The 68,900-nt window shown below is 38.9% G+C and overlaps 1 protein-coding gene across 3 annotated transcripts; it reads left to right on the top strand.

The window, feature by feature from the left end:
• The first annotated feature begins 19,320 nt into the window (after window positions 1-19,320).
• Window positions 19,321-60,027, top strand: CTSC (cathepsin C). 3 transcript variants are annotated; one of them, XM_079928551.1, is made up of 7 exons: window positions 19,344-19,526; window positions 21,976-22,121; window positions 39,613-39,779; window positions 42,733-42,888; window positions 45,117-45,232; window positions 51,759-51,890; window positions 58,852-60,027. In XM_079928551.1, exons 1-7 carry the CDS (start codon window positions 19,355-19,357, stop codon window positions 59,352-59,354), a joined length of 1,392 nt encoding a protein of 463 aa, XP_079784677.1. In that variant the 5' UTR covers window positions 19,344-19,354; the 3' UTR covers window positions 59,355-60,027. The 3 variants fall into 3 exon arrangements, with proteins under 3 accessions (XP_079784679.1, XP_079784678.1, XP_079784677.1); XM_079928553.1 differs by lacking the exons at window positions 39,613-39,779; window positions 42,733-42,888; window positions 45,117-45,232; window positions 51,759-51,890; window positions 58,852-60,027 and adding exons at window positions 27,087-27,171; window positions 28,834-29,381 and having other exon boundaries at window positions 19,321-19,526; XM_079928552.1 differs by lacking the exons at window positions 39,613-39,779; window positions 42,733-42,888; window positions 45,117-45,232; window positions 51,759-51,890; window positions 58,852-60,027 and adding an exon at window positions 27,087-27,876 and having other exon boundaries at window positions 19,321-19,526.
• The last annotated feature ends 8,873 nt before the right edge of the window (window positions 60,028-68,900 follow it).

Here is a 68,900-nt window from a genome sequence, read left to right as displayed (position 1 = left end):
TAGTCTTTATTTTAAAGTCTATTTTGTCTGATATGAGAATTGCTACTCCAGCTTTCTTTTGGTTTCCATTTGCATGAAATATCTTTTTCCATGCCCTCACTTTGTCTGTATGTGACTCTAGGTCTGAAGTGGGTCTCTTGTAGACAGCATATATATGGGTCTTGTTTTTATATCCATTCAGCCAGTCTGTATCTTTTGGTGGGAGAATTTAATCCATTTACATTTAAGGTAATTATAGATATGTATGTTCCTATTCCCATTTTCTTAATTGTTTTGGGTTTGTTATTGTAGCTCTTTTCCTTCTCTAGTGTTCCTTGCCTAGAGAAGATCCTTTAGCATTTGTTGTAAAGCTGGTTTGGTGGTGCTGAACTCTCTCAGCTTTTGCTTGTCTGTAAAGGTTTTAATTTCTCCATCAAATCTGAATGAGGGCTTCCCTGGTGGCGCAGTGGTTGAGAGTCCGCCTGCTGAGGCACGGGACACGGGGTTCGTACCCCAGACCAGGAAGATCCCACTTGCCACGGAGTGGCTAGGTCCGTGAGCCATGGCTGCTGAGCCTGCACATCCGGAGCCTGTGCCCCGCAACGGGAGAGGCCACAACAGTGAGAGGCCTGCGTACCACAAAAATAAAAACGAAAAAAAATCTAAATGAGATCCTTACTGGGTAGCGTAATCTTGGTTGTAGGTTTTTCTCCTTCATCACTTTAAATATGTCCTGCCAGTCCCTTCTGGCTTGCAGAGTTTCTGCTGAAAGATCAGCTGTTAACCTTATGGGGATTCGCTTGTGTGTTATTTGTTTTTTTTTTCCCTTGCTGCTTTTAATATGTTTTCTTTGTATGTAATTTTTGACAGTTTGATTAACATGTGTCTTGTCATGTTTCTCCTTGGATTTATCCTGTATGGGACTCTCTGTGCTTCCTGGACTTGATTAACTATTTCCTTTCCCATATTAGGGAAGTTTTCAACTATAATCTCTTCAAATATTTTCTCAGTCCCTTTCTTTTTCTCTTCTTCTTCTGGAACCCCTATAATTCAAATGTTGGTGCATTTAATGTTGTCCCAGAGGTCTCTGAGACTGTCCTCAGTTCTTTTCATTCTTTTTCCTTTATTCTGCTCTGCAGTAGTTATTTCCACTATTTTATCTTCCAGGTCACTTATCCGTTCTTCTGCCTCAGTTATTCTGCTACTGATCCCTTCTAGAGTATTTTTAACTTCATTTATTTTGTTGTTCATTGTTGCTTGTTTCATCTTTAGTTCTTCTAGGTCCTTGTTAAATATTTCTTGCATTTTCTCTGTTGTTTCCAAGATTTTGGATCATCTTTACTATCATTATTCTGAAGTCTTCTTCAGGTAGACTGCCTATTTCCTCTTCATTTGTTAGGTCTGGTGGGTTTTTATCTTGCTTCTTCATCTGCTGTGTGTTTTTCTGTCTTCTCATTTTGCTTATCTTACTGTGTTTGGGGTCTCCTTTTCGCAGGCTCCAGGTTCATCGTTCCTGTTGTTTTTGGTGTCTGTCACCAGTGGCTAAGGTTGGTTCAGTGGGTTGTGTAGGCTTCCTGGTGGAGGGGACTAGTGCCTGTGTTCTGGTGGATGAGGCTGGATCTTGTCTTTCTGGTGGGCAGGTCCAGGTCTGGTGGTGTGTTTTGGGGTGTCTGTGGACTTATGATTCTATGCAGCCTATCTGTTAATGGGTGGGGTTGTGTTCCTGTCCTGCTAGTTGTTTGGCATAGGGTGTCCAGCACTGTAGCTTGCTGGTCATTGAGTGAAGCTGGGTGTTGGTGTTGAGATGGAGATCTCTGGGAGATTTTCACTGTTTGATATTATGTGGAGCTGGGAGGTGTCTTGTGGACCAGTGTCCTTAAGTTGGCTCTCCCAACTCAGAGGCACAGCTCTGACTCCTGGCTGCAGCACCAAGAGCCTTTCATCCACACGGCTCAGAATAAAAGGGAGAAAAAATAGAAAGAAAGAGGATAAAATAAAATAAATAAAGATAAAATAAAGTTATGAAAATCAAAAATAATTATTAAGAAAAAAAATTTTTTTACAAGTACAAAAATAAAAAACGGATGGATAGAACCCTAGGGCAAACGGTGAAAGCAAAGCTATGTAGACAAAATCTCACACAGAAACATACACATACACACTCACAAAAAAGAGGAAAAGGGGAAAAAATAATGAATCTTGCTCTCAAAGTCCACCTCCTCAATTTGGGATGATTCGTTGTCTGTTCAGGTATTCCACAGATGCAGGGTACATCAAGTTGATTGTGGAGCTTTAATCCGCTGCTCTTGAGGCTGCTGGGAGAGATTTCCCTTTCTCTTCTTTGTTCACACAGCTCCCGGGGCTCAGCTTTGGATTTGGACCCGCCTCTGCATGTAGGTCGCCAGAGGGCGTCTGTTCTTCACTCAGACAGGACGGGGTTAACGGAGCCGCTGATTCTGGGGCTCTGGCTCACTCAGGCCCGGGGGGGAGAGAGGGGTACAGAGTGCAGGCGAGCCTGTGGCGGCAGAGGCCGGCGTAACATTGCACCAGCCTGAGGTGTGCCATGCGTTCTTCCGGGGTAGTTGTCGCTGGATCCTGGGACCCTGGCAGTGGCAGGCTGCACAGGCTCCCCGGAAGCGGGGTGTGGATAGTGACCTGTGCTTGCACACAGGCTTCTTGGTGGCGGCAGCAGCAGCCTTAGCGTCTCATGCCCGGCTCTGTGGTCCGCGCTTTTAGCTGCGGCTCGCGGCCTGTCTCTGGAGCTCCTTTAAGCAGCTTTCTTAATCCCCTCTCCTCATGCAGCAGGAAACAAAGAGGGAAGAAAAAGTCTCTTGCCTCTTCGGCAGGTCCCGACCTTTCCCCGGACTCCCTCCTGGGTAGCCGTGGTGCACTAACCCCCTGCAGGCTGTGTTCACGCCAACCCCAGTCCGCTCGAGAAATTTATTTTTTAAGGCAACTCTCAGCATGTGCCACATTGTGGTATACTGGTGTAATGGAATAGGACAGGTTCAAGATGCTATTCAATCTATATCTTAGAACCACAAAATATGAGCCAATTTTTGTAGTAATATCCATCAGGAATGGCCATGCTGCAGTCTCAGGTAGCTCTCAGTTCTCTAGAGGATTTCAGGACTGTCAACTCCAGGTTTCTGATCAGTTTTGCAAAGAGCTGGGGTCTCTGCCCTGAACCCAAGAAACAGAACACCAATTTGGCATGTGGTCCTGGAAGTAGAAGCTAAAATTGGTTCTGACTTGGGGATGGTTGAAACAAAAACTCATTCTTCAAATTTTAGACACTCAAAATTTCCTCTTCCTTGCTTTCAACATAGTATTAACTTCTTCGTCCTCCTTCTGATTCTCTTAACTTTTCCTTCATGAACTCCTGTTCTTTAGCTTAGCCGTTACATTTTTGCTGATTGTTAAGCTGTCTTCAACCTCTTTCCTCCACTTTCCACTGTGTTTTATGGGCTTGCTTTGGGTGACCTCTACTCCCAGGTCAACTCTCATTTATTTGGTGAGGACTAATAAACATTGTATTCACCCAATACCTGAAGTAGTCTGAATACCCTTGCAGCTATTCTCAATGCCTGTCTATGCCCTGAATAGAGTAGATGCTCAATAAATATCTGTTTTATTGATCTGAATGACTGAATGACCCCTTCCCAGAGTAAGCAATATTTCCAGCTTATTACTAGATATCTCCATTCTGACATCCCACAGCTACTTGAAATACATGTCTCCATGCGTCTTTACTTTCTTCCCAAAACACCTACTCTACCATCATTTCCTCTTACTTTGTGGCTGAAACATTAGTACCATGTTGAATATATATTTATTAAATAAATACAGTTTCTATAGTTAAGGAAATATTATGGTTTTTATTTATGGACAACTATTTATTCAGAATATCCCCTTAAGTCTGCATATAAGTAAGGTAGTGTGGTACAGTGGGAAGAACTGGGCACTGGAACTCAGACAATCTTTGGGAATCAGCCAAGCTTTCTAGCTCAGCCACTTAAGAAGCATTATATTTACCACGATACCTAATCTCTCTTTTCTAAATACTTTTTCATTTCTAAATTGAAGTGAATAATACCTACCTTATGTGCAGCTGTAGGGAAAAGTGTGCACATGTACATAGTGCCTACACATAGTAGACATTCAATAAATGGTAACTGTTATCGTAACAAGTAATTACATCTGCACATTTTGCCTCTCTCCATGTCCTCACTTTTCATTTAATATATCTGTTCTTCTTAGTTCACTACTAATACTCGTCAGTATTCTGTATTCTACACTGTTGAGAAGGCCTGTTAAAAATCATAAAAATCAGGGAGGAAAAAATATATTAAATAAAAAGCCTGAAACACCTAATAGCAGTGTGAATTTGCATTTCAAGCATTCTCTCCCTCTAAACTTAATCTTAACTAGGTCTTGAAACAAGACAACACCCAGAGAGGCAAGTAGGAAAAGGTACTTTTGAGGTTTCAGGCCTAAGTAGAATTTCTAAGAGGAGAGGGCTATTGTGGGACACCTATGAATAGGCAAAAAGCATAGGTTTCAAAGTAGATAAAATATGCTTACATGGAAATGTACCAAATAACAATGCAATTAAAATATTAAGAACAAAAGAGATAAATGAGAAGTTTATTAGAATAAATTTATCTTGAGATATTTCAACTGATCTTTTAGAATTGAAACATGTAATAGACAAAAAATTAAGCATGGTCATAGAGTGACTTAATCACTTTGAGTGTATATCAAAGTTCTTTTGAGTAGAGAAAATGTAATTTTTAAATGTTTCTTTTATAAAACTCAGCCATACATTAAGCCAGAAAGACATTATTAATAAAATTTTAAATGCTGATATTATACATGCCATATTCTTCAAACATAATCTAATAAAAAGAAGAAAACAAACTAATATAACTAGGTAAAATAAGAAATGAACTCCTAAATAACCTATGTAATCAACTGGAAATCAAACCTAAATTATAAACTCTTTAAATTACAAGGATAAAAAAAGTATGTCAAATAATAACTTGTGGGATACAGTTAAAACTTGCCTCAGAAGAAAACTGTGAGGCTAATACACCTTTATTATTAAAGGAAAAGACTGAAAATTAGGTGCTAAGGACTCATACTAACAAAATTAAGAAAAGAAAAATACAATGAACCAGATAAAGTAGGAACAAAAAAGTTTTCCAAATAAAAGATGAAATCGGTTAAACAATAAACAAAGATGTTCAGATGGATGAATATATCCAAAACTGGTTACTTGAAAGTAATATCCCAAATTTAATTTCAATGAATGTTCCATTAAGTTAAAAAAACAGTAGAGAGGCGATTGGTTCAAGATGTCAGAGTAGAAGGACGTGCACTCACTCCTTCTTGCAAGAGAACTGGAATCACAAATAACTGCTGAACAATCATCAACAGGAAGACACTGAAACTCACCAAAAAAAGATACCCCACATCCAAAGCCAAAGGAGAAGCTGCAATGTGATGGCGGAAGGGGCAAAATCACGATAAAATCAAATCCTATAACTTCTGGGTGGGTGACTCACAACCTGGAGAAAACTTACACCACAGAAGTCTACCCACTGGAGTGAAGGTATTGAGCCCCACGTCAGGCTTCCCAACTAGGGGGTCTGGCAATGGGAGGAGGAATCCCCAGAGAATCAGACTTTGAAGGCCAGCAGGATTTGATTGTGAACTTCGACAGGACTGGGGGAAACTGAGACTCTACTCTTGGAGGGCACACACAAAATCTTGTGTGCACCAGGACCCAGAGGGAAGAAACAGTGCTGCATAGGAGAGTGAACCAGACCTACCTGCCAGTGTTGGAGGGTCTCCTGCAGAGGCGGGGGGGTGGCTGTGGCTCACCGCGGGGACAAGGACACGGGCAGCAGCAGTTCTGGGAAGTATTCCTTGGCGTGAGCCCTCTTAGAGTCTGGCATTAGCCCCACCAAAGAGCCTGTAGGCTGCAGTGCTGGGTCACGTCAGGCTAAACAACCAACAAGGAGGGAAGACAGCCCCACCCATCAGCAGACAAGACGATTAAAGTTTTACTGAGCTCTGCCCACCAGAGAAATACCCACCAATCCCTCCCATCAGGAAGCTTGTACAACCCTCTTAGCTAGCCTCAACCACCAGAGGGCAGACAGCAGAAGCAAGAAGTACTACAATCCTGCAGCCTGCAGCATAAAAACCACAATCACAGAAAGATAGACAAAATGAAAAGGCAGACGATTATGTCCCACATGAAGGAACAAGATAAAACCCCAGAAAAACAACTAAATGAAGTGGAGATAGGCAACTTTCCAGAAAAAGATTTCAGAATAATGACAGTGAAGATGATCCAGGACCTTGGAAAAAGAATGAAGGAAAAGATCAAGAAGATGCAAGAAATGTTTAACAAAGACCTAGAAGAATTAAAGAACAAACAAACAGAGATGAACAATACAATAACTGAAATGAAAACTACACTAGAAGGAATCAATAGCAGAATAACTGAGGCAGAAGAACGGATAAGTGACCTGGAAGACAGAATGGTGGAAATCGCTGCCGCAGAACAGAATAAAGAAAAAAGAATGAAAAGAAATGAAGACAGTCTCAGAGACCTCTGGGACAAAACTAAACGCAACAACATTCGCATTCTAGGAGTCCCAGAAGGAGAAGAGAGAGAGAAAGGACCCAAGAAAATATATGAAGAGATTATAGTCAAAAACTTCCCTAACATGGGAAAGGAAACAGCCACCCAAGTCCAGGAAGCACAGAGAGTCCCAAGCAGGTTAAACCCAAGGAGAAACACACCAAGACACATAGTAATCAAATTGACAAACATTAAAGACAAAGAAAAATTATTGAAAGCAACAAGGGAAAAATGACAAATAACATACAAGGGAACCCCCATAAGGTTAACAGCTGATCTTTCAGCAGAAACTCTGCAAGCCAGAAGGGCGTGGCATGATATATTTAAAGTGATGAAAGGGAAGAACCTGCAACCAAGAATACTCTACTCTACCCAGCAAGGCTCTCATTCAGATTTAACAGAGAAATGAAAAGTTTTACAGACAAGCAAAAGCTAAGAGAATTCAGCACTAGCAGACCAGCTTTGCAACAAATGCTAAAGGAACTCCTCTAGGAAGGAAAGAGACTTAGCAACTGAAAACAACCCTGTACATATATAGATTGCTATATTGAAACCACATGGGAACAGCAAACCCCAAAACTACAATAGATACAAACACAAAAAAGAAAAAGCAACCCAAACACAACACTAAAGATGGTCATCAAACCACAAGAGAAGAGAACAAAAGAGGAAGGAAAGAAAAAAGATCTACCAAAAAACCCCAAAACAATTAAGAAAATTGCAATAGGAACACACATATTGATAATTACCTTAAATGTAAGTGGATTAAATGAGCCAACCAAAAGACACAGACTGGCTGAACGGATATGAAGACAAGACCCGTATATATGCTGTCTATAAGAAACCCACCTCAGACCTAGGGACACATACAAACTGAAAGTGAGGGGATGGAAGAAGGTATTCCATGCAAATGGAAATCAAAAGAAGCTGGAGTAGCAACAGTCATATCAGAAAAAACAGACTTAAAAATAAAGATTGTTACAAGAGACAAAGAAGGACACTACATAATAATCAAGGGACCAATCCAAGCAGAAGATATAACAATTGTAAACATAATATGCACCCAACATAGGAGCACCTCAATACATAAGGCAAACACTAACAGGCATAAAGGGAGAAATCTACAGTAACACAATGATAGTGGGGGACTTTAACACCCCACTTTCATCAATGGACAGATCATCCAGACAGAAAATCAATAAGGAAACACAGGTCTTAGATGACACATTAGACCAGATGGATTTAATTGATATTTATAGAGCACTCCATCCAAAAGCAGAACACACATTCTTCTCAAGTACACACGGAATGTTCTCCATGACTGACCACATCCTGGGCCACAAAGCGAGCCTCAGTAAATTTAAGAAAATTGAAATAGTATCAAGCATCTTTTCCAACCACAATGCTATGAGATGAGAAATAAACTACAAGGAAAAAAATGTAAAAAACACAAACAAGCGAAGGGTAAACAATATGCTACTAAATAACCAATGGATCACTGAAGAAATCAAAGAGCAAGTCAAAAAATACCTGGAGACAAATGAAAATGAAAGCACAACAATCCAAAACCTATGTAATACAGCAAAAGCAGTTCTAAGAGGAAAGTTTATAGCAATACAATCTTACCTCAGGAAACAAGAAAAACCTCAAATAAACAACCTAACCTTACACCTAAAGCAACTAGAGAACAAAGAACAAACAAAAACTAAAGTTAGTAGAAGGAAAGAAATCATAAAGATCAGAGCAGAAATAAATGAAACAGAGACAAAGAAGACAATAGCAAAGATCAATGAAACTAAAAGCTGGTTCTTTGAAAAGATAAATAAAATTGATAAACCTTTAACCAGAATCATCAAAAAAAAAAAGGGAGAGGACTCAAATCAATAAAATTAGAAATGAAAAAGGAGAAGTTACAACTGACATCACAGAAATACAAAGGATCATAAGAGACTACTATATGCAACTGTATGCCAATAAAATGGACAACCTGAAAGAAAAGGACATGTTCTTAGAAAGGTACAGTCTCCTAAGACTGAACCAGGAAGAATTAGAAAATATGAAGAGACCAATCACAAGCACTGAAATTGAAACTTAAATTTAAAAACTCCCAACAAACAGAAGTCCAGGTCATGATGGCTTCACAGGTGAATTCTATCAAACATTTAGAGAAGAGCTAACACCCATCCTTCTGAAACTGTTCCAAATTTCCAGAGGAAGGAAAACTCCCAAACTCATTCTATGAGGCCACCATCATCCTGATACAAAAACCAGACAATACCATAAAAAAAAATTACAGACCACTATCACTGATGAACACAGACACAAAAATCCTCAACTAAATACTAGCAACTCAAATCCAATAATTCATTAAAAGGATCATACACCATGATCAACTGGGATTTATCCCAGAGATGCAGGGATTTTTCAATATCTGCAAATCAATCAGTGCGATATATCACATCAACAACTTGAAGAATAAAAACCATATGGTCATCTCAATAGATGCAGAAAAAGCTTTTGACAAAATTCAACACCCATTTACGATAAAAACTCTCCAGAAAGTGGGCACAGAGGGAACCTACCTCAACATAATAAAGTTCATATATGACAAACCTACAGCTAGCATCATACTCAACAGCGAAAAGTTGAAGGCATTTCCTCCAAGATCAGCAACAGGACAAGGATGCCCACTCCCACCACTTTTATTCAACATACTTTTGGAAGTCCTAGCTATGGCAATCAGAGAAGAAAAAGAAATAAAACGAATCCAAATTGGAAAAGAAGTAAAACTGTCACTGTTTGCAGATGACATGATACTATACATCGAAAATTGTAAAGACACTACCAGAAAACTACTAGAGCTCATCAATGGATTTGGTAAAGTTGTAGGCTACAAAACTAATACACAGAAATCTGTTGCATTACTATACACTAACAATGAAAGATCAGAAAGAGAAATTCAAGAAACAATCCCATTTACCACTGCATCAAAAAGAATAAAATACCTAGGAATAAACCTACCTAAGGAGACAAAAGACCTGTACTCCGAAAAGTATAAGACACTGATAAAAGAAACTGAAGACACAAACAGATGGAAATATATACCATGTTCTTGAATTGGAAGAATAAATATTGTCAAAATGACTATACTACCCAAGGCAATCTACAGATTCAATGCAATTCCTATCAAATTACTAATGGTATTTTTCACAGAAGTAGAACAAAAAATCTTAAATTTGTATGGAGACACAAAAGACCCCGAATATCCAAAGCAATCTGGTGAAAGAAAAATGGACCTAGAGGAATCAGGCTCCCTGACTTCAGACTATAGTACAAAGCTATAGTCATCAAAAGAGTATGGTACTGGCACAAAAACAGAACTATAGGTCAATGGAACAGGATAGAAAGCCCAGAAATAAACCCACATACCAATGGTCAATTAATCTACGACAAAGTATGCAAGACTATACAATGGTGGAAAGATAGTCTCTTCAACAAATGGTGCTAGGAAAACTAGACAGCTACATGTAAAAAAATGAAATTAGATCATTCTTTAACACCACACACAAAAATAAGCTCAAAATGGATTAAAGACCTTAAATGTGAGACCAGACACTAAAAAACTCCTAGAGGAAAACACAGGTAGAACACTCTCTGACATAAATTGCAGCAATATCTTTTCCAATCTGTCTCTCAGAGTAATGGAAATAAAAACAAAAATAAACAAATGGAACCTAATTAAACTCAAAAGCTTTTGCACAGCAAAGGAAACTATAAACAAAATGAAAAGACAACCCACAAACTGGGAGAAAATATTTGCAAATGATGTGACCGATAAGGGATTAGTCTCCAAATTTTACAAACAGCTCAGGAGGGTTAATATCATCAAAACAAACAACCCAATCAAGCAATGGGTAGAAGACCTAAACAGACATTTTTCCAAGGAAGACATAAGAATGGCCAAGAGGCACATGAAGAGATATTCAACATTGCTAATGATTAGAGAAATGCAAATCAAAACTACAATGAGATATCACCTCACACCAGTCAAAATGGCTATCATCAAAAAATCCACAAACAATAAATGCTGGAGAGGGTGTGGAGAGAAGGGAACCCTCCTACACTGTTGGTGGGAATGTAAATTGGTACAGTCACTATGGAGAACAGTATGGAGGTTCCTTAAAAAACTAAAAATAGAGCTATCACATGACGCTGCAATCCCACTCCTGGGCATATGTCTGGAGAAAAACATGGTCTGAAAAGATACATGCACCCCAATATTCATTGCAGCACTGTTTACAATAGGCAAGACATGGAAGCAACCTAAATGTCTGTCAACAGAGGAATGGATAAAGAAGATGTGGTACATATATACAATGGTATATTACTCAGCCATAACAAAAGAATGAAATAATGCCATTTGCAGCAACATGGGTGGACCTAGAGACTGTCATACTGAGTGAAGTAAGTCAGACAGAGAAAGAGAAATATATGATATCGCTTATATGTGGAATCTTTAATGATACAAATGAACGTATTTACAAAACAGAAATGGACTCACATACTTAGAGAATGGACTTATGATTACCAGGGGGGCAAGAGTAGAGAAAAGGGATAGTTAGGGAGTTTGGGACTGACATGTATACCCTGCTATATTTAAAAAGGATAACCAACAAGGACCTACTGTATAGCACAGGGAACTCTCCTCAATGTTATGTGGCAGCCTGGATAGGAGGGGAGTCTAGGGGAGAATGGACACGTGTATATGTATGGTTGAGTTACTTTGCTGTGCACCTGAAACTATCAAAACATTGTTAATCGGCTATACTCCAATATAAAATAAAAAGTTAAAAGAAATAGTAGAGGGGTAGCCAAAACATACAATTCTAAATTGATACAGAGTGGGAGCTGAGAAAAATATGTAAAAGAAGAACAGGAAGTGAACTTACTTTAAAATCAATCAGTAAAACAAAACAAAATATTCCAGTACTTACAGGAACTGAATATATTCAAATTTGGTGTTTAAATTTAGAGGGAAAATAAGGTTTATTTTATAAACGGCACTGCTACCACTGCCTAAATAAAAAGACCTGTATGATACCATATACAAAAGCAGACCTTAGGTGCTTCCAAGATACAAATTTAAAATTAAATGACAGTTATTTAAAACATTTCAACCAATTTAAAACAACTTAAAATATCAAAATTTACAACAATTTAAAAGATTTAAAACAACTCAGGAAAGAAAGTAAGCTTATAAGGAAGGGACATGGTTGTCACTTTCCTATGGAAAGAAAAGCAGCTGTAGAAAGGATGTATACTCAAAAATTCTTACTGCAATATTGTTTGCAATGGCAAAAAATAATAATGCTAAAATACTTGGAAACAACCCAAATGCCCATTTAATAACACTTAGATTTGTTACATGCCTTAAGTATTGCTTAAAAACAAAATTCAACCTGTTAGGGAACTGTTAACAGAAACCACCTGCCTTGGCCAGGTCTGCTTGCCTGAGTTGTCTCAGGATAGGAGGTCCGGATAAGGAACACAGTGCTGCCGCTGAAAACTAATGGGAGAATTTGGGAGGGGCCAAAAGAGGGAGGAGATGAGCAACCTCCCAGAGTCCTTCTCACTGGAATCCGTCTTGGCTGAAAGATGCACATGCCACCAGGCAGGACCCTGAGTCAAGCCAAATATAGGCAAAGCAAGATGACTGGCCAGAGACAACCCGGAAACTAACCCCATTACCATAACATCTGAGTTCGAGTCATGTAGCAGAGCAGTTCTCCTGGGTTTCCTTATCCTGCTGCTCTGCAACAAGCCCCTTTCCAATGAAGTCTCTTGCTTTGTCAGCACGTCTGTATCTTTGGACAATTCATTTCCCAGTGTTAGACAAGAGCCCACTCTTGAGCTCTGGAAGCAGTCCCCCTTCCTGCAACAAACTGAGTAGATTTGAAGACCCGATTGGCTTTATTTAAGGATTCATGAATCTGGCAGCATCACATCTAGTAAACAGAAGAGAGCTCTGGGAAGTGGCACAAAATGGAAGGCTTTTATAGAAAGGAGGGTGGGGCAAGAAAGTCACTAGCAAAAAAACACACAAAAAAAGGTTCTTTTGGGCCAGGACATCTTCTTTGAAGGGCAGGGACTGGCAAGGGTTTTGTCATGCAGATTGCCTGTTCTTCCTCTGAGGAGTAGGCTAGAGATGGCTGAGATTACCTCATTGGTTCTAACCAGAAAATTCCAAACTGGTTGATTAAGATTACATTTGGGGGAAAATCAAAACCGCAATTAAGTTAGGTATTAAATCTATGTTTTGGTATCATGGGCTTTTAGCACATGTGATGCCATTTTGGACCTGTGGTGTTTTTTTTTTAGCAGTGCCATGCAGCTATTTTCCTTAAAATGAATTCAATTTCTTGATGTGAAGAAACCTCTGTTATGTGTTTTTAAGAACGAATTTCATTAAGAATGAAATAAGGTTGACAAGAATGAAAGAATGGAAACTAAGTGACAGCACTGTTCTAAGTATTTCGTATTTTAACTCAGTCAAAACTTCACTACAACCCTATGAGGTAGGTACTATTATTATCCCAGTTTTGCTAACATGGAAACTTGAGTCAGAGAAAATAAATAGCTTTTCTAAAGTCACACAGGCGGTAAGAAGTGGTATCAGGATTCAAACCATGGCATTCTGGATCTAGACATTATGTGTCCTGCTCCTTATGCATATTTTAAGTGGCTGGGGAATTTTAGTAAAAAATTTGTAAGTATACACACCAAGGAGGGAACATAGGTTGCCTTGCTTGGCAGGGTATAGATGGAAAGAAAAAGGGGGGGCAGGGGAAAAATCTGTAGCACAATGGCAAAATATATTTAATGTAATTTATTGAATATTATTATCTCATCATATAATAAAAACATAAATACGTCCTTTTAGAAAAAGGACTAGGAACAAATGAAAATGATGATAAATTTGAAGGCTCTTTTACTCAATTTGTTACCTTAATTGTATATGAACTAAAGTTATTCATTTATATATTGAACTATTTTTAAATTCTAAGGGTTGTTTAAAAAATGAGAGAAATGCATAAATCAGTGTGATCTTGTCAAATAAGTAAAAAGTAATAATAAATAGTAAGTCAGCTTATGTTCAGCTTATTAAAATGAAATATTTTAAATATTCCCATACCATTACCTGGGTAAGTAATGTGATTCTTGGAAAAGGAATGCCCTTTCTCACCTTGGAGAAACTGATAGTCTTGACCTTTAAATCGGTCACCCTGTTCTGGTTTTGTTCTCTTCATGCCAAGACTCTCTACAGTTTGCTATTCTAGACTTTACCTCGTTTGCCTTCATATTTCCCTTTCAGCAATAACCTAGAGAAAGAAGGGAAGTCAAATTGAACTGCAAAACTTTGAAACTAAAATGCTAAGATACGGTTTAGTTTTCCTTTGTCCAACATGTGTTTATAACTTGACTTCCTGATAGCATACGAAGTAGTTTTAGGTCAACTTCGACAACTTACAAACTAATCCACACAGGCATATAAACTTAAAATTCCAGATGTTGCTGGGGCTGAAAAGTTGGTCCCTATACTAGTTGAATATCTCTGCAAGTGAACAGTATGAGATGAGAAATATAAAATTTATCTAGTGACTTAACATTTGCCCCATGAAAATTTGCTTCCAATAAATCTGATTCCTAAAGTTGGAGAGTAAGGAGTTTCAATCAACATTTAATAAATATTTATTGAGCATCTACTATGTCCTGGTAATACAGTGGTGAACAAGACAGACAAGGCCCAAACCTCATGGAGCTTCTGTTCCAGTGTGGCAGATACATAATAAACAAGAAAGTGCAATAATTACAGGTATTTATAATTTTTACATAGAAATAAACAGAGTACTAATAAAATGAATAGCTAGAGAGGGCCACTTCAGATAGCATGGCTAGAGGAGATAAAATCTTTTTCAGTGAGAATGTCATACAGTGAGAATGAGCAGTCATGGGAAAAACAGCAAATGATTTCAGGCAAAGAGACTAGCGAAGTGCAAAGGTAATGGAGACAGAAGGAATCTAGCGGGTTTGAGGACCAACAGAAGGCAAGGGTTTCTGGGACAACTGGGAGGATGAAGGGATAAGTTGGGCATATTGTACAGGGTCTTGCAGAATTTTATTCAAAGATGATACAAAAGGTAACCTATTGGGAAGTATTCCACTTGTCAATATTGGGAGTATCATGATATGGTTTACATTTAAATAAAAAATAACAATGGTGAGAGTAGACTCAGTATGATACATTGGCTGATCAACTTGGGGTGGGGGGGGCCTGGGGGAAGGAAGAGTCAAGGATGACACTTAGGTTCCTGGCTTTTACATTGAATTCAACAAAAAGTGGATGAAATTAGAAGGTAATTTTGGTTGACTAGCAAGAAATGATAGCTTATTGGACCAGAGTGGTGGTGGTGAAAAAAGAGCAAAATAGAGACATTCATTAAGTTCACTGGCTCTTTAGGGTTGCTCTTACTCTGTGTGACCTATAGGATAATCCTGGTGTATCAGTAAAAAGTAATGCTTCTCAAAATTTTCATTTCAAAAACATGGTTTATTTATTTTTTATTTTTTAAATACACATTTCTTCTTTTATTTTTTTATTTATTTAATTTTATTTTTGGCTGCACTGGGTCTTCGTCGCTGCGTGCAGGCTTTCTCTAGTTGTGGAGAGTGAGGGCTACTCTTTGTTGCAGTGTGTGGGCTTCTGTTGTTGTGGAGCACAGGCTCTAGGTGCGTGGGCTTCAGTAGTTGCAGCACACGGGCTCAGTAGTTGCGGCACGTGGGCCCTAGAGCGTGTGGGCTTCGGTAGTTGTGGCACGTGGGCTCAGTAGTTGCAGTGCGCGGGCTCTATGGCATGCAGGCTTCAGTAGTTGTGGCACGTGGGCTCAGTAGCTGTGGCGTGCAGGCTCCAGAGCACAGGCTCAGTAGTTGTGGTGCGAGGGCTTAGTTGCTCCGTGGCATGTGGGATCTTCCCGGACCAGGGATCAAACCCATGTCCCCTGCATTGGCAGGCAGATTCTTAACCACTGTGCCACCAGAGAAGTCCTCATGGTTCATTTAACAGAAGGAAATAATGAAATGAGAAAGGGATCAAATAGTAGAGATTATCTCAGTAATTCCTAGTTTCACAGCTGCCTCAACATGTATCTTCTGTAGAACTTTTCTTTCTCTTAATTTTATATCTGACTCTATCAAGAAGCAGATAAAGCTTCACTTGCTTAATTCCGTTCTAACAATCTAACTTAAAAACAGAAGCCTTTTTTGGTTATCCGATCTATACTTACTAGCAGTTTGACCATGGAAGAATCACTTATCCTTTCTGAGCTCCAGTTTTCTTATCTGTAAAATGGGAGTAATACTATCTGGGAGATTACTATCAAATGGACATAATATGTGAATGTACTGTGCAAATGACGATGAGCTTCCTTCCCACTCATCTTCCCACCTTCCTTCCTTTCTTTCATAAATTTTATTGAGAGGATGAATGAGTAAATATTGGCTATTGTCCAACTCTGACAAAAACCTTGAGGTACAAAAATAATATAGTCCTGCTGTCAAGAAGCATGGACTCTAGTGGAAAAGGCAGTCAATCAAATAATTACTGTGAATTGTGAACTCAGGAACATGAGGTCACAGAAGAGAGAGTTTTGACATGTGCCTAGGAGATCAGAAGGACAGAAACAAAGTACAGTACTTAGGGCATCACAAGACCTGAACAAGTGGTGCTCTCTTTCTCACACAATTGTGTAATAATTAAATGAGATGATATATGTGAATTACCTTGGTAAAATGTAAAGTCCTAAATAAATGACATTATTATGGTTGTTATTCTGACTACCAATGACAGAGGTGTATACAATACCAAATGGCATTCTACATTGATATGTCAAATTTTTTTTCTATTTCTTTGATCCTTCTTTGTTTTGATATACGTTCCTGAACAGTGGCTTTCAAACTTATTCACAAGGCAGGGGATATGGGAATCATGATGCTCTTTGCCAAACACCATGAAATACAGAAGTATTTATGTCCATGATACTATTCGTTCATTCAACGGATATATGAGAACTTACTGTGTGCCAGAAATTATTCAGGGTGCTAGGATTACAAAGGAGAACAGGATTTGGAATCTACTGTCTAACTAATAAGGATAGTTTTCTAGTAGAAAGATACACTATAATAAATGTAGTCAGTTCTCTGTAGAATCTGTATGAACTCATTTAGTCTTCTCAAAACTGGAGGTAGTCATAGGTCTATAACAATTATGCGCATGTTATAGATGAGAAAACCAAGGCACAAAAAGAAGTAAAATAACTTCCTCCAAATCAAATAGCTGGTGAGTAGCAAAGCCATGCTTCAAACTTAGGCAGTGTGATACAAGTCCTTGCTGTTCATCTCCAAGCCAGTGATACTCAAGCTGTATCTGTGTCAGGATCCTCTGAAAGGGGATTGTTAAAACATAGATTGCAGGGACCTGATTCAGTAGGTATGGGGTGGGGGTCAGGAATTTGCATTTCTAGCAAATTCCAAGGAGATGCATATGCTGCTGGTCATTTTGGTCCTGGGACCACAGTTTGAGAACGACTGCTAAGCAATGCTCCTTCTCTATAAACCTGCTTATAATGATCTGAGACTAGTACCAAAATCTGGTTTGTATATAAACTGACTTTTATATCATTTTAAATATATCAAATTTTTAGGAATGCAACTTCTAGATAAATCAACAGGAAGGTACTTTGTTCTGCTGGGAACTTGACCAAGAGTTTTCTAGCATGAATAATGGAGGTATGATATTTAAATGACCATCTGATAAGGCAACTGTGACATTCGTCAAGTTATTATTATCTCTGGATCTTCATTTCCCAATAGTAAAAGGAATCTATTAGATTAAGAGGCCTCCAAAATCCTTTTCGCTTATATTTATTAACTGAATAGAGATGTTTTCAACTTTCTTCACAATTGTTTGTGCTACTTTGATCATGCCATCAAAGAAATTTCCAACTTGACTGTTCAGCTCTTCAAAATTGATGATCTAGTGAAAGTTTTAACGTTTTAACAACCAATGACGCATTTTCCCAGAGATGAGGAAGGCAATGTTACTCTGTCAGTTTATCTCTAAACAGTAAGTGTGCTAGTTTAATTATATGCTTCAGCTTTTCATCCTAAGTAACGGGGAATAAAACCTAGAAGCAGGGTGTTGGCTCCACCCTTGCCTTTGCAGTTTGTGACTACATTAGAGAGTATTTTCATTTATGAGCTTTCAAGGGAAACTCCTTTTGCCAAATCAAAATTGGCTTTCCGGCCTGGAAACCAAGATAAGGCTATTAAGTACATTTATTTTAACACCCAGGACACTTCCTAAGTATTTTCAAGCCAGAATTTGGAAGACAAAGGTGAATAATGTCGACTTGCTCCCTTTGAATGCTTACAATCTGGTGGAGAAGGTGGACATCCAAGTATTTATTTGTAACCAGTGCTTTGAGGGCAAAATGCACGTGCCCTAGAGGGCAGGGGCACAGAAAAGTCTGTCTTGTTCATCACTTGTCCTTGATGTTGCACAGGGCCTGACACCTAAAAGGCTCTGTGCACAAAAGGAGCCCCAACTTCCAACAACAGCCAGGAAAGGCAGAGGAGCTCTCACAGAAAAGGATGATAATTAAACTGAACGAGGAGGCACCTGGAAATAGTGCTACCTTATAATTACTGGCGATGAGACTGACACCCTGGAACCTGCTCCTAAGACCAGCATTCTCCCACCAGCTCCCTTCCTCACCCTGGGCGACTTGCTTCCCCTCTGGGCCACCCGCTTTTCAGCTGCAAAACAAGGGCGTCAGTGCCTGTGCGTGTTTGCGTGCGCGCAACTAAATCCTATAACGTTAGCGGGCGGAAGAAAATCCTAATACACAAAACTGCAAGTTTGCACCACAACTGAATTCCCCAGTGGATAATAGGCAAAGAACATTAACAGGAAACCGACAAAACCCAGCAAACAAAAGGAAGTGAAAGTTTTGGAAAACGGAAGGAAGAGCAGTTCTCAAACAGCTGGGCTGGCTTGGGGTCGCACGTAAAATAGTTCTGAGGATAAAAGTTAACTGAATGAGGACGAAGTGGGAAAGACAAGCGAGTAAAAGAAAGCTCCACTAGTTAGGTCGCTCTTTCTCTGGGCCTTTTTCCTACCTTCGGTACCCCCGCCGCCTCCCTCACCGCGCTTCTCTCAGTCTCTGACATTTAGCCTCCCCTCCCCCTCACCTCTCTGTCTCTCCGTCTCTCTCTCTCTTCCTCTCTTTTTCTCTTAGTCTCTCTCTCTCTCTGTTACTTCTCAAGGAGCGAAAGAGCGCAGTCTGGGGCGCGCACAGACCAGCTGTGGCTCTGCAGTCCTCTTTGGAGGTGTCCCTTGGCAACTGAACCTGGTGCTGGGCTCTCTGGGCCTGAGGTCCGACAGCCGCCAGGTGACGGGCGCGCTCTCCAGAAGCCCCTACCTAAGGGGCGGTGCCACTGGCAGGCGCCCAGCCCCCGCGGCCCCGAGACCCCGCCCCCCTCCGGGTTGCCGGTTTCCAGCACCTCTATTTTAAGGCACTATAGCACAGCAGCTGTGGCCTCAGTCCCCGCCTTCAGTGCTGTGACTCGCGTGCCTTCCTCACTTCTCCTAAGGGCCTTGCCAGCATGGGTCCCTGGCCCGGCTCGCCGCTCGCCGCCCTCCTGCTGCTCCTCTTCAGCGCTAGCAACGTGCACTGCGACACTCCTGCCAACTGCACCTACCCTGACCTGCTGGGCACCTGGGTCTTCCACGTGGGCCGCAGCGGTTCTCAGCGCGAGGTCAACTGCTCGGTTATGGGTAAGCCGCCGGCGCCCTTGCACCCGCTTCCTTCCTGTCCCTACCCGGGGCTCCTTCCCTTTGGTCCCTGAGCCCTTCCCTGCAGCGCCCCCGCTAGGGGGAGGCCAGGAGGTCCTGGCTGGACTTGGGGTCCATGGGGGGCGTGCCCTCTACCGCTCCAGGGCAGCGACGTCAACGTGGAGCTGCTGAGAACGTCTCACTTCGCTCGGTCTTGGTTATTCCCGGGCCCCCAACACTTTTTGCAAGAACTTCCCCCCCCCCGCATGGTTTCCGTTTCTTGTTTTTGGGTTTGTTTGGTTTGTTAAAGAGTTGAGACCGTGCAATCTTATCTCCTCATCCCATCTGCAGTATTTTATTGTGCCAGTGAAAAATGAGCTCAAAGACTCTTGAGAATATAGCTTTTAGTTTCCTTTTATTAGGTTGTGGGAAAGAGCCCTTAAGCCCAGAGATTTTTTTTTTTTTTTTTTTTTTTTTTGCGGTACGCGGGCCTCTCACTGTTGTGGCCTCTCCCATTGCGGAGCACAGGCTCCGGACGCGTAGGCTCAGCGGCCGTGGCTCACTGGCCCAGCCGCTCCGCGGCATGTGGGATCTTCCCGGACCAGGGCACGAACCCTTGTCCCCTGCATCGGCAGGCGGACTCTCAACCACTGCGCCACCAGGGAAGCCCAAGCCCAGAGATATTGATGTGGACCTGAGAAAGCTTCTGGTACCACTACAGTTTCATGTATTGCAGGGGGGGTAGTGATACCCACCAGGGTTCTTGGCCTTCGCCAATCAGAAATTGACTACAGGCCAGACAAGAAATTCAGGCAAGGCTTTATTGGGCCCCTGCTGCAGCAGGGCTAGTGAGAACAAGTAACAAGCTTGTTCCTTATACGGGGAGAGGGTATGGGCTGTGTCCAGTGGGGGGGGGGGGAGGGATGGCTTGGGTGGTTTGCCCACCCCTCTGGGGGTGTTGAGTGCAGGGGGCATGCGCAATACCCAGTGTTTGCTCCGGACACCCAGTTTTTGCACAGGGCTCTTCAGAAGTGGCAGTTAAGTTTTTTGCTTTTTTGTATCTTTTTGTCCATAATGGGGCCCAATCGTGCATGCACGCAGTTATTTTTAGTCCCGTATAGTTTCTTTGTATTTTATTGCTGGAGGAGGTTTGTCCAGGTGCAAGCATTGCAGCACTTCAGCAAAGGGTCCCAGGTCCCAGCCTGTCTCAGTAGTATATAAAAGTTTTGTGTTTTTTTTATACCTCTTTGGCAAATAATTATATTTTGAAATGCCCAGAGCCAAGCACAGTGCCAGGGATCATGGAAGGCTCTCAATAAATATCTAGTGTTTGAACACCCTGGAACATTCCATATGCCCTCAGATAACATGGCTATCCCAAGGACAAAGAATTTAGTGAAGGGAGAAGAAAAAACACACAGTCTTGGGTCAGGAAAGGCACTCTCGTTCTGCCCAAACCTTTACCACACTGTGGCTTGTGCAGAATGAGTGAAGCTCTCAACTGCAGTTTCCTTGTTAACGGAACAGAGATTGCCAGGTCATCTGTCACTAAACAGACTTACTCAACTGTCCAACTCCAAATGACTGTGTGGCATTTCATAGTACTGGGCATTATAAGCATTTTCTCTTTTAAAAGTTGAACTTGGAGATCCAAAGCAGAAAGGAGATCAGGATTTGCAGTGTTCTGTCACATGGAATCCCCTATTTCTGAGCATTAATCTGAAACATGGAAAAATTGTCCAAAGTGTGGAAACCTCCAGATTGGACACAGCAGAACCCTTTTCAGGCAGCCTCTCTGCCTATATTCCATACCTTTGACCTTAATCTAATCAATTAAAGACACCCACAGATCTGAGTCCCCATTTTCTGAAGGTTAAAAGTTTAGTTCCATTCGGCACAAATTAGCTGTATAGGATAAAAACCTTGAGTTTGCTGAATACTTTGAAAGGATTCAGATTCTGAGGTTCTGAACTGTACAGCCATTTAGAAGAAAGATATCCATCCCATTTCTTCTCTGAAGAGATCATTTCCTTTGTTCTTATGATCTGGTAGCAAGTCTTTTTATATTTCCACTTTTTGATTACCATTTTGTCTTCTCCTTTCTGCTGGTCATTTTCAACATACCCCATTTCTCCTTTTCCTCAGTGGAAAAATTTCTTCAGTGTTTGGATGCTCTGGGAAGGTAGTGGCTGTACTTTTTGGGGTCTCTCTGCCTGCTGGGCTACTTGACGTACTTTTGAGCCTTTGCTTCACATTCTTGCCTGAGACCCCTCTGGGATTATACAGAGGGAGGCAACAAAACGGGGACTCTGATACATTCACAAGCCAGATCCACCCACATTCAGTAGCATGAAGGGAAAGCAGCTTAAAAATAATGGAAATTATAGAGGAGCTTTGACCTCCCATTGAAGTCCACATAATTTTCCTTTGTTGTGCATTTTCTTTTCTTTAGGACCACCAGAAAAAGAAGTAGTGGTGCACCTTAAGAAGTTGGATACGGCATATGATAACTTTGGCAATTCTGGCCATTTCACCATCATTTACAATCAAGGCTTTGAGATTGTGTTGAATGACTACAAGTGGTTTGCCTTTTTTAAGGTTAGTTTTGTTGGAATATACATTCATATTTTCAATGATTTGATAACTGAAGCTTCTTCTAATGAGGAGACCCTCAGTATTTTAATTTTAGATTAAGAAGATAACCAGAATGGATACCAATTTTCTGAAGAGAAATTAGATGGTGTCATTTTGCCACTTTATTTAAAATTATAACTTCAGTAGGTTTAAAAAAAATACATGATCTATATTTGAGTATGTATGATCCATCTCTATTTAAATTTACATTTTGGTAAGTATGACTAAATTCTTTATTTTCTTTATAACTACATCTTTATTTCTAATTGTTGCCTTAGTCACTTGGCTTTGTACTGAATCTGTTGGAAAGATAGGGTTTTTTTAATTATCTTGAGGTTATTATACTGTCCCTCTTATCATTGTTTGTTAGCTTTGAGAAATTGACCTAAATGACTCATTGAACTAGTATAATGTACTAAATATATTAATGTGAATAATTTATTTGACTAAAGTGGGACAGAGATGGAGAGCCTTGGAGTTACTCCTTGGGCTAATGAAAGCAGAAGGTAGCCTGGCCAGCCCAGCTTGTTTTCTTCTCTCACTAGGGAAGAACTGTTGTCCATTCTTATGGTCTTACACATTGCTTCTAATTGCAGACACACTCTAAGGTAAAATACTTGAGCACAAATTGCAGTCCATCCCAGATATCCTTCTGAAGTTGGAACGTTTCCTATTAGCAGGGTATTAAATGGTTTAACTAAATTGAATATGCAAACCTGAGACTAGCTGTTTCTTATTCTAAATAAAGTATAAGTAAAGACAGTTTTTCATGGGTTAGTGTCGGTAGCCTTTAAAACATCTGGTAAGAGTTGGCCAATTACAGGAATTTGTGGGAAGGTGAGGGAATGATTCTGTTAAAGATGATGAAAGACAAAGCACCAGGAAAAGACTAATTTCTAAATTTATTGTGATCGTTCATGTGGGTTGTGGCTTAATCACTAACTAGGATATGTTGTTAACATCTGAGCCAACCAAATTTCTAAGAATAGTAATGCCCAATTTTTTTTTTTTTTTTTTTTTTTTTTTTAACTACGAGGACCCCTTCTTAATTGAAAAAAGAAAAGAGAGATGGGAAAAGTTGTCTCCCTCACCTGGATTGGCTGTCTGATATTCAGCTGGTGGGAACCAGTCCATCCATGCTGGCCATTGAGGGCCAGCAGTCTGTTTTATTAGTTGAAGCCCATGCTTGACCAGTTATTAAATATTTTTAAATATCACCCCTAGATACTATGTATTTTTAAAAATCATAGCAGTATCTGTATGAGTTTTAAAAATTGTAGTGTGTATGCAATAAATGTGATTCCATCTGAATATAATTCTTGGTCTGCATATTGACGAGCCTAGGGCTTTGTAGACCTTTGTAGGTACTCTGTTACAGTCCTTCAAAAGTTCTTTGCCTTCAGGTGGGGAGTGAATTGCCTATGGAATTGAGGCACAAGGAAAGAAATATTCAAGACAGTTGTTACCATGTACCTTCCTCCTTCCTCCACTTCTTCCTCTTGCCCCTCCTTTTTCCCACCTCTCCCTCCTCTTCTCCTGTTGTTGATACAAAATAGGTAATCGATATTTATTTAAAACATGAAAATGAAGTAGAATTCAGTTGAGAAATACGTTGCATAAATTACTTAAGTACAAGATAGGGTGTAGTATATAAATAGATGAGTGAATAGTTTTACCCATTTGGCTTAGAAGACTTTTCATTCTTCAGTTCTGTAGAATTGGAGAAACTGGTGGTGGAACTTCTAATGACACCATTACTTACCTGAGACATAATCAGAAACAGGCAAGGGCAGTTTCCCTCCGGTAATATTTTCCCATCAGTCTGTCTGCTCTCAGCTTGAATAGGAGTCCGGAGATGGTGGGGACAGAGGGAATGGCTGGTAGCTGAATGAGGAATCGGAACACTTCTTTGTACAGTTGACCCTTGAACAACACAGGTTTGAACTGCGTAGGTCCACTTATACAGAGATTTTCTTTTCAATAATAAATACTATAGTAAATATATACACAATCCGAGGTTAGTTGAATCTGCAAATGGTGATCCAGGGTTGGTTGATTCCTTAGATGTGGAAACCCGTATATTGAGGGCTGGCTATAAGTTATAGGTGGGTTTTCAACTACTTGGAGGGTTGGTGCCCCAAACCCTGCATTGTTCCTTTGTTCAAGGGTCAACTCTATTTCTCTTTAAGTCACAGTATAAGCAAATTTGGTATTTTTCTGTAGCCTCAGAACATTAGTTGCAGATCAATAAAGGCTTTTTAAAGCCAAATGAAGTTGTAAGTGTTCTCAACCATATGTGGGAAGAGTCAGTGTATACACTGTTGTAGGGTAGAACCCTACCTGATCATATGCTTCTGGACAGCATTCTCTTATTAGGAATAAAAGTAGAAGAGTGTTCTTCTGCTACTGATTTCAGTGTATTTTTTAAAGTGTTCATTTGACCAGAACCATTATCAGGACCATGTTTTCTTTTCCTCCTAACAAATCAGCCACTCTGGTCCATAGTTAGATCATGTGATAAGGATCATAATTTCAATAAGCAGAGCAGAACGTACACAAGATACTTGATTTTAAACTTTCTCTTAACACAATCAAGTAGTTCCAGATAAACATATTTTGCAGAGTGATAAAGTGCCACGTTCTTTTAGCAAATCCAACTGAAAAAGTAATGGGGAGTAGCAGAATTTAACAAATTTAAGAAAAATGATACAGTGGAGTTGACTTTACATAATAGGGCAGTCAAACACTTTTGGAATGATACTTGTTAACATAAAAGGCTTGCTGGATTTTACCGTAAGCCTCGGGGTATTTCCTACAGTGGTGCTGGGGAATCCACGCTGGGTGTGTAACTCAAGAAAGCTCACCTATTTAATGAATAAAGCATGTGAGATTTTTTTCCTACAGATTTTAGAAGTATCTTTTAAATGAAAAATAATTTATTTTTAAAAAAGAACAATTATCAAGATATAAGCAGTGTTTACTATTCAAGTTTAGGTGCCTTATGTAAACTACACCATAATCCACTCAACCTACTGCTATTGCAGAAATATCTGACAAATTTTTGCCATTTAGACCCTCCACTGTTATTCTACAAATCAGTTGGATTTCCAGGAGTCTTCCTTAACTCATAGCAGACCCCACCACTTGTTTCCTTTTGCCCTCTTCAGATATGCTTTCATGAGGTTGTTTCTTAGAGTTGTTCCTGCTAGTTTGCTGAGCGGGTGTTACATGCAAGGTATTCTATTAGGTTCCCGCTCCGCCTTCTGTTCCTCTGTTCCCCCAGATCAGCCTGCAGCTCAACAGAACAGACAGCTTCCGCATCATTCTCCCTGCATGCCAACTTTGGAGCGGTTGTGACACCACTTTTATTGCTAGGAACTTGCTTTTATTAAGTTCTACTTATTCAGGCCTCACCTGGAAAATAAGCAGAATTTTTCATGAATTGAGGTTCTTCGACCTTTTTTCCCTTGGTTTTAACTGCTTAAGAAATTGGGAGTGGAGTGGGGATGATTTTTTTTTTTTTTTTTTTTTTTACATAGGACTTCAAGCTAGATAAAAGCTTGGAAGGAAATCTTGACACTGGAAATTTATACATAGTTTGAGTTAGGCAGGAAGCACTAGGTGTATATTTTTGAAAGACACTTTTTTTCTACTCAACTTCTAGCATAGATTCAGTTATCAGAAACCTTTGGCGGGGTTACAAACTCACATGAATTTAGGGCTCACCCAGGCAAATACCTAAGCATTTAAAACAACTTTTGTAAAACAGTAAGGAGTTATTCAACCTATGGCAAAATGGAAACTTTCCTAGAGACATTCAGATTCAGTTTTCCTTTAAAATAATGCGCTGGCCAAAATAAAAGACCATCTGCACAAGCCAGTTTCTAAGACTGTCAAATTTTAATAGCATTACCATTTGATTATAATTGGCACACTCCAATAAATTTGCACCCTTTAAAAGTACCTGCAGATGAAAAACAACCAACCTCTTATATAGAAACACGCAATGTAACAAAACAATGTAAAGGATGTTTGATTACGGCTGACTTTGTGATGGGTGGGTAAGCAATTGTTTTTTTCTTCTTTACACTTCTGTGGAATTTGTTCATTTTTTACCATGAGCATGTATAAAGCTCCTCTACACCGTCCTCTACCGAATTGCCAAGGAAGGAAGTGGTATGAAACAAACACAGCTTCAAAGAATACCCTCAAGTTGCATAAGCTTTCTAACCTTTTACTGTTTCTCACTTTACTTTCTCTGAGGCTGTAAAAGGGGGCAGTAGCGAATGAACTCAGATTTTATTTTGAACATTAAGCTACTCAAGGGCTGAAGAAGATGCATAGAAGGGAAACTAGACTCATTAGGCTGAAAACTGAATTTGGGGATAGTTAAGCAGACTTCACTGATTTCTAATTGAGTTTTTGTTTGGGACCTACCAGTCTTTGTAGAACTATAAGCTAAAAACACGACCGTGAGTATTTCTAAAGCAGGTTGGTACTCAAAACAAGAACAGTATGTTGGGAAATCCATACCAGAGGATTTATTTACCCATTTTGTGTGCTAGTGACTTACAAATTTCAAGCCTGTCACAACAGTTAGAAATGTGAATCATGTGTTCCTACAGTAAAGGATTTGGGAGTCTCTCGCAATTTTTCTGTTGTGCCTTCTGGGTTCATTTTTAAGATATAACAAACTTTCAGAATATTTGTTATTGGGATAGATTTACCTGTTTTGATACAGATTCAACACACCAAGATGAGTTTGTCTTTTTTTAAAAAAATAACTTGATGTTTACTTTTAAAAGTGTTTAAATTGAGGAAAAGAATCAGAAGTTAAGCACTTAACACATGTCTGGGTATTTGTTTTCTTTCATGATGTTGCTTAATCTCAACGTAATGACTCAGTTTTCCATTGTAAACCCTTCGTAGGATGTCACTGATTTTATCAGTCAGTTTTTCATGCAACTGGGAACTGTGGGGATATATGATATGCCACACCTGAGGAACAAACTGGGTGAGCTCCATTGAAATATTTTTAACTTTCTTACTAAAAGCAAGCTTCCCTCCTCCTTGGTGGCTTATAAAAATTAATGCTTCTTTACTCATCAGGGAGAGGAAGATGGAGAACAGAGAGATTATGGTTTTCTTATAGATTTCTTGCTTGAGCCTGCTTATTTGCTACTTCTTATGTGCCTTCACTATTTATTTTCATGTTAGTATGTTCTGTTTGCACACATCAGATTAGCTTTCTCAAGCATGATGCTTATAATGTAAGTGGACATGAAACCAAAAAGATAAAGACCCAGTTGAGGAAAGGTTGGTTCAAATTCAGTTCACATCCTTGAAGTAGCTATGCTGCCTGAGGTTGCTCATTCTTTTCTAAAAAGACTCAAGAGGGACCCATGTGAACCATGGCATTTTAGTTGTCTTCCAGTAGAGAAGGTGGCTCTGCCAGAGAAATTGACGTACCTGTTAGTCATCCCTTTGAGACATCACCTATCATTTTTTAAACTGGTTCCTTCTCAGAACAGACTGTTGACTAGGGAGAAGAGGATCTTTTTCACTCTGTACATTCTCCTCACACTTTCAGAATAGATGTTTTAATCATTGCTCTCTCTGGATCCATAAATTGAGATGTCTAAAATTTTGATGGAAAAATGGGTGGTTAGAGAGAAAAAGTTAATAGGGACTTACCCTCCCTTACATTTCATATAACAGATTTTCCCCTTTCCCTTCCTCTTTTACTTAGCTCTTAAGTAAGGAAGTGAGATATGAAAAAGGGAACTGGGGCAAGTGTTGAAAGCACCAGAGCCTTATCCTGTATCAGCGTTTTTCAAACTGTTTAATGGGCCAGCGGTGGCCCACACATGTGCCAGGAAGGGATTACTCATAAGTTGTATCGCTTCATCTTGTTAAGCTTTAAAGGTTGTTCTAGGCAGCCACTAATAAAACATCAAAGTGAAAATTAGAGCTGAAACCAATAAGCTCTTCCTTCTGAATTTATTTCTGGTAATTGAGTAAGTGTAGATTGCCTTAAATAGTTTTCTTTCAGAACTTCTCACAATCTTTAATATACTGTATGGTGATAGCTGAGAAGGGAGATATGATAGGAAGGTTTTCTAAAATAAGTTTACCATTATTTCCTCACAAAAATTTAAGGTATTCTCAGAATGCAGTTTACAAAATTCTGTCTTAAAACTTTCATTCTTTCTCCTTATTAGGGAGATGCTTCTACCAGCAGAAAAGATTGACCCTAGTATTTGATCTGTAAATGGGATAAATAGCCTTGTACCTAGAAACATTGATCCAAGTAGCATTAAGCCTGCATTTAGAATTTGTAAGGCGTATATGTTATTATGTCTCGGTTGCTAGATTAGCCTCTTTCTTAACTACATTTCAAAACTATATTAGGCTTATTTGGTAGCATTTAACTTAAAATGCATCTGCATGTGCTTCTTGAGCATGTTGGCTGCATGCACGATATGTATTGCTTAAGCATTCAGCTGTTGAGAATGGCGGCTTTTTGTGAATGTCTTAAATAGCATGAAAAAATACCTGCATCTGAAATACTAAATACTAGTATTTTTTTTTCACTTAAAGAAATTAATATGTTTAAATTTTTAAGAGACAGTATGATCCTTGTTGGCTTGTAACTCTAGTTTTTATTGTCTTTTAGTTATTAAATAGAGCATCCGTTGAGGGGCTTTTTTAAAACCACAGCCAAAAACAGACTTTGGGGCTAAGAGGCAAGAGGCAGAGCAGCATGCGGCAGTGGACCTACCTACCTCTAACAGCTAGCAGAGGCCTCTAGCAGCTACAGTCCCTTCTGGAGTCTTTATGTGCATGTAACGTACAAAGGAGTCCTGGTAACCTACCTCCAAGGCAGCTGCCCTCCTGAACACTTCCTTGGAAAGCAGCAACTGCCATTCTGGAATGTGAACAACCAAAGAACAAGCAGGAAAAAGAAAAAAAATCTGGAAGTCTTAGGTGGCTTCGCCCTTCAGCCTTTGAATAAAAGGAACAATATGCAACATACATTTCTTTCTTATTTTCTCTTTTGAAAACTCTTCTGTTGAAATGATTTTTTCAGACTGCTTTTAGGACTTGACTTATTTGTTTGATTTTGTTAACAGTGCAAATTTTACTCACAGTTAAATGAACTTCCCAAGTGCCTTCTCTTTCTCTAATTACCTTGAGGAGCCCCGACACCTATTATAAGAATAAAATTAGGCTTCAGAATATCTTGAGATGTACAGATACATCATGGGTGGGAAGATGGTCCCAGGGGGACATGTTTGGGGGAGGAGGCTTTCTGAGATAAACCAAACGGCTGAAGGGTCTCTTTTTATAGATCATAGATCTGCAGTACCCCTGCCCAGAAAGATGATATGATTAATACATTTTTTTTGGTGTTTTTTAAAATTAGGTGCCAGCCTTGTGCTAAGAACTTGACATGCTTTATGTTACAAAAATCCCATGAAGTAGATATTACTAGCTTCAATTTTCAGATAGGGAAAATTAGTCTCATACAGTGCTTAAACTCACACAGCTTCTAACTGTAGAATGATATGGGCTATTTGTCAAGTTTGTTTCACAAACAAGTATTGGTACTTGAAGTCACATTTTGGGCAGGTTTTCTGGTGAATCATAGTCTGTAAGCATCACAAATGTTAGTTCAGTGCACTGTATTGGCTCTTGTTGAAATTTTAGGAGGAGAATTGGCTTGAACCTTAGATTTCCTTACCAAATGAGGCTACTGACTTTCTTTCCTAAGCCCGGGTCCCTTATTCAAGACAAAAATTTACTTTTTCCTTCTCTTTATGGTTCTCCAAATTGAAGGAGAGTTTTGTAACCTTCAAGTTAAGTACCCTTGCTAAGTTTACTTTTCTTTTTTTTTTTGCGGTACGCGGGCCTGTCACTGTTGTGGCCTCTCCCGTTGCGGAGCACAGGCTCCGGACACGCAGGCTCAGAGGTCATGGCTCAGGCACGAACCCGTGTCCCCTGCATCGGCAGGGGGACTCTCAACCACTGCGCCACCAGGGAAGCCCAAGTTTTCTTTTCTTAATTACACTATTGTTCAAACTGATTGCTGTCTTTTAGGTCTTTCCTGTTAATAAACAATGGACTAGTCTCCTCCTCATTTGTTTAGAGCTGATTAAACATCAGCCTTGGCAAACCAAAAATGTGGGGCTACACCTAGTTCTTATTGTCTGGGAGGACTTTTCTGCATCCCTTGAATTGCTTCTTGAGTGGAAGAGTCTTTCTCTAGATAGTAGGTTGTCATTACTTTATTGGTTCAGATAATTATTTATATCATTTGAGAGGCACTGGTCTGCTGTTCTGGGAAGGTTATATCTTATAAAAACTAAATAAGAGTACATCCAACTGCCACCTGGATACTTTCTTCTCTCCTGATGATTCTTTTTTTTTTGCGGTACGCGGGCCTCTCACTGTTGTGGCCTCTCCTGTTGCGGAGCACAGGCTCCGGATGCGCAGGCTCAACGGCCATGGCTCGTGGGCCCAGCCAGTGAGCGGCATGTGGGATCTTCCCGGCCCGGGGCACGAGCCCGCGTCCCCTGTATCGGCAGGCGGACTCTCAAACACTGCGCCACCAGGGAAGCCCTATCCTGATGATTCTTTGTCACTCAGGATCTTGATGCCACCTCTGTGAAATTCCCCAGCTTTCTCCCTTACTGGGAGGAATGCTCTTATTTTGGTTCCAATTGTACTTCGCAGGTATCTCTGCCCTGGTAGTACTAACTCTGCTGTAAAAGGAATGACTTGATAGCGTGTCATCTTCTTCCAGACTGAAGATCTGTGTATCTTCAGCACCTAATGCATGTAGAACTTTATCTTGGAACTTTAGTTTGGAAAATTATCCACATTTCTCTCGTCTTTTCAAAGACTTCAAAAGTAATACCAGCTTACAAAGAATTAATTCTATAGGGTTCTAGAAGCCCAAATCAGGAACAGTGCTATGTTTATATTTTTGGTCCTCTGTTCTAAAAAAAATATGAGGTTACATACTTACAGCGTTCTGTAAGAGTTGTGTATTTTCAAACTGATTGTCCGGATGTAAATACTGACAAAGCAACCAATGTGTATAAGAATATATTTAGCAAGGCATCTAAAATCACCCCTACTAAAGTGTTTTTTTTTTCCCGTTTCTTTGAGTATCTTTGCATCTAAATGTTTGGTTTGATTATGAAAGAGAAAACTTGGGTACAAAATTGCAGGTATTTGTGTTAGTAGGCCCCATAATAGATTACTGTTTAGCATTCTCTGTTGTAATTGCCTGTTTGTCCTTTCCTCTGGCCTTTAAACTCCTTGAGGGCAATGATCAACGTTGTATTAATGACCATTTTATTCCTTATGTATAGTTCAATATGTGATAAATAATAGGGCTTCAATAAATATTTGTAAGAGAAAGAAAATTGAATAATATACCATTGTGTTGTTCTGTTGTTTTATTGTTGTGTTTCTGAAAGTATTTTTACTTTGTGTCCTTAGAGGCTATGGTAGACCCTCAGGCCATAGTTTTTGAATGACTTTGTAGAAAACAGATGAGACTTTAACATTTTATTCTGCTTATATATTATATTTTAATTTTTTGTGTGAGACTGTAGGGGCTAAGATAAACCTCAGAGTTAAAAATAGTAAAGTTCTAACTTTCAGAATTACTAAAAAGTAAATTAGCTGTCATGGGGAAATAGTGAGCTTTATCTGTGACTGCAGTGGTTCCCCAAAGCCTGGATAACCAAGGACTCAAACTAGCCTAGGGTGCTGTGGGCTGTGCCCCCACCCCCTCCTTAAGAAGCACCAGCTAAAGGTTAGAGTCGATGAACTCTAAAATTTCTAACAACCTTACAGTTTAAGAGATTATGAGCAAATAAGTGAGGAATGAGCCAAGGGACTTTGTCTACCTTGCTGGGTTTCAAATTGCTGTTTTCTGAACTAGTTCTGGAACATATGTTTTGGTTTAAATGGAACATCTTTTCAGCCCTGGAAATAAATTTATGGTCCGCCATTTTCATATGTAAATCTGATTGCCAGTTCCTTCAGTAAAATGCTGGAGGTTATTTGGTTGCGACCACCGCAGCAATTTCCTGGCAGTCTCACAATTCATTAAAATTCAACTTTTTAAATAAATGGTTAAGTCCGGTTAGTGGGCAGAAAACGGAAGCTAATCCTTGAAACTGCCAGGGAAGTTTGTTTCTGAGGTAAGATGTGACACTCTTGGTTGCGTTGGAAAAATATCAATTTAGCAAAAGATGCCTTCTTCTCCTTTGTTGCCATCTAATGGCTTCATTCACACTCCAGACCTGACAGCAGATAGAAGCAGTTAATCTGCGCTTACGTAGACATGTACGGTAAACAAATGGCAAAAAATTGAATAAACACTCTTTGTTCTTCAGTATTGCTGGAATGTAATCTCTCTATATGTGTGGTGTATCATCAAACCATTTAACTTCATGCAAGGTGTTCTTTTCTGAAATGGTGAATGATATTGATGGATTAGACCTAGATGTCCAAATTTTTAATAGGTATTCCATAGTATGTATACATACATTTAAAAAATTATATACATGCACTACTATACTAACATGTTTGCTATCAAACATGAAATAATATTAAATGATTAAATATTTGATTTATTTATTGTCACAAAAACATGTCCTGCCAAAATATATCTCATTATGATATTCTTTGGAAACAATGTAAAACTATGTTTCATTATCATGATTTTGTTGCCAAAAGCAATGTAAGGATTTCTGTTACCCGTCATTTTTATTACTGCCAATTTTCAACATTTGGAAACAATTTTCTAGTTAAAATGTTTCAAGTAAAGAATTTTAATTTTGACACATTTTGTTAAAAGTATGAAAGTGTCACTGGTAGAGTTTAGAAGAATTACTGTTTGGTATTTAAATGATGTTTGGTGTTAAATGATGATAATTTAATGGGCAAATTTTAAAACGGAGACATTTGCTTTATTGATAAAACAGATTAAAAAGTGAATACCGCAACGCTGGAACCATTTCAAAACATGTTTTCAAAAACTCATACCAGGAATAGGGCAAATGTAAGCTTTGTTGTTTTCTTATATTTACATCATTAGTGTTTGCAAATCCTGGTTTCTTTGCAAGTATTATTTTAAACCACATGTTCATTTTGTGCGAGTTAGCTTAATTACATCAGATGTACGTAAGTGAGTTTAAGCACGCACATGTAAAAGGGAATGTGCTGTGTCCTGACCATCTTTAGGCAGCATACTGCACATACAGGTGAACATCTGACATTGGAACTGAGTGGGGTTATCAGTGTTGCTTTGTATATTAAATAATAGTGGAGGTTGGTTTTCAATTTTATTTCTATGCTACAAATAGAAATTGAAATTATAAGATTTTCTTTCTGATATTTTAATGGATTGTCTTCTCATTTTGGAAAATTACTGGTTGACAGGATAAAACCCGTATCAACTGCTCAGTTGACAGTTTGGGCTAGAGTATCAGTTCTTTGACAGCATGAGTAAAGTCTTAAATGGCTTTGTATCCCATGTGGTAACGGTTGGTAGTGTTTATATTGTTACTTGTTCGGTGTTTTAGAACTTTTTAAACTCTTCAAACTTCAGTGTCATCCTTATTCTCAATAGGAATCCAGTGAAGTAGAGATCATTCCCATTATCAGCTGAAGAAACTGAGGCTCCTTAGTTGCGACTTGCTCAAGGTTACATAAATAAGTGGCAGAACAGGGATTTAAAGGGCAGAGTCCTTTTTCATTAAAGTACATTTTTCTCATAGCTAGTGCATTACATAAAGGAAGTATTCAAATATTTGCTAATTGTATTCAGGAAAACAGTGGAACAAAAGGTATAAGGCATTTCCCCCCCCCCCCCTTAGTGTCAAAAAGCAGTTGAGAAAGAGATCTGGGATAAATAACTTAAGTTCTAAAATATCCCAACCTTTTCTTTTTCAGTTGGTTAACATTAGTAGGTAATTGGATGGAATTGGAGAATTGATAAAGTGAATGGGAAATTGAAGACAGGTGGTTTCAAGAATGTTTGGCAACCCAACGTTAACCTTGAAGAAGCAAATGGAGAGTTACTGAATCCTAGTAGTTTTCTAAACCCAAGTGCTAGGGTTTGGAATTCCTTCAGATTTTATGCAATTATCTATTTGTTGCAATAGAAATTGGCATAAATGAATAGAAACTTAAACTATGCCATCTGTTCAAGGCAGTATTCAGAGACTGATGTTTATATAAATAAAATAAATGAAAACCCTTAGGAAAAAAATTAAGCTACATTTCAAGCTGGATAGTGTGGCCAAAACTTCAACTTCTTAATTGGTAATAATGTCAGAAATCACAAAAGATGTATTTTACAATAGCAGGAAAAATGACAAACATTGAGAACATTCAAATCAAGAAAATAATGGGGGCACAGTGTGTGGTCCTCTCAAATTAAGGTACTGAGTACTTGGCTTCTTGGGGGGTTAAATATCTCTTTTCTACTAAGTTGTAGCTGTCCTGCACAGTGGCATCACAGTCCTGTCCTACCTTTCATAAGGTAATTTCAGGTTCTAAAAGAAGACCAAATTATTTTAGACTGGGAAAACTACAGAATAAAATAAAATAAAAATTTTAAATGGAAAATAATTCCATCAATTTAATGTATAAGAAGTGGTACATAAAGATAGCATCTCTTGGTAATTTGCTAAGTAAAAACAGTTGTAGTGTTTTAGGATTATTTAGGGTTACTTAGAATGTATAAATATTCTATGTAAGTAAGGAGTATGTCTAAATTATTTACCTGGCTTTGTGAATAATAAATAAGAAATCCACAGATGTAAGGACTGTGTAGTTAGGAAACTTGAAGGGATATTTTGGAACTTTCAGGTCAACTTAAATTTACAAGTAGGGAAGCTGAGGTTTGGGGAGGAAAACTGACATTTCTGAAGTAATAGGCAAAGTCAGAAGTTGGGTCTCTGTGACCCACTTCTTTTAATTATAAATTTCTTTTAATTATAAAAGTGTCACTCTTCTTTTAATTATAAATTTTTCTAAGTTTCTTGTGTTATTGTTTAAATAGGACTTGGCATTTGTTGTTCTTTCTGTTATTCATTTTTTTATTCACTCATTCAATAACTAATTGCTTTCTAGTGCCAGTGTCCTAGTTAATGAATAAACAAAAAAATCCTCTTCTCACAGTGGTTACGTGGAAAGAACAACCCTCACAGGCTGTTAGGAAAATTAAATGGGTTAGTATATATAAAATGCAACCTATGAGGTTGAGTCTGTTATCATCATCCTGATTTTATAGATGAGGACATTGAAAGTACAGAGAGGGTAAGTAACTTGTTCAGGATCACACAGCCAGTAAGTGGCAGAGCTGGATCCAGTCCAGGTAGTCGAGCCTGCAGACCAAGTCCTTTACCTCTGCCCTGTATCAAAAACCCTTGACAGAAAGGGTAAAAAGACTGGACTAGCCAGGACAACATAGACACCTGAATAGTGGGAAATCACCATTAGGGCTACTGGAGAATTTAAGTGACCCCTAAAAAGGGTCTTGGGCAACAGTTTGGATCTGACTCATGAGAGCCAATTAATTTCCAGCTTTGTTTTTTAAAGGAAATAATGAATAAAGCAATGATGCTTGTAACCTTTAAACTCATATTTTAATTCTCTCTTCTCTAACTTTGCAAAGTCACTTTTTTTTTTCCCATGAAAAACATAATGCCTATTATCCCAAAAGATCATTGTGAGGCTCACATGATAATAGATGAAAACCCTTTGCAAATTGCTTAAGCATTTCCTGCATGGTTTCTAGGTATCTCCTCTCCGTGTTTTTGGCAATTGACCTGTATGTTTATTTCTCTAGCACTTTGTGAGAAGACAAAGTGTATGAAGAAATGTTGCATGGTATTTGGGAAGAATGCTTGGTTATAAATTCTAGTTCAACCATCTCTTTTAGGTCTCTTCTTTTGTCCCCCGAGACTGTATTATCTTTATGTTCTCTTGAACCTCTAAGATTTCTGAGTAATCTGTAAAATGTTTATAAAGTATGATGTGATAGGTAAATGTTAAGGTCCTGTAGTTCTGTAACATTGATGGTGAAGGGTATAGAGTTGTTGAACAAATATGAACGGTAAGGATCTTTAGCACAATCGGTCATGCTTCAGTGATATTTTTCCCCCTCCAATCAAAATAACAAATCAGCCTTTTCCTCACAGGGGAAGTTCATTTGGTGTTAGCCATCATGCTTGTAAGTTGTGCCAACTAGGTGAACAAAAAGCACACTGATGAGAAACATGGGGCCCATTTCTTCTAACTTGAATGCCCCTGACTCTTTTGGTACATTGAGAAAGTCATTTCAGCTGTGATCTAAATTTTCTGCTTAGGTGGGGAAATTTCCCAGGCTTTTTCAAGCATGGTTAACTTGCTGGACCACATGATCTGGGTTCAAATAAATAACCACGTTATTTACATGTCTGTTTATTTCGTTGAATACCCAGCGTCTTAAGGTCTGGGGCTGCATCAATACATACGTGCATGTGTGCCTAGCGTCTAGCACCTAACATGATGCCTGGGAAATATTATGTGACCAATAAGCATTTGATAAATAAGTGAAAGAACTTAGCAAAATACAAAATAGGTTATACAATTCATGTTTTTTTTCAGGAAGTGTAATCATAATCCTAGACAGGTCAGAGTTAGTCTCTAGCAACATCTGAACCATCCTTCGTAGGTGTCCTCTTCTAGGGCTTTGTAGGCTATGTTTCTTATCCTTAGGAAATTCATCACCTTTTTAAAGTGATGAATTTCACGAAATGTATATAACTATCTTCATTTTGTAAATAACCAAGAAAATCCCACCCAAAGATCATTTTCACCTTTCATTTTCTAAAAATAGTATTTCATAAAAATTTTACTTATTTGCACTCCACTTAAGTACTATCTTATAGTTTTTTCCTCTTAATACATCATAGGTTATTTTTCTTTCTTTTTTTTGGCTGCACCGCACAGCTTGTGGGATTTTAGTTCTCCAAACAGGGATCGAACCTGGGCCCTTAGCTGTGAGAGCGTGGAGTCCTAACCACTGGACCACCAGGGAATTCCCAGGTTTTCTTTTTTTTTTTATTGTTCTATACAGAGAGGTCAGCAAACTTTTTCTTAACAGGGTCAGATAGTAAATGTTTTAGGCTTTGTGAACCTTATGGTCTCTGTGGGAGCTCCCCAGTCCTGCTGCTGTAGCACCAAAGCAGCCAGAGATAAGATATTCAATACTATAAACAAGTGGGTCTGGCTGTGTTCCAATAACACTATTTATAAAAGCAAGCAGCCTTCCCTAGCCTCTTCTACTGTAATGAACATCTTCCTGTGTTTAGCCTTTTTTTTTTCATTTATGTGTATTTGACAATTTCTACAAGGTAGCTCTGAAAAACTCTTAAAGCCTTGTCAGACTGCTTTCTAATAACAGCACTGGTGGGGGTGAGCAGTGGCCTACCCCCGGCTGGCCTGTCTGCATCATACGAGGTTGCCAATATCGAACAGTTTTTGATTATAAAAATAGTAGTTACAGATAGTTCAGCATAATAAATATAAACTTTATTAACCTTTTCACGCAACATACCCTCCAGTGTTGCAGCCTGGTCGTGTCCTAGGCCTTTATTTCAGTGTTCCTGTATCCCGAGTTGGGGCTTTAGCAGGGAAATGAGGAGTGGTGAGCCAAACTCATGCTAGTGGAGATATTCTTAGCCAGAGGTAGGGAGACTGGCTTCACAGTGTTAGGAACCACCAAGGAAGAAGCAAAATGTACATATGAATAGCCCAAAGTAACTTATCTTGTGTGGCAAGAATCCCAGGATTCAGACCTAGCTCTTTTGAATTCTAAGGCCATACGTTTTTAACTCTATGCCTCAGTATGATTTGAATTCAGAGTCAGATGCAGTAAGGTAGTTTTACCTTCAAGAGTAGTTTAGCCTACACATTCCTTTAAACTTGGGGTTTGCAAACTATAAGTCTGTTTTTGTAAATGAAGTTTTCTTGGAACACAATGTAGTTCATTCACTTATGCATTTCCTGTGTACCTTTCACACTGCAGTGGTAGAGTTGAGTGATGATGACAGAGGACTGATAACCTGCATTTACTGTTTGGCCCTTAAAAAGAAGTTTGCCACCCCCTCAGCATAGGTAAAGTAGCATCCATTATATTAGATTCAGTCCACAAACTACATCCTGAGGGCCAAAATCAACCGTGTACTTTTGTAAAGAAAAGCATTGAAACACAGCTGCTTGCCGTGCTGATTTGTTTGTGTTGCCTTTGAACTGCTTTTGTGCTTCTGTTCCATTCAATTAAGTCAGTGCCTGAAATTGTCTATATCCAAGTCCCTTCAGAAAGAAATTTAGCGTGCATTATTTTCCTTTCTTCCTCCCATGCTCTCCGCTCTCATTCTGGATTATATGTCCTTTCCTCCATGAGGAGGTGTGATAACACAGGGTTTTCAGGCTGTGGAGCCAAAGCATCTGAGTTCAGATCCTAGATCTATCACTATATACAGCTGACCCTAGAACAACATGGGTTTGAACTACGTGGGTCCACTTATATGCAGATTTTTTTCCCATAAAGACGTACTTCAGTACTACATGAGCCGAGGCTGGTTGATTCCTTGGAAGCAGGGCCCAGGATAGGAATGGCTGACTATAAAGTAATATGTGGATTTTTGACTGCGGAGAGTCAGTGCCCCTGTGTTGTTCAAGGGTCAACTGCAGTTATTTTTCAGCGTTAACATCGACATAAGACAACGGGCCATATTAGTGAAATAAAGTGGAGAGAATATTTAATAATCAGGTTACTTTAACTCCCTCATGATTAGAATATGCTAATAAATTGGGAGGTTAACAGGAGAAAAAATTTTAATATTTTGGAACATTTTCACCATATGTTCTTGTATTTTTCTGGAATATATCTTCTCTGAGTGGAAAAGTAGTCTGACAAACTGAGCAGAATTTTGTTTCTGCCACTTCACAGCTCTGTTACCTTAGGTAGGGGCTGCTTACCCTCTCTGCGCTGAACCTCCACTTACTCACTGGTAAAATGGGATTATTGGTGTCTGTCTCCTCATAGGCTTAATGAGGTAACTTTTGTAAAATGCCTGGAATGGGGCAGATGCTCTAAAAATGTTAGTTTCTTTCCCTGCCTTTCGTTCCCCAGAAGTGTTTGTTGTGTAAATTTTGCTTGGTAATCAGTGATGCTAATCGTAGAAAAGTTTATTTCTCTTCCTTTTCTAGAATAGGTTGCAAACTGAAACCTCCCAGTTTTTGTTTTGGTTGGCAGTGGCTGGTCCCTAAGATGAAACGAAAAAGGGGCATCTTTACTGTGAATGGGAGACAAGGAAACAGACCTGAGAGAGGAACACAGATTCACTTGGCTTTTCCTTTTCTTATTTGATTGCAGTATAAAGAAGAGGGCGGCAAGGTAACTAGTTACTGCCATGAAACCATGACTGGCTGGGTGCATGACGTGCTGGGCAGGAACTGGGCTTGTTTCACAGGAAAGAAGGAGGGAAATACCTTTGAGAATGTGAACGTGAACATAGCACACCTTGAGAATCTCCAGGAAAAGTGAGTTGTCGTAAATGAAAGTTACATATAGTTTTTTATAATATGTATGTCTGTCTTAATTCTTGGAAAATTTAATTTGATTATATAAAATGTATTTGACTTAGAAACATAAGCCATGTTATGTACAACTTTCCTGGAAAAATACATTGAGTGATAGAGAAGAAAGTAGTTTTTCAAAGTACTTCAAAAGTAATGGACCAATGATAGCTTTAAAGAATAGTTATATAAAGGACCACAGAATTGCAGTGACTTATACAGAAAAGTCATTTTATTATTGCCATGTAATAATATGTTGCATAATACTTGTAGATACGTATGTTTGTGTTGCAACAAATATAGGTGATGCTAATTGAACGTAAGTTTTAAACAAGGAAATAAATAACTGCAATTAAAGTTCTTAGTATTTATGTAGCGTATTAGTTTCCTGGGGCTGCCATAACAGAGTACCACCGACTGAACGGTTTAAGCAACAGAAACTTATTTTCTCACAATTCTGGAGGCTATAAGTCCAAGATAAGGTGTCAGCAGGTTTAGTTTCTTCTGAGGCCTCTGTCCCTGGCTTGCAGATGGCTGCTCACTGTTGTTCTACATGGTCATCCTGTCTGTGTCCTAATCTCCATTTCTCAAAAGTACACCAGTCATATTGGATTAGGGCCCACCCATATGGCCTCATTTAACCTTAATGTCCTCTTTAAAGGCCCTGTCTCTGAATACAGTCACATTCTGATGTACTGGAGGTTGGAACTTGAACACATGAATTTGAGGAGGACACAATTCAGTGTATAACTTTCAGTTAAAGTTTTTGTTGAGTTAGGTCCAGTTTAAGTAACTATGAACCACACAAGAGATTTCAGACTTTTATTAGTTTGGAAGGAAAAGATAAATATTAGCAGTAGCAAATTTTCTGTTTTGTTTGGTTGTGAAATCCACTGAAAGTGTACATGAACAAATCATCCAGAGCCAGACCACACTGGCAGTGAATAACTCTGCAGCAGAGAAGGTGGGGGGACATGAGTTCAAAGAGGACAAATCGCACTTGTCTGGGGAAGTACTCCCCAAGATTTAGACTAATTCATCACCTCCATTTTGAACTTAGCTTTTAAATTGCTTTGTTTTGGAGTGATCCTTGAGCAACACCTTTCCTATGAAGCTGTTCACTTTTCACCCTACTACTTTGTACTTTTCTGACATTTCAAACATTGCCTCATTTAGTGAAGAAGCTACTAACCGGAGTGCTCAGAATCTATGTTGCCTCACTTGTAAAGTAAGCATTTAGGACTAAATTACCATCAAGGTCTCTTTCAGCTCTTAATGATCTGATTTCAAGATAGACATTTACAACTTAAAATATATTCCTGTGTCTTAAGAAACAACAACTGTAACTGGCTTTTGTTGTGTGTTAGTGTTGTCAGAAATAGAATACAGGCAGTTTTATAATCTATTTAATAAAGGTACCTCTCTGGTTTCACATTTTGCAACAAATGGGAAAGGATTTTGATAAAAACATTAACACATTATCAATGTGGTTGCACATTTTTCTTATTATTTTCAGTGCTCCCAGGATTTTTGACTATATCAAAATACTCTCTCTGCGAACATCCAAATTAAAAGAGAAAGGAAAGTTCAAAATATGCCTAACATGTTACTCAGGTTACGTATATCTTGCTTTGCATAATTGAATGTTAATGAAAGTCTTGGGTAGTGAGTCACACTTAAGTTACAGAATGTTATGTATGTATGTGTTTATGTATGTATGTATGTACGGCTGCATTGGGTCTTTGTTACTGTGCGTGGGCTTTCTCTAGTTGTGGTAAGCGGGGGCTACTCTTCGTTGCGGTGCGTGGGCTTCTCATTGCGGGGGCTTCTCTTGCTGCGGAGCACGGACTCTAGGCGCACGGGCTTCAGTAGTTGTGGCTCATGGGCTTAGCTGCTCCGGGGCCAGAATCTTTTTTAGTAGAAATAACATGGTGAATTCTGTTCATTCCTAGCACCTGGCACATACGTGCGATACATGTTTAAGTTAAATGAATAATCAACTCCCTCAGTTCTTTTGCTTTGTAAACATGCTCTTTGTGTGTTAGACTTGTTTACATCTATATCCAAGCATTTGGCATCAGGTAAACCAGTGCCTTTCAGATTTTAATGTTGCTGTGAATCATCTGGGGATCTTGTTAAAAATGTAGATTCTGATTCAGGTGGCCTGGGTTGGATACTTCTAGCAAGCTTCCAGGTGCTTCTGCTGATACTGGCTCAAGAACCAAATTTGAGTAACAAGGATATAAACCAAATGTCCCTATGGAACCATTTTTTTTTTCCATCATGTGGTTATAATGCTTGCCATGCTATATATATATTGTATACAGTTTTGCTGTCCTCCCCCCTCCGCCTTTATTTTTTATTATTACAAAGTTTAAAAGGTACATTGTAGAAATTGTAGAGGGTGGGGGAAAGGTGATGATCCTATGTCACCACTCAGAGATAACCATGGTTGTATGTACTTAGGGTATAAATATAAATGTTCACTTTCACAAAAATTGATTAATTCTATATAAACTTCTTTGATATTCTGCTTTTTTGTTTAATATAGTGTGAAGTCTTCCATATCACTAAATAATCTTCCAGATATTTTTACTGAATAAACTATATAGCAAATGAAGTACCATTATTTATTTAATCCATCCCTTACCTTAGAATATTTATGTTTATAATCCATCACTGGTATAAAAATGTTTCACTGAACATCCTTATACATACATCTTAGTTCACTTGAACTTTTATTTTCATAGGACACATTCCAATTCTAGGCTATTGATAGAGATTGACATATCCAGTTGTCTTCCTGAAAGATTATACCACTTTCCACTCAGGCCCACAGTATAAGAGTGCCTATTTTAACGGGATCTATTTACATCAGTAAAGAGTGTATCTGAAGCTGTCTTACTTTTGCTGGCAGGTATTCTAATAGGCTCTACAAATATAACCACAACTTTGTGAAAGCTATCAATGCCATTCAGAAGTCTTGGACTGCGACTGCATACACGGAATATGAGACTCTTACACTGAAAGAGATGATTAGGAGAGGTGGTGGCCACAGCCGGAGAATTCCAAGGTAATAAAGCACATCTCTTTATCACTAGTAAAGATATTTGTATCAATTGATCTCCTCCTCCCTGGGCTGTTCATCATTTTATTGGTCATCGTAACTTAGACTTTTTATGTTATCTTTTCCCTGACCATCTCCCTTTCCTATTCATACAGACTCGGATGTTCTCCAAGCCCTATTTATGGGTTTTGCTTTCACAGCATCTGCCATTTCCTTTACTCTCTTTCCAATTTCTACGCTTTGGCTTAGGGCTTTGTCACCTCTATCCTGTATAATGGATCAGCTTCCTGCCTTCTCTCTCTTTGGTTTCTACCCCTCCCTGTCCCCACTCTTAGCCATTCTATGAAATACTGCCTGTTACATCTTCTTACACCCAGCTATGGTTGAGTCACTACCTATTGTCTAATGAATAAATTTAGCCTGGTAATCAAAGCCACCTAAATTTGCCCATAACTGTATTGACTACCTTGACCTGCTTTCAAATAATATGACAGAAAATTCCTGAAAACTTTCACCTACCTCCATTCATGACACTCCCTTTGCCTCAGATACCCCTGAACTTACCTATAGAAACTGTCAAATTTGCCACCTGTAAAAATCTCAAAATCCTTTCTCTGTTTTTAGGTCCAGCAAAAAATATTCCATATTTATCAATATACCTCTGCTACCTTCAGCCAGAGTGGCATTTCCCTCCCATCTTTAGTTTATATACCCCATGGTGTATTTCTTATGGAAAATTATACCGTTCTTTGAATTTATACAGTCAGGAATTTGGTAGATTTATTCCTTCAAAACTGTAGCTGGATTTAGCAGACTATGTAGTTTCTCTCACAGTTCTACCCATATCTGAAAAGAATCTTACACAGTGTTTCTCAAAGTGTATTCTGAGGAATGACTAGTGTGTGAGATGCTCTGGTTAGTCGAAATTGGGAATGGGAGCATACCGTATTCCTTCTCAGATTCACTAAAGTGAAAGAGCCATCCTGTATCTGTGTGAGACGAGAAGTTGAGACCTGTTCAGTAACAAGCCAAAGGAGAACCCAGAGGAGGTGGGGTCAGCACTGGAGCCCAGGGAGACTGGGACTCCTGTCTGGAAGATTGAGCCTCAGCCCCAGCTGCTTTGCCATGTGTCAGGTGCCATGTTTCTGAAGAACTCTTGTTGAAAAACGTATTGTTTATGGACATCTGAGTCCAGAGCTCTCTGCAGATTCTTAAAAGAATCTGGACCCAAATGATTGAAAGCCAATAATGTATAGTGTGCCTGTGATGTTTGTAATTCTCACTTCTCCATCTCCCTGATTTCTCTTTCACTGTCTTCATTTTCACACCACTGAGCTTTGTTGTCACATTGCTTTTGTTTTATCTGTGTGTGCATTGATGGGCAAACACTCTGCCTTTATAGGATGTTAGGAAGAAGGAAGTTAACAATTGCCTGTTTTGTGCTAGATAGTCACCTAAATGTATCAGCAGCAATTTAGTCTTAATGACATGGAGGACGATGATGGTGGTGGTGATCATCCTAATAGCTTAATAATTTAGTAAGGACTTATCAGAGACAAGGCCATGTTTTAAGCACTTGTTAATCATTATTACATTGAATTTTCATAACAATCCTTTGCGGTAGGCATGATTGTACCCATCTTAATAGGAGGTGATCATAGTTTTGTGATGTTAAGGTCTTTGACGAATGTTACACAGCTAGTAAGTGGTAAAGCCATTTGTGGCCATCTTTGTGTCTTACTTTCATCTGTTTATGGAGCTAGACTGCCTGCTTCTACTTAGATCTTTTATATACAGGCCTTCACTTCTTTTACAGCTACCATCACCACCATCTCCAGAGTCAAACATCAGTCATTCCTCTATTTTCTCTAAACCCTTTGTAGGCCATCTTCAATTTCTCACATCTGCTTTCTTGGTCAAAATCTATTAAAAGTAAGAGAATGCAGCTATTTAGGCATACTAGAATTAGCAATGGCAATATACGAAACCAACATGATTTCACCGGGGAAAATTACTAGATCCTGAAAAAGAAATGGGTAATTTATACAACTTAGTTGTATAATTGACACATTGTATAGTAGACACATGTTTGTATAATAGACACATTGAAACACTGCTAGACAAGTGCTCTTTGGATCTGAATCTACATTCTAGCCAGCCAGGTGGTTGAAATCATGGAATCATCCTCAAAGGAAAGAATATATATTGACATCAAATGTCTATTTCCATCCTAGGCCCAAACCTGCACCAATAACTGCTGAAATACAGAAAAAGATTTTGCATTTGCCAGCATCCTGGGACTGGAGAAATGTTCATGGTACCAATTTTGTTACTCCTGTTCGAAACCAAGGTAAAAAAAAAGTCTGATTTTTTTTTTCATTAATTCATTCTGAAATATTTATTAAACATTTACTATGTGCCAGGCTCTCAGATTTGGGGGATACAGAGGTGAATAGGTTATGATCCACTTTAGTAAAGAAATGGAAAATATATAACTAATGAATACTCACTTCTTTTTGTGTCCATGACAGACTTTGGTAGTAGATAATCTCTCCAGCAGAGCTCAGCATTTCTTCAGTATCCTTCTCAGTGTGTTCCAGGTAGCTAATGAAATTAGAGTGATACGTAAGCCAACCTCATTTGCCCTCCTAGTCACAGAGACTTGTGTAGAAACAAAGAATTGCATGCAGCCAAAATTGGTCTTCCTTCTGCAAGTGGTTTGCTGGAATCTTTTTTTTTTTTTAATTGAAGTATAATAGATTTACAATGTTGTTTTAGTTTCAGGTGTACAGCAAAGTGACTCAGTTTATATATATGTATTCCTTTTCAGATTCTTTTCCATTATAGTTTATTAAAAGACATTGAATATAGTTCCCTGTGCTATACAGTAAGTCCTTGTTGTTTATCTATTTTATATATAGTAGTGTGTATCTGTTAATCCCAAACTCCTGATTTATCCCTCCCCTTTCCCCTTTGGTAACCAGTTTTTTTCTATGTCTGTGAGTCTGTTTCTGTTTTGTAAATAAGTTCATCTGTATTACTTTTTAGATTCTACATGTAAGTGATATATGATATTTGTCTTTGATTTACTTAGTATGATAATCTCTAGGATCATCATGTTGCTGAAAATGGCAATATTTCATTCTTTTTTATGGCTGAGTAATATTCCATTGTGTATATATACCACATCTTCTTTATGCTGGAATCCTTCTTTACTACCTGTCTGCCCACTCTACCCCTTTTTCCTCCCCCCATCATTTAGTCTTTAATTACTTTAGGAGCCCAGAAAATGAATCCTTAAATTTTTTTCTGGTAAAGTAGATTTTTTGAGCTGTGTAAAGACCTTTCAATTAACTTTACCCCAGGATAAGACATATAATGGTAAGTATTAACTCAGCTTCCTGAATGGTGGGCTGGAGGCAGAGCCCAGGTTTATCAGAATTATCACTGTAATTGCATTTTATGTTATTTTTGGAAATTGGATACAGGATGAGTAGATTTAATAACGTTTCCTCTCATAGCACTTGAGAGCAAATTATTTTATCCTAAATTTTAGCCAACAATGATTGGAGAATCATTTATATAATACTCAGGTTTATTACTTCTAAGCTCATTTTGAAGATAATTACAGTACACATGACTGCTTTGTTACTATAAAATGGGCGTAGTGTTTACTGTCTGGAAACATTCTGATTAGTGTCTCCTGAGAGAGGATTATAAATTTATGACACCCAAAGATAAATTGTCCTTCCCCTTTCCTAAAATTCAATGCTAATCAGCCTCTCCCACTTCTCAACATTCACCACCAACCCTTCAGTTCATCCTGACTGAATTCTTGCAAAGTGTTCTGAATATATGGAGCTTTGAGCAGGTCTTACAGCAGCAGTGTTCCTGTCCTTCATCTGACACCAGAGGTCTCATCTCTTTGTCTTTCCTTTGTATCAGTTATTCTGAGACTCTTTGGCTCTAGAGAAAGTGTGGGTCCTGAAATCCATCCCTACCTTTTCTGGGGATAGCTTCCTTGGAAAGGAGGGATTGGAAATGAGAGAAATTTGAAGGTAATTGAGAAATGAATGGGAAGTCGATTAAAGGTTTGATATTAAGAGAGGATTAAAATTTATTCTGTCATCAAACAGGTTTCCTATCCTTATTGGAGAGGATTAAGTAAATACTGCATGTCAAGTGTTGGTTATTGAGGGCTTGGCACATGGTTGTTTCCACTGTGTTGCAGTGTTTATAGAGTATCTAATATGTTAGGAGGTTTTTTTTTGGCTGCGTTGGGTCTTTGCTGCTGTGCGTGGACTTTCTTTAGTTGTGATGAGCGGGGCTACTCTTCGTTGCAGTGTGCAGGCTTTTCATTGCGGTGGCTCGTCTTGTTGTGAAGCACCGGCTCTAGGCACGTGGGCTTCAGTAGTTGCAGCACGCAGGCTCAGTAGTTACGGCACGCAGGCCCTAGAGCGTGCGGGCTCAGTAGTTGTGGCGCACGGGCTTAGTTGCTCTGCACATGTGGGATCTTCCCGGACCAGGGATTGAACCCCTATCCCCTGCTTCTTAACCACTGCGCCACCAGGGAAGTCCAGTAATTTTTGTTTAATGGCTGAGGATATAAAGACCAATATGACATGGTCCTCATCCTAGAAACTACAGTTTAGCAAGACCTGCAAGCAAAACATTAAAATACAGTATAATAACTGCTTTAATAGGGCGTTCTTAAAATTCTTTAGGGAAAGGTTGAAAGAAATATTTAGTTCCACTCACTTCACAAAATATATGATTGACTACTGATGAGATAATTATTCAGGGGAAGGAAATTAGACTTTCTAAAGCTATATCCTTTGACAATGATTTTCTTGTGGCTTGGTAAAAGGTATTGTCATCTCTAATATTCCATATTCTTTGAGTGTTATAAATATGGTTTGTACAGACATGGACAATTTAAAAACAGAGGGCTTTGACAGATTAATTGCTTTTAAACTGATCCCTCATCTGTAGTATCTTGTTAGGTGTCTGAGAAAATAATGTACTTAGTTGTTCCTCTTTTGATTTCTTTTTGGTTTTCTGTACTTTAGGTTGGGAAAAAATTATTTTCTATTCCTACTAACCGGGCTACTTGGAAATTTCCACTAACTTAAATACACCAGTGTTCTATATAACCTAGAATTCAAAATTACCCACAGTTAAGGGAATTCACAACTTTTCTCTATTTGGAGAGCAAATCAAGATTAATGAAAAAAAAATATGGCGGGGATGGGGGCAAATTCTTACCTTTACACGTGTTAACATCTCTAAGCACTAGCCATGTAGCCAGGATTTACTTTGATGTGTGAGAGGGAAGAGAGCTAGGAAGTTGCAAGAGGTGGGACTTTCTTTGTTCTTCTCCCAGCTGTGTTGTCTTTATTTATGATTGCGTCTTCAAGAGAGAAGGGGAGTGTCTTTCAGGTCACATTAATTAGGAAATGCAGAGGGTTTTCCTAACTTTAAAATCTAGTTTGTTTAAGTCTTGTTCTAACTACTGTTTATATTAAAACTGGAAGGCAGGGGCCTTAAACTGCTCCACCCTATTCCTTTTACACACAAGATAAAAAGAAATGCCAGAAAGGTCAAGTGACTTGCCCAGAGTCACACAGCTGAGTGACGGGGTGGGAGGGAAGGGAAAAAGAATCCTGGCTCCTTACTCCCAGTTCAGTGTTCTCTCCACTGTTAGAAGTTACAGCTGAATATAGTTAAACCATCTGACAATCACATACCCGTTTGAGATTGTGGAAATATGATTACCATAGAGCTCTGTCTGGATCGTCTCCCCATCTTCTTCTTTATTGCCCTGTAGTCTTCTTAAGAGAAAATGGTCCTTTTATTTATTTTTGTTATTTATTTATTTACTATTTGTTTATTGAAGTATAGTTGATTTACAGAATCTAGACTCTGGCCTGACTTCTGAAGAGGCATTACTTACATTGGCAGCTGACCTTCTGGGAACATCAAGGGCTTGAGGAAGGTTATCTCCATTCCTCATTCCTGTGATCTCTCTGTTAACAGAGCACATTCTGAGCCCTTGAATGTACATGTGGCCTGTCCCTCCCACAATGCTGGATGGTCAGATGATGAGGATTTAATAGTTAATACCAAGAGAGATTATTTCTGTGGCTGCCCTGGGCCAAGAATGCTAAATGGCCAAATTGGGGCCATTTCTAGACTCTTGTGATGTTATTTATTGAAAGATCCTGATGTCTCAAGAAAGGAACACTGGCCTTGGCCATTTACTGTCACTCATCTAGTTCTTTGACATTCTGTCATTTGAAAGAGGAGTCCTAAGGATAGTATTATTTGGATGGTTTTGAAAACAAAATGTGCACGTTAATTTCATTCTATCTAGTAACTAGAAGACAGGGAAAGGAAATTTGAAAATTCTTTAAAGTAGATACTGATCTATAAATGGAAAAAGACAGTACTCTGCATTAGGAGACATTTAGATGATAGCACCTGCCACCCTTTAGTTTTGTGACTTTGGACAGGTCAGTGCTTCTTTTTGAATCTCAGTGTATGTATTATTGGGTAGGTTGCACACTAGATGAATCCCAAGGCCCCTTTCCAAATGTTTCTCTTCTAATCTTCATAATTTAGGTGATCCCTCAGTGGCAAAAGCAGTATGGATAAATCTGAGATGTTTACGGGGAGAATTTTGGGGACCATCAGAATGGTAGCAGTTACAGGGTGATAGGGCTCTAATGGACTAAAAGTAAATATTAACTGTTTCCATTGAAATAACCTTCTTTCCTGGATATAAATATGTATCCACTTATTCATAATTTGACTTTTCTTTCTACAAAGATGCACTGAGTTCCTTCATTGCCTCAGGCATCAAGGTGAAGAAAACAGATTTCCTGTAAATACTCAAAGAAATTCACAATTTAGTTTGAGGAAAACGGTATTAAGTAGTTCAAGTAGGCTTAAGAATGTTAGAGGCTGAGCATAGAGTATCCTGGCTTTCCTTTGTACTCAGGGAGGGACATGAATGAACAGTTACCAGGAGAAGAGAAAAACAGTGCCCCTCATATTTTTAATGGACAGTGTTCTTCTTAATACTTTTTGGAGGAAGACATTCACTAACTAAATTCAGACTTATTAAAGAGAACAAAGGCAGCATTCTCTTTATGTAGAATGAGTGTTTTGAATTGTAATATTGTCTGTTCGTTCATCTTACTTTACGTGCACAAGGGAGTGCTTACCATTCAAGTAATTTGGTAACTAATTAATATTAGTAACTTGAGTAACATGTCAACTTCATTTAATACCAGTGTCTCAGGTTTGGTACAAGCATATCTCCATGTAGAATTTGTATCAGTGGCAGATGTGAAAGAGGCTGTATCATAATGGGGATATTAAGTTATGCTCATTTCTTTCTAGAATTGTAACAAGTGGAAATCCCAGTTTTGTTACATACATTCCATATTTTATTCTGTGTATTTCTTCTACTCACACATATTGAAGAAACAGATAAAAATATTTTTATATAAATTACCTCATAATACAATATTTTTCTTCTCTTGAAGCAGCAACTATATTCCTAGCATATGCTTCTTAAGTAAATTTATTTTGTCTTGCCAGAACATTTACATATTAAATAAAGCTGTTTTCCTTTCCCTTCTCCCCTACCTCCATACAGCTACATTTCAATTCATTTTCCATTTCACTACCTCCATCTGCTTTATATCTTTACTTCCTTACTGGCCACCTTAAATACCATATCTATCATTGTAATTACTCTCTTACCTCCTTGGACTTTGTTGTATTTTGCCTCCTTGACCCTGGTTGAGTCCAACTCTCTACTATAATACACCCATACCTGAGCCATTATTAGGGTTAATTCCACCCAACAAGGGCTTTAGAAAATGCCTCTCTGGAGATATTTAAAAGCTTAGCTTATATGTATCCCTCCATTATTTTCTCTCAATTTGATGGCTCAGAATGTTGCAAATGTAAATCATTTCTGCATTAAGAATACTGCCAAATGGAAGCAACCTAAGTGTCCATCAACAGATGAATGGATAAAGAAGATGTGGCACATATATACAGTGGAATATTACTCGGCCATAAAAAGAAACGAAATTGAGTTATTTGTAGTGAGGTGGATGGACCTAGAGACTGTCATACAAAGTGAAGTAAGTCAGAAAGAGAAAAATAAATACTGTATGCTAATGCATATATATATGGAATATAAAAAAAAGGATCTGAAGAACCTAGGGGCAGGACAGGAATAAAGATGCAGACATAGAGAATGGACTTGAGGACACAGAGAGGGGGAAGGGTAAGCTGGGGCGAAGTGAGAGAGTGGCATGGACACATATACACTACCAAATGTAAAATAGATAGCCAGTGGGAAGCAGACGCATAGCACAGGGAGATCAGCTGGGTGCTTTGTGACCACCTAGAGGGGTGGGATAGGGAGGGTGGGAGGGAGACACAAGAGGGAGGAGATATGGGGATATATGTATATGTATAGCTGATTCACTTTGTTATAAAGCAGAAACTAACACACCATTGTAAAGCAATTATACGCCAATAAAGATGTTAAAAAAAAAAAAGAATATTGTCAAATGCTTTGCAGAAGTTAGGTTTTTTTCTCCCAAAATATTTTCAAGGAAAGCCCCATATAGTAATGATTGCCTTTTGGTGAAAAAACTAAAATCTTAATGTTTGCCTGTAAGGTCAGTAGCATTCTTTGATTGAATCTTCTTTATTGTGCTGATCCTTATGAACAAAAACCGCAACACTCAATATAAATATATTAATGTATGTCATGCACTTAAGGTTTCTATGATTCTTTTTGAGTGCGTCAAAGGTCTCTTGGGTTATATATCCTTCTTTTCTATCACCAGGGTCTTGTGGAAGCTGCTACTCATTTGCTTCTATGGGGATGATGGAAGCAAGAATCCGTATACTAACCAACAATACCCAGACCCCAATCTTGAGTCCTCAGGAGGTTGTGTCTTGCAGCCAGTATGCTCAAGGTATGTGTTGTATTTCAGGCACTGTTTACCTGTGTGTAGTTTGCCATTGTTGGCAAAGGCAAAAGGATGGGATAGTAGAGAGATCATAATGTCTTCTGTCAGAAAACCTGGGTGCGATTCACAGAAAGATAGACAACATGAAAAGGCAGAGGGCTATCTATGTACCAGATGAAGGAACAAGATAAAACCCCAGAAAAACAACTAAATGAAGTGGAGATAGGCAACCTTCCAGAAAAGGATTCAGAATAATGAGGGCGAAGATGATCCAGGACCTTGGAAAAAGAGTGGAGACAAAGATCGAGAAGATGCAAGAAATGTTTATAAAACACCTAGAAGGATTAAAGAACAAACAAACAGAGATGAACAATACAATAACTGAAATGAAAACTACACTAGAAGGAATCAATAGCAGAATAACTGAAGCAGAAGAACGGATAAGTGACCTGGAAAACAGAATGGTGGAATTCACCGCTGCGGAACAGAATAAAGAAAAAAGAATGAAAAGAAGACAGCCTAAGAGACCGTGGGGACAACATTAAATGCAACAACATTCGCATTACAGGGGTCCCAGAAGGAGAAGGGAGAGAGGACCCGAGAAAATATTTGAAGAGTCAAAAACTTCCCTAACATGGGAAAGGAAACAGCCACCCAAGTCCAGGAAGCACAGAGAGTCCAATACAGGATAAACCCAAGGAGAAACACACTGAGACACATAGTAATCAAACTGGCAAAAATTAAAGACAAAGAAAAATTATTGAAAGCAGCAAGGGAAGAATGACAAATAACACACAAGGGAACTCCCATAAGGTTAACAGATGATTTCTCAGCAGAAACTCTACAAGCCAGAAGGGAGTGGCATGATATACTTAAAGTGATGAAAGGGAAGAACCTTACAACCAAGATTACTCTACCTGGCAAGGATCTCATTCAGACTCGATGGAGAAATCAAAAGCTTTCCAGACAAGCAAAAGCTAAGAGATATCAGCACCACCAAACCAGCTCTACAAGAAATGCTAAAGGAACTTCTCTAAGTGGGAAATGCAAGCAAAGATAAGGACCTACAAAAACAAACCCAAAACAATTAAGAAAATGGTCATAGTAACATACATATCGATAATTACCTTAAACGTGAATGGATTAAATGCTCCAACCAAAAGACACAGGCTTGCTGAATGGATACAAAAACAAGACCCGTATATATGCTGTCTACAAGAGACCCACTTTAGACCTAGGGACACATACAGACTGAAAGTGAGGAGATGGAAAAAGATATTCCATACAAATGGAAATCAAAAGAAAGGTGCAGTAGCAATACCCATATCAGATAAAATAGACTTTAAAATAAAGAATGTTACAAGAGACAAGGAAGGACACTACATAATGACCAAGGGATCAATCCAAGAAGAAGATATAACAATTATAAATATATATGCACCCAACATAGAAGCACCTCAATACATAAGGCAACTGCTAACAGCTATAAAAGAGGAAATCGACAGTAACACAATAATAGTGGGGGACTTTAACACCTCACTTACACCAATGGATGGATCATCAAAACAGAAAATTAATAAGGAAACAGAAGCTTTAAATGACACAATAGACCAGATAGATTTAATTGATATTTATAGGACATTCCATCCAAAAACAGCAGGTTACACTTTCTTCTCAAGTGTGCATGGAACATTCTCCAGGATAGATCACATCTTGGGTCACAAATCAAGCCTAAGTGAATTTAAGAAAATTGAAATCATATCAAGCATCTTTTCTGACCACAATGCTATGAGATTAGAAATGAATTACAGGGAAAAAAACGTAAAAAACACAAACACATGGAGGCAAAACAATGCGTTTAGACAAAGAGATCACTGAAGAAATCAAAGAGGAAATCAAAAAATACCTAGAGACAAATGAAAATGAAACGACTATCCAAAACTGCAGCAAAAGCAGTTCTAAGAGGGAAGTTTATAGCTATACAAGCCTACCTCAAGAAACAGGAAAAATCTCAAATAAACAATCTTACCTTACACCTAAAGGAGCTAGAGAAAGAAGAACAAACAAAACCCAAAGTTAGCAGAAGGAAAGAAATCATAAAGATCAGAGCAGAAATAAATGAAATAGAAACAAAGAAAACAATAGCAAAGATCAATAAAACTAAAAGCTGGTTCTTTGAGAAGATAAACCATATTGATAAACCATTAGCCAGACTCATCAAGAAAAAGAGGGAGAGGACTCAAATCAATAAAATTAGAAATGAAAAAGGAGAAGTTGCAACAGACACCGCAGAAATACAGAGCATCCTAAGAGACTACTACAAGCAACTCTATGCCAATAAAATGGACAACCTGGAAGAAATGGACAAATTCTTAGAAAGGTATGACCTTCCAAGACTGAACCAGGAAGAAATAGAAAATATGAACAGACCAATCACAAGTAATGAAACTGTGATTAAAAATCTTCCAACAAACAAAAGTCCAGGACCAGATGGCTTCACAGGTGAATTCTATCAAACATTTAGAGAAGAGCAAACACCTATCCTTCTCAAACTCTTCCAAAATGTTGCAAAGGAAGGAACACTCCCAAACTCATTCTATGAGGCCACCAGCACCCTGATACCAAAACTGGACAAAGATGCTACAACAAAAGAAAATTACAGTGCTTCCCTGGTGGCGCAGTGGTTGAGAGTCCGCCTGCTGATGCAGGGGACACGGTTTTGTGCTCCAGTCTGGGAAGATCCCATATGCCACGGAGCAGCTAGGCCCGTGAACCATGGCCACTGAGCCTGCGTATCCAGAGCCTGTGCTCCGCAATGGGAGAGGCCACAACAGTGCGAGGCCGCATACTGCAAAAAAAAAAAAAAAGAAAGAAAATTACAGACCAATATCACTGATGAATATAGATGCAAAAATCCTCAACAAAATACTAGCAAACAGAATCCAACAACACATTAAAAGGATCATACACCATGATCAACTGGGATTTATCCCAGGGATGCAAGGATTCTTCAATATATGCAAATCAATCAATGTGATACACTATATTAACAAATTGAAGAATAAAAAACATATGATCATCTCAATAGATTCAGAAAAAGCTTTTGAAAAAATTCAATACCCATTTATGATCAAAATTCTCCAGAAAGCGGGCATAGAGGGAACCTACCTCAACATAATAAAGGCTATATATGACAGACCCACAGCAAACATCATTCTCAATGGTGAAAAGCTGAAAGCATTTCCTCTAAGATCATGAAGAAGACAAGGTTGCCCACTCTCACCACTATTATTCAACATAGTTTTCGAAGTTTTAGCCACAGCAATCAGAGAAGAAAAAGAAATAAAAGGAATCCTGATCTGGAAAGAAGAAGTAAAACTGTCAGTGTTTGCAGATGACATGATACGATACATAGAGAATCCTAAAGATGCTACCAGAAAACTACCAGAGCTAATCAATGAATTTGGTAAAGTTGCAGGATACAAAATTAATGCACAGAAATCTCTTGCATTCCTATATACTAATGATGAAAAATCTGAAAGAGAAATTAAGGAAACACTCCCTTTTACCATTGCAACAAAAAGAGTAAAATACCTAGGAATAAACCTACTTAGGGAGAGAAAAGACCTGTAAGCAGAAAACTCTAAGACACTGATGAAAGAAATTAAAGATGATACCAACAGATGGAGAGAGATACCATGTTCTGGGATTGGAAGAATCAATATTGTAAAAATGACTATACTACCCAAAGCAATCTACAGACTCAATGCAATCCCTTTCAAATTACCAATGGCATTTTTCACAGAACTAGAACAAAATACCTTAAAATTTGTATGGAGACACAAAAGACCCTGAATACCAAAAGCAGTCTTGAGGGAAAAAAGCAGAGCTGGAGGAATCAGACTCCCTGACTTCAGACTATACAAAAAGCTACAGTAATCAAGACAATATGGTACTGCCACAAAATAGAAATATAGATCAATGGAACAAGATAGAAAGCCCAGAGATAAACCCACGCACTTAGGGTCAATTAAGCTATGACAAAGGAGGCAAGGATATACAATGGAGAAAAGACAGTCTCTTCAATAAGTGGTGCTGGGAAAAGTGGACAGCTACGTGTAAAAGAATGAAATTAGAACACTCCCTAACACCATACACAAAAGTAAAGTCAAAATGGATTAGAGACCTAAATGTAAGACTGGACACTATAAAACTCTTAGAGGAAAACATAGGAAGAACACTCTTTGACATACATCACAGCAAGATCTGTTTTGATCCACCTCCTAGAGTAATAGAAATAAAAACAAACATCAACAAATGGGACCTAATGAAACTTAAAAGCTTTTGCACAGCAAAGGAAACCATAAACAAGACGAAAAGATAATCCTCAGAATGGGCGAAAATATTTGCAAATGAATCAATGGACAAAGGATTAATCTCTAAAATATATAAACAGCTCATGCAGCTGAATGTTAAAAAACTAAATAACCCAGTCAAAAAATGGGCAGAAGACCTAAATAGACATTTCTCCGAAGAAGACATACAGATGGCCAAGAGGCACATGAAAAGCTGCTCAACATCACTAATTATTAGAGAAATGCAAATCAAAACCACAATGATGTATCACCTCACACCAGTTAGAATGGGCATCATCAGAAAATCTACAAACAACAAATGCTGGAGAGGGTGTGGAGAAAAGGGAACCCTCTTGCACTGTTGGTGGGAATGTAAATTGATACAGCCACTATGGAGAACAGTATGGAGGTTCCTTAAAAAACTAAAAATAGAACTACCATATGACCCAGCAATCCCACTACCGGGCATATACCCAGAGAAAGCCATAATTCAAAAAGATACATGCACCCCAATGTTCTTTGCAGCACTATTTACAATAGCCAGGTCATGGAAGCAACCTAAATGCCCATTGACAGACGAATGGATAAAGAAGATGTGGTACATATATACAATGGAATATTACTCAGCCATAAAAAGGAACGAAATTGGGTCATTTGTTGAGACGTGGGTGGATCTAGAGACTGTCATACAGAGTGAAGTCAGAAAGAGAAAAATTAATGTGTATTAATGCATATATTTGGAACCTAGAAAAATGGTACAGATGAACTGGTTTGCAGGGCAGAAATTGAGACACAGATGTAGAGAACAAACTTATGGACACCAAGGTGGGAAAGTGGTGGGGGAGGTGGGGGTGGTGGTGTGATGAATTGGGCGATTGGGATTGGCATGTATACACTGATGTGTATAAAACTGATGACTAATAAGAACCTGCTGTATACAAAAATAAATAAAATAAAATTCAAAAATTCAGAAAAAAAAACAATCCTGGGTGCAACTTCTGGCCGTATCACTTATTATCGAGTGGTTTCTCATGGAATTCACTGTACCATCCAGCAACATGTCAATAATTGCTATATTTTGAGTAAGCACTGGCTCTTAGGAGCCTCTTACATGCATTATCCAACAGTGCTCAAACCCTGAAAAAGTAGCTGTTATCCTATTTATAGACAAGGAACAGACATGAAGTTGTTCTATAGTATTTTGAAGGCCACTCAGCTTCTAAGCATGAATCTCAGTCCCAAATAAGGTCTCATTCTGAAACCTAATTCTTATTGAAATCATACAAAACTGGTTTCTCTCCAGAAGGATTTAAAAATTGTGTACGTAGGCTTCTAGAACAGGCTATACGTAAGGTGTGTAGAAAGCCCGGCTGCCGTTGATTCAGGGAGAAACATTCTCATTTTAAAGTTTTCTGCTATCAACCCCAGGTTTGGCTACTAGAGACTTTCTCAGTCCACCAGTGAAACTGCTGGTGAATGATTGTCAGTGAGCCTTTCCTTCTTTCTGAAATACTTATTAAACTCTGACATTGTGACTTTTGGGCCCTGGGGACTCTGAAGTATCAAGAGAGTCCTTACCCTCATGAAGCTTACAGTTACGTGAGGAAAACAGAAATTAAATAATTATAAGAACAATGAAGAAAAAGGGTTCTGGGTGTGTATACAGGCATACCTCATTTTATTGTGCTTCTCAGATACAGCATGGTTTTTTGTTTTTTTGTTTTTTACAAATTGAAGGTTCGTGGCAACCCTGCATCGAGCAGGTCTGTCAGTGCCATTTTTGCAACAGGATTTGCTCACTTCATGTCTCTTTATCACATTTTGGTAATTCTTGAAATGTTTCCAACCCTCTGCCAGCAAAACGATTATAACTCATTGAATGCTCTGGTGATGGTTAGCGGTTTTTTTTTTTTAGCAATAAAGCATTTTAAAATTAAGGTGTGTGTACTGTTTTTTAGACAAAATGCACACTTAATAGACTACAGTAGACTGTAAACATAACTTTTATATGCACTAGGAAACCAAAACGTTTGTGTGACTTTATTGTGATATTTGCTTTATTGTGGTAGTCTGGAACTGAACCTGCAGTGTCTCTGAGATATGCTTGTAATAGGGCCAGGACTGGAGGAAGGATATGGGGACCTAATTTAGACTTTTCTGCAAGAGGCGGTCAGAGAAGCCTTCCTTGAGGAAGTGTCTGGCTATTTAATAATGACAATAATAGCGAACTTTTATTGCTTTTACATGAAGTAATTCATTTAATCCTACAAGGAAGGTGCTATTGCTATCTATATTTTACAGATAAGTAAACAGAGGTACAGAGAAACTATCAATTCTTAACCCAGTTTTGGATTGAGCCTCTATAGTCAGGCTTCAGAGCCTCCCACTTAACCACGAAGCTACCTTCCATAGGAGGTGCCGAATAAATGTCTGTCAAATAGATGGCTGATGGATGGATGCATGAAGTGGTATTTAAGCTAAGAAACAACTTCTAGGGGCGACATAAAGAATAATTAATGGCGTAGAAAAGAAAAAATATGAAATGGGACAGTTTGTTTTGTACCCCTTTCTAATAGAGGGTAATAATAACTCTGTGTGTTCTTCATCCTCAGGCTGTGAAGGTGGCTTCCCATACCTCATCGCAGGAAAGTATGCCCAAGATTTTGGGCTGGTGGAAGAGGCCTGCTTCCCCTACACAGGCACAGATTCTCCATGCAAACTGAAAGAGGACTGCTTCCGTTACTACTCCTCCGAGTACCACTATGTGGGAGGTTTCTATGGGGGCTGCAACGAAGCCCTGATGAAGCTTGAGCTGGTCCATCATGGGCCCATGGCAGTTGCGTTTGAAGTCTACGATGACTTCTTCCACTACCACAAGGGGATCTACCACCACACTGGTCTGAGAGACCCTTTCAACCCTTTTGAGCTGACCAATCACGCTGTCCTGCTGGTGGGCTATGGCACCGACTTGGCCTCTGGACTGGATTACTGGATTGTTAAAAACAGCTGGGGCCCTGGCTGGGGTGAGGGTGGTTACTTCCGGATCCGCAGAGGAACCGATGAGTGTGCAATTGAAAGCATAGCACTGGCGGCCACACCAATTCCTAAATTGTAGGGTGTACCTCCCAGCGTTTCAGACTGATCACCACCAGTCATGAAAGGAAACTGACTTATTCACAGACTAGAGACTTTTACCGTATGGCTACTGCAATGTCAAAAGGTTACAAATAGATCCCTATGAAGATTTGTGCCTTTAAAATTAAAACTGCCCTTGACCGTAATATACTTTCCCATTGAACACCAGCCTGCTTTTTCCTAAATATTCAGTGAAATGAGGTTTTTATGGATGATGGTAAACTATGAAGTAATGGATTTTGCTAATCATTTGTGATTCAAACAGATGCTGTATTTTTAAAAGTCTGTGTGAATGCACAGGCTTATTTTTTAATTGTACAAATCATGAGAAAATAAGGCAATGATTATTAAATTTAAAAAGTTTTTGTAAATATTCAGGTGATATGTATTATGAAATTTATGTATGTGCTTAAGAGAATTTTTAATCTTGACTCCTTCAGTCGTATTTACTTCTCTCACTTATGTAAATACTTTAAAAAGGAAAATCAGGGTATTTCAACTAAAAACAACAAAATTATGAACGTTTACAATAGGGGGTATACTCGGTTAATGTCTAGTGAACCCTGAAGTTATCTTCTGGAGATTTGATGAGACAGAGATTATAAAGAAAAGATACAGGAGTTTTGATAAGAATCTGGTTATTGGTTAAACCTTCTTATGGTGTATCTTGCATTTGGAAGTATTGGTTAGCCTTCATTGGCTGAGCAGTAATAGCCTAATTCGTGGAATATTAGCAGTTTATATTTGGTCAGATCTTTGGGATCTCCAAGGGATATTTCACAGTGATATGAAATCTCCACACTGAGTAAACAGATAGGATACATTAGAAATAATAGATGAGGCAAAATTAGGCAAATTAGAGCTCTAAACCATAAACAAGAACTACAAGGCTTTTAGAGCTGAAAGGGACCTTGAAGATGGTTCAGTGTAACTTCCTCTTAACCAGAAAAAGGCACTGAGGCTTATACAGAGGGCAAGTGACTCATCCAAGGTCACACAGCTGGTAAATGATGAGTCTAGATTAGAACCTAGATTTTCTAAGTCTGGTTCTCCTTGAGTGACGTAGACACTGAATCTCTGTGCTTTCCACCAGAGTATCCAAAATCACCAGGGATACTAGATGCATAGTTGGAAATTTCACATTGACATGTTAAGTCTCAGTTTTGTCTTAAACCTCATGTACTTTTTGTATTGCAATTCACTACAATGACTTTTTTCTTTTTTTTTTTTCTTTTTTTTTTTTTGCGGTACGTGGGCCTCTCAACTGTTGTGGCCTCTCCCATTGCAGAGCACAGGCTCCGGACGCGCAGGCTCAGCGGCCATGGCTCACGGGCCCAGCCGCTCCGCGGCATGTGGGATCTACCTGGACTGGGGCACGAACCCGTGTACCCTGCATCAGCAGGCGGACTCTCAACCACTGTGCCACCAGGGAAGCCCTACAATGACATTTTTACTCTTCTTAAACTGAAGGGTTATTCGAGGAGTTTGCCTCGTATTTAAAGTGTGGCTTCTTGGGCCTCCTGGTACATGGCCGCATACCTTTGACCTTTTTACCACATGGTGACAAAGAAGCAGACACTCTGAATGGCAGGCATAGCCAGAGTTCTTAGTATCTGGAAGGCCTCCAAGGAGGTATATTTTCCTTGTTACTGTTACTGGTGGAATGTAATAATTATAATCCTAATTTATGCCTAGCCTTGTTGCTACATGAAAGTGTAAATAGACTTTGAAATCAAGCAGGAATTTATTTTTCACTAAAATTTATAAAGATATACTACCTGTCAGCTTAATAGCTAAGATTTTCTTTAACCCATTAAGTGTGAGCTCATCCTCTGGTGTTTACTTGGACAGCAGTCAGTTGACACATGTGAGAGCACGTCCTGAAGGTGAAGAGCACCCATGCTTTTGCACAATTTCACGGGGGCCCTGGCTGAGCTCTGAAGGAAAATCGTTGCTCGTATCATTCTTTAAATAATCTAGGAAATATTGAAGGACTAAGGACTATAGTTGTGAACTTAACTGGCAATGGGAAGCAGGTCTCATAAGCATGATTAGTTGAGGACAAGCAATGGTTTGAAAAGGGCCTAAGTTTTCAGAGGTGCACGCAGGATTGCCCAGAGAGCTCAAGTTACACTGCCCTTCAACTTGCATTTTCTGCTGTGGGAGGTCTGCTTTTCCTATTGCTCTACAAGAGAAAGATCACCATTTCATCCACAGTGGTGGAATTCATTCAAGACGTTGACTAAATCATGGTTCCTTAAGCCATGTAATTAAACTGTTAAGCTATACAAAAAGCAAGTTTCATTGTCTGAAACTTGTTTGTATTGGTGCTAACAGAACATATCATCAAAGTCTGTTGAGCAATGAGCTCTGGAAAAAAATGGGTTGGGAACTCTGGCTAACCTCCCCAAACACATGCCCAGAAAAGCTACAGTAGTGATGTGCGTGGATGACACCATTGGCCACAAAGCAAAAAATAAGTTTAGCTGGGCCATCTAGCACAAGCCTGGTCCTGACTCTCGTGCCTTAGTGCCTGGGTAAGATTGCTTGCTCTGCCACACGAGCCATGAGAACTTGGACAGTTTACTTAACCTACCAGTGCTTCTGTTTCCTCATCTGTAAACTGGGGATAATGGGATAAATATCTATCACTGTCTGAACTCTCCCTAACCTCTTGCTATTATAATAAAGGAACCAAAAGGGTTTACACTTTTGAATGACATTTATTTGATTTAAGGTCAGGACTTACCCCATCCCAAGTGGGTAAACTAATGTAAATTCAGATAATGAAGTTTCCCTGGCCATTCAAACTTGCTCACTGAACTCTGACTTCTAAACACTGACCTCAGGAACCGAATAGATTTGCATAGTAAGGGATATGTGTATCCACTTCACAGGGCTCTGAAGGGTTAAACGCCTTCATATATGGAAAGTCGGTACACCAGTGCTTGGGACGTAGTAAGGGTATATAAATATTAGTTACTGTTCAAGTCATCTTTTTCCCAATTCAAATTGTAATCTTTTGCTATGAGGAAGCAGCTCACATGTATTCTATTAATAAACAAGCTCTACTCTGAGAGGGTACAGGAGGGGCTTCGGATATTTTTTTTAAAGGGAGAAAAAAACAACAGAGGAACATGGCGCAAAGAAACCCACGGAGAAAAATCTTCGAAAACGTTATGAATTAGGGAGTTGATTTTGATTTTCTGGTACAGAAGTTTTTACAACCCGCACCACATCATTGCCTCTGCTGCTGCCTGTGTGGAAAGAATAAGTGTGAGAGGCGATCAGGTTTAGATTGCTACAGCAGAGATGAAAATCAAGACCCAGCTGACAGCAAGTAACTTTGAAGCAAAAAAAAACCCCAAAAACTAAAGGTTAAGCTAACGTTGTAACAATTTGATTTTCCTAATCAGGATTTTCCTATCAGGATAAGCATAGCAGATTCACATAACAATAGAGCTGGAAGGTCATCTAGTCCACCTCTGTCATTAAAATAAAAATGGGTTCAGTGAGGTGAAATAACATGCCTGGGGTTCTGGCTAATAAAGATAAATCTAGACCCCAGTGCGTCAAGAACTTTCTACTGTACCTGCTGCCTCCCAATTAAGAAAAATGGAGAAAGAAATATAAATGTTATGAGACAATCTGACCTCATACTGTAAAATCATTTCTAAGATCCTTTCCAGTTCTCAGAAATCCTATTCTGAACTCTTGATGGCAAGTGCTCTGGTTTCAGAGGTTTAATCTAAGTTTTCCTCTAAATATAGTGATGTTAATATTTATATTTCTTAACTGTAATAAAGATTTAGTTTTGGCCTAAAGTTAAGTAGAGACTTCCTGACCAAGACAGGAGAGCTTTAGACATAACAAATTCTTCAGTTCTGATGGGAAGTGCATGGACTGGAAATTGTACGTTGGTTGTGCATTAGTTAGCCATTAGGTCTTAATTTCATTAGCTGTAAAATACTGACTTCATTGAATTGTAGTTCTGATTCAAAGTGGATTTGCCTAAAATCGCCTGGACTGTAAAATAATTGAATCCTCAGCAGACATTAGGGCTGCCCTGCACAATGTCCTCTTGATGACAGCAAACCAAAATTGCAGGAGATAAACTAGCCCTTGGACAGAACATGCAACACGTGCCTTTGTTGGTGTCTTCATTTCTCCTTTCAGAAGTCCATTTATCAAGATCCCTTTTCCCCACATGCCTTTGAGGAGCTAGCAGAAGTAAGAAACTTAACCTATCCTTCTCCGATTTTGAGGATGTGACGCTGATACAATTTGAATTTGAACTTTTGGTCCTAAAAGGCAATTTATAGCATTCAAATTCAATTCTATAGGTAGTTAAATAAGGAAAGACTGTGATAAACTCCAAACCCCCCAAGTTGAGGGGAAAAAAAGCAGACTTGTTTCTTCCTCTAATACAAAAGGTCTAAAGAGATTGAAATCCTAGCAAATCAATTGAAAAGAAATAACTTGGAGAAATAGCCTTCCCCTGGGGAAATGAGGGGAATGCCAGGAAGCTAGGGCTGTGCATTAAAGTAATCATTGAGATGATTTGTTTTTTTCTTGTAATGTATTTTCTGCAGCTTCAAAAGTATTGAATAGTTTCAAGTGAAGTATGAGATAAATGATAGAAAATGAATACTTTTAGTATCAGATTTTTATACCCCCCATTCTCTCATTTTTGGGGTTTCTGGAGAGCTAACAGAAAAGCCTGTTTTCCCTATAGATAACTATTCCTATGCCACCATAAGAAATGCACAGTATTCCCAAGAGACACAATCCCAGTTCTGTAGACTAAAATTCAGTGGAGTAACAAGGATGGGTCTATGGAGAGAAAGTAAACAAAACAGCGCTGAAGATATCATGAACTCAGATAGTTTTGATCCTCCAGGGTTTGTCATTTAGACCTTAGTCTAAACATAGTCTGAACATAGATCTCTAGTCTTCAGTGTTCACTTGTTAAAAGGTGATGCCAAGGGCAGCGTGGCCAAAGCCAGGGCTGGAGACACGGACACGGCCAGAGCGGGGTGCCCGTGTTGGGAGGCGAGTGGTGGCCGACGTCTGTCTACGGATTTTGAGCATCTGAGGGTGACCTCTGAATTTAAGCATTCCTTGCTGCTCCCTCACCCTTAAGAAAACAAAAAAGTTTCAAAGAAGCCGTGAGTGATTATATATTACCTGCCTTGTAAAAAAAAGGTTTACAATGGTAAAGGTGCAGTACAAAATAAGTTAGAAATAAGTGAGCAAACTGAAGCAAAAAGAAGAAAAAGGTAAAAAAATAGGATGTGGCCATGAATAGAGTCTGCACAGAGCCTAGCACATTACCTGATACATGAGGATCATGCTTCAACAGCGGGTCTGAACCAGAAGTGATTTTTGTCCCTCATGGGACATCCGGCGATGTTTGTAGACATTTGGGTTGTCACACTGGGGGAGGAGACGCACTCCACAATGAAGAATTATCCAGCACCAAATGTCAACAGTGCCAAGGTGGAGAAAGTCTGCACTACGACATGCCAACTCCTTTATGCTTTCTTCCCCACCACCAAATGAATGTGATGGGCTTTGGAGGAGGGAGAGAATTCTGAGGGTATCTCAGAAGCTTCCAGAACTTGAGCTGAACTTTGAAGAATCAAAAGGAGTAGTAAAAGGCAGGGAAGGCCCAGGGAGTGGGGGCACATTGAAGTTGTGAGACAAGGTAAGAGCACTGACCCTCAGTTTCAAGACAATAGGCTGAGCCCATTGTGTACTAGCCCCACCCAACAGGAACCCAGTGATAAGTTCCAATAGGAACTTGTTAAATATATAGTCTTAACTTACAATAAGAATGGGGCTCATTGATGGATCAGAAATTGGATGAATTCTTGTTTCAAAAAAGGAGGAGGGCAGCAAATGAGAAGGTAGGATCCTAATTGGAGGCCCACGTGAGTGAGAAAATTCTGCCATAGAAGATGAACACACCATCTCAACCCACCAAACATTTGATCGAGATAAGGATAAAAAGAAGAGAGGTTGTAGTATTTTTGCTTACAAAGAGCATTTACTTGGGATTTGAACCCAGGTCTCTACGTTGTAGAACCACAGCTCTTAACTGCTCTATACTTCCTCCCTCAAGATGTCCTTCCTGTGTTTCTCCTTGTGGTGTGTTCATTTTTCAGGCCCTGGTCCATTTTATTCTTCTTTGTCATTTTGTAGGTAAATATTATACTTGCTCAAGCCCTGAGAGATGCCTTCCTCTTAAATCAGGATGAATAAATGAAGGGTGGTCTCAGAGATAGAGGTTAAGTCAAGAGAGGAACGGTGAGAAAGGAATGACACACTCTATCTTAAACATGTTGCATTTCAGCTGACCACTGCAAAAGCAGGGAAAACTTTTCTTTCAACAAGTGTCTCACCAGAAATGTGATAGCTATTCTCAGGAAGGATCTGGCAAACCTAATATTTAGCAGATTTGCAACAATAACTCTAAGCTCAAATGGAAGGTATCTTCTGGCAGTGCATCCAGCCCTCCAAGGGAGGGTGGATTATTTTACTTGGAGTCATATGGCAAGGAAGGTATTAAGGACAGTAACTTCTTTCCAGTATAAAATTAATTAATTAATTAAAGAAGAAAGATGACTGAGGCCTTCTCTGCTGTATTCCACGTGTACCTCAGGGTGTTGGTAGAAAAGGTATCAATGCAGGATGGGTTCACAGAACACATCTGGGTTCACAGAAAGTTTAAAGTCCATCTGGGCACTCAAGGATTTCTTTCTATATATTTGAACTGCCTGCCTGTTGGGATTTTAAAGTTTGGGATAATAAAAAATAAATTAAAAAAGAAATGGCTCCTGCAATTTTTGCATACATTTTTACTGAATTCAGCTCAGAGTCCTTCAGCATGAAGAGTGCTGGCTTTGGCAATCATCCAGAAAACACCTCTTAGGAGGAGCCTCTCTGTTTTTGTTTTGTAGCAACTTTGCACAATTAATGACAGCATTATTTACAGTTATAAGAAGTTGGAAACAACCTAGTGGTCCAAGAAATAGGAAATATGTCATTTATAGTACACAAGCTTGACAATATATTATACAGTAGTAAAAATAACTGTGCCTCCAATGTAACAACATTAAGAAATGTTTATGTTATAATACATAGAAAAATGATCCCGTGTTTTGTTACATAAAAAGCAAATGGACGTGTAAGCATCTTCAAAAGGGCAGGAAGTTTATGAATGGATAAAGTTATTTCCTGTATTGGTTTTGTTATAACAGCTATGTTATATATAACAGAAAATGTAATCAAAATTTGCACAGCCAAGAAGCCCTCATCACATAAATATGCTCAGGTCTCTCTCCCCTCATAAAAAGCCACCAACTTTTCATCCTACAGCAAATATCACATTACTTTTTCCTTCTTTCAACAGCTAAGCTTCTTCAAGGAAGCTTTTTTTTTTACCTTCTCTCTTTGTGTTTTCTCCTTAATGTCATGAAATCTGCCTTCCACCAGGTCACTTCATTGAAGTTGTTCACATCAAGGTAAGCAAAAAAACACCTTGTTACTTAAAGCAGTTTTCAGTCTTTTTCTCAGCATTTGATATTTGGTCATGCCTTCCTTAACCTTGCACCTCCCAGCTTTCAGATCTCTATTTCTTTGCAGTTCCCTTTTCAGACTCCTGGTCCCCCACCTATTCCCTAATTTTACTATTCCTCCAGCTTCTATACAATCCTCTTTCCCCATCACTGTATATTATCTCAAGTTGAGCTTTTTCACAGTCAGTATATATTATCTATGTGCTGGTGAATCCCACATCTAGCCTCCATCTCCAGAGCTCATGTATTAGTTATCTAATTGTGGCATAACCCAATACCCAAAGACCCAGTGGTTTAAACTAACACAAATTTGTTATCTTATCATTGATGTGGGTCTGGAATCCAGGTGCAGTTTCACTTGATTCTGCGCTTCATGGGCCTCTCACAAGGCTGCAATCAGCCTATGGTCTTCAGTCTCATCTGAAGGTTCACCTGGGGAAGGCTCACCCAGAAATTGTAGGCAGTATTCAGTTCCTTGCAGATTCTTGGATTAAAGGCCTCAGTTTCTTGCTGGCTGCTGACCAGAGGCTACCCTCAGTGCCTTGGGCCTCTCCAATATGAGAGCTTGTTCACCTAAGTGTGCAAGCTATGATAGCAATAGAGGGAGTGTACTAACAAGGTAGGATTCAAAATCTTTGTAACCTAATCATGGAAGAGATATTCCGTGAGATATCCTCAATGTTCCCACATTCTATTGGTCAGAAGCAAATTACTCAAGGACAGAGTATTACAGAAAGCCTGAATACCAAGAGATGGAGATCATTGGGGCCATGATAATGGTACTTACCATAACTTTAAACCAGACATCTCCCTTCCTACTTGTACCTAGATTTACGAGTCCCATTAGCCAGTGCAAAATGCACAAATCTGAGTACATCATCTTTGTCCCATCCCTGAAGCAAGCTCATTTCCATTCTTTTAGTTATTGGCACCCTCATTCACCCAGTTTCCAAAATCAGAAACCTAGGTATTTCATTGATTTATTCCTCTTCCTCACCCACGCGATGTTCAATTGGTCATGACCTCCTACCAATTCTAATTTCTAAATACCTGTTAAATCTGTCTCTCCACACATCTGCCTTAAACTATTCTGCCTTAAACTATCATGATCTGTAAATTGTGTCACTGGTATATCCTCCTAACATACCTTTCTACTTCCAGCCTTGCTCTCTCCAATCCTCACCACAGCAAAGTTGACGATGTCACATCTCTGTTTAAAATCTTTAATGGCTTCCCATAGCTCAGGAATATTTCAAGGTGGACAGGCCAGTAACCTAAAAATGGACATTCAATAAACCTGTGGTTTTCATAATGCGGACTTCAGAAATTTAAACTCAGCAAAATCTTCTTGGCTGGTAGGGATACACAGAAGTTGAGTGACAAATATTATGAGGAAAATAGTTTTCTATTTGAAACTCCTAAGTAGGATGCAAGTGGTTTAGTGTGGTATATCAAATATGGGAGATGTAAGGTCAAAACAGTTGTATCTGTCTGTAGTAACTGCCATCAGATTTTCTTTAAAATGTTATCTTTTTGGAAGCCAGAATTCCTTGAAGATATTTTCTATCAAATAACAAAAGTTCAACCATATAACTTTCCAGGTATTTTCATTTATTAAAAGTTTCATAACAGTTCTCAGAAACTCAGACCTATTTATTCCAACATTTTAATCTCTCAGAGTCTTTGCTAGCTCACAGGATGACAATATAAGAACAGGAAAATGTTCCTGTACAGTCTTGGCAAAGGCAAGGACCTGCACATACAAGATCAGAAGTCTAATTCCTCCCCAGACCATATTCGATTACAGTTGCTTGGAATTCAGCAATATTGTTGTCTGCTTTTAGTAAACCTCCCTCTTTTTCTACTCTGGCCATGCGGCTGGGATGACTAAGAGTGAAAATGGCATTTCCTAATCAGTTATAACATGACTGGTTGTTAAATATTTT

The sequence above is a fragment of the Stenella coeruleoalba genome (genome assembly GCF_951394435.1).
Source record: "Stenella coeruleoalba genome assembly, chromosome: 8".
NCBI lineage: Eukaryota > Metazoa > Chordata > Mammalia > Artiodactyla > Delphinidae > Stenella > Stenella coeruleoalba.
Note: the sequence above shows the minus strand (reverse complement) of the source record. Positions and strands in the feature narration are given on the sequence as shown.

Bases quoted from the DNA above. Each gene is read 5' to 3' on its own strand.
- CTSC (XM_079928551.1), top strand. From the start codon at position 19,355: ATGGGTCCCTGGCCCGGCTCGCCGCTCGCCGCCCTCCTGCTGCTCCTC. The intron at 39,780-42,732 runs GTGAGTTGTCGT...TTTTGCTGGCAG, and splicing joins CTTGAGAATCTCCAGGAAAA to GTATTCTAATAGGCTCTACA. The intron at 51,891-58,851 runs GTATGTGTTGTA...CTTCATCCTCAG, and splicing joins TTGCAGCCAGTATGCTCAAG to GCTGTGAAGGTGGCTTCCCA.